We start from the raw sequence: 72,089 nt of genomic DNA, 5'->3' as shown, positions 1-72,089 counted from the left end.
TCTTCTAACCCAGTACATGACATATGAACTACCTGATAAATATTGAATCCACAGGGGACTGAACAGTTGATTGATTATATAAGTGGATGTAATAGCCACTTGTTTACTTGCTTTAGCATTTATTAAACAATCATCATCTTGTAGGTTGTAGTTGCTGTAAGATTTAGTAGTTTAGAGGTATCTAACACATACATTTGAACTAGGAAGTAAGAGAGTCTCATGATTCCGCAGTTTGGTAGGTTTCCTGATTCCTGCTGGATATCATTCCTTCCTTACTCTGGGAGTCTGCTGTATCTTATATTTGCTTGGCACCTCTTCTCTCCTTGTACAAACTGCTTTGGACTTGGACTTGTGTCATATTCCAAAGTGTTTCAGATCATCTAAGTCTTTTGGAATCTCTGGGGCTAAGAATCTTCTAAAGACCTAAATGAAGAGATTTGAGGAGATGGGTCCCCCATGGGCTGTCCTTTCAGGGGATCTGGACTGTGGTGTGGGTTTCCATGTTGGATTTCAGTGCATCAGGACAACAAAATGCAAGTGGAAGGAGCCTCACCACTTCCTTATCTCTAGGTGATGGTGCCTAGCGAACCCACTGCCTCAGCCCTGGAATTAATCCAGTGAATCTTTTTTTTTTAAATTTATTTTTTAGTTATAGGTGGACATAACATCTTCATTTTATTATTATGTGGTGCTGAGGATCGAACCCAGTGTCCCATGCATGGTAGGCAAGTGCTCTACCTCTGAGCCACAACCCTAACCCCTCCAGTGAGTCTTTGACACAAACTCTGGAGTGGTGCTTAAATTTTCTAGACACTCTCTCTTCTGATAATCCAGTTCTGTTCTAGATTCATGGATGGGTGAGGTGGTTACCACCCCGTGGAGCAGACAAGACCCACCTGGGGGTGAAGTCATTGGCTGAGAGAATGTAGGCAAGTGAATTCCCACCATGGACCTCTCTTTTCATCTGTGTTATAAAGAGGACCTGAATGGTCTTTCTCAGCTCTATCATTCCTGAAATGCTGTGGACTTTTTCTTTCAGGGCTGGAAATGGATTCCAGAACAAGTTGTTCTTCCAGCTCTAAGGGAGCCCAGCCTAGCCACTCCCTTCTCTTGAAATAGTATTTTAATAATATTTATTTCTCAGTCTCCACCTCTGTCCTGTGGTTTTTATCTTGCATATCATTGTTTTCTTATTCATATCAAATCTAGGTTGGTTTGCAAACCTGGAAAAATTGAAATCAACTCATCCTATGTTTATTTAGATATTAATCTGAAACTGACACTGGGGACATGGGCAGAAAAAGGCAGGGCTCTGTCCCCCCAGGGTTATACAGCTTGGCAGAAATGTCAGTTTGCTGTGTGGCTGCAATTCCATTTTAAAGACTGTAGGTACTCCTGAGTGCTGGCTCTTTCTCCCACTCTGAGAAATTTATTTATGCTATCACGGAGGAAACATATATTTTCCTCACTTATCCTAAGTTTAAGGCTGATATCTCTATATCAAAAAACAGATTAATAAGGGAAAAAAGCACACAAGTTTATTTGATATAAGTTTGATGTGATATAGGAGCCTTCTTAAGGAATGAAAACCAAAAGAAATAGTGAAACCTGAGTGTTTTGTGTAGCAGGTTTGATGAAGAGTAGAGAGGGTTGGAGAAATGTGAATGGGCAAAGAGGGGATGATCTGATGCTAATAAACTGGTTATGGAAAGACCTTTATGTTCAGATTCTTCTCTGTGTTCCTGTGTTTTCAGAGATAAGGATATTCTGTTCTTCTGGGTATAAGGAGGACACTGTCATATGAGGGTCTTATGACCTGTTCCAGGGGAGAAAGTCAGGGGAAGGTCAGAGCGATCTTTCTGCCCATGCTGTCTCTCAAATTCCTTTAGTTTGAAATAATCAGTATGCCAAGTTGCCATACTTTGGAGTAGCATGTCATGGATCCTGTCAGTGCATTTCTAAAGGGAGAGGAGGATGTTATCAGCAGCTATAAATACCAACAATGATGACCACCTTTCTATTCTTTGCAGCAAAGACAACCTATATTTTCTCTGGAATATTAATTCCAGAGAAATTACGGTTGGACTCTTTTGGTTTTGCAGAGTTGTTATCTTGCTGTGACTGTATTATCTTAACAATGGGGGAAACTTGAAATGAAAATCAGGTTTTTAAAAAAATTCTGGGGACTCAGAATTGGAACGCAAGCAGGCCCAGTAGGTTTATAGCAGAGGTACTGTAATAAGGGAACTTGGCTTGGGAGACACAGAAGGCTCCATGGCTCCCTCTAAAGGTGACAACTATTAAATTACTTGATGATGCACTGTTCACCATTAAATAAGGTCTTTGAGAAAGAAAAAAAAAAAAATTCATTATACTCTACTCCAAGAGAATAGTTTTTATTTAGAACAAGAAAAAACTTTCCACTCATCTCCCAGGAAAGAGTTGAACCCCAGGATGTGGGATGGGAAGTGACAACTTCCTAGGTATCCACAGTGAGGTTAGTTTTGCGACCTGAAAGGAGTCACAGAAAATCAAGTTCTCATATACATCACTGTAAGCACAAAAAGGCTTCCAAGGAAAATTTCAGTGGCTTTCGGGGAGACCTTATCCCTACTTCTATTATCTTAAACATTAGAGAGTTGATTTCCTATCTATCCATCTACCTTCCTCTATATCCTTATATTCCACATGCAAGGCTCTACTGATATAAACACCTCACACCAGAATGAAACATTGTTCCAATAGATGTACCTACATTGATAGATCATTATTACCCCAAGTCCATGGTTGACATTAGATTTTACTCTTGATGTTATACATTCTGTGGGTTTGGACAAATGCATAATGACGTGTGCCCACTGTTGTATCATACAGAGCAATTCCACTGTCCTAAAAATTTTCTGTGCTCTACCTATTCATCTTTGTCTTCCTCTGAACACTGGCAACCACTGATCTTTTTAGTGCTCCATAGCTTTCCTTTTCTAGAATGTCGGGGAGTTCGAAAAGTATGTAACCTTTACATATTGGCTTCTTCCACCTAGTAAAATGTCTTTATGTGTCTTACACATTTCTCACTGGGCCCGATACCTCATTTCTTTTTAGTGCTGAATAATATCCCACTCTCTGGGATATTATTCACCCATTTGCCTACCTTTAGACATCTTGGTTGCTTCTGAATTTTTAACAATTATGAATAAAGCTGCTATAAAATCAGTGTGCATATAGAAATGAGTTTTCTCTTTCTTTGGGTAAATTCCAAAGAGCGTGCTTGCTTCTGGATCACATGTTAAAAGTATGTTTAGTTTTGTAGGAAACCATGCAACTACTTTCCAACGTGTTGGTACCACTTTGCATTCCATTTCCATTTAAATGGAAGTGCCTATTAATTCATATCCTTGCCAGCATTAGGTGTTGTCAGTGTTTTGAATTTTGGCCATTCTAACAAATGTGCAGTAGATAACATATTTTATATACTTTTTAGTTAAAATGTGGGGTAATTCTGTTGTTCTGATTATTACTTTTTATTTTCATTTATCATTAAATTAATGTATATTCAGAAAAATTATATCGACTTCCTTTGCATGTAAAAATACTATAAAATGTGCTTGGTATTAAAAACTTTTAATTGGCAAAAAATGTCATTTTAGGAAACACATCTTTTTATGTAACTTATTCCAGCTGTCCTTTTACTACCATCACAGAACTCTAATTTCCTCTCCTGAGTTGCTGCTTCTTCAAAAGTGGAGTATCATTTTTCTCACTTTTGCATTCTCTCCAATTCTTTCCACATGCTTCATACAAGGGATGAGTATAATACATAACTCAATGCCATGGATTTTAGAAAAGTCCTGTAATATGGGCAATTAAGTAAATCATTGGTTCACTTTTTACTTGCCCATGGTCATATGGCCAATAAGTGGTAAATCTGGATTCAAAAGCAACCAGTTTGGCTCTGGAGTTCCCCCACACATAGTCAGACATATTTATATATATATATATATATATATATATATATATATATATATATATATATATATATATATATATAAGCTTCTATCTTTCCCTTTAGGTATCCAGACCCTGTCCATAGCCCCTTTGCTGTGAGGAGCTGATTCCATTACTTTTGTTGAGATGAGGAATGCATGAAGTTGGGACCCATGTAAGTGATGATCTTCCATTCCCTGGTCAGAGTTATTGCATTAAGTATGGTCAGTGAGCCTATAGACCATGTTTATTGTGTAATTTTTTTTTTTTTTGATACCAGGTATTGAACTCAGGGACACTCAACCACGGAGCCACATCCCCAATTCTATTTTATTTAGAGATAGGGTCTCTCTGAGTTGTTTAGTACCTCGCTGTTGTGGAGGCTGGCTTTGAACCTGGCGATCCTCCGGACTCAGTCTCCTGAGTTGCTGGGATTACGGGTGTGTGCCACCGAGCCCAGCTTTACTGAGTAATTTTTGAGAGAGATGTATCTACTCTGTTTTGGAAAAATTTGGGAAACCAGTTTCTTTCCCTAACTTGAGATATAAATAGAAAGAAACAGATCCCAGGCAGTTGTGGACAGTCAACATAGGACAAGTGGGATTAAGGTTGACACGGATAAGGGCAGATAGATGCAGAAGTAAACCCAGTCATGGATGACATTAATGAGCAGTTGAATCAAACGAACCCTATCTCTAGCATTCAGTTGTACAAGGTACTGATTGCTTAAATTATTTTGAGATTTGTTGTTGTTGTTATCCAGTGGAAACTACTCACAGCCAGAGTTTGGGAAGATAGAACTATATTCCTTTCTTAAAGGCTAATTGGTTAGACTTCAGCCAAGTATAGTTGCTATGCTTAGAGAGAATTAATTAGATCTTGGTATTTAAGAGCTATGTGATAACTGGTTCTTGTTATATTTACAACTCTATATTCAAATAAAACCTAAATGTCAGGTGCCTGAATACAAATATAAAAAAAAAATCAAGACCTGCTGTTCCTGCAGCCGAAACTGAATTAGAACTCCCTTAGGAAGAATCAATACTTTTCTTTTAAGCCAAATGCAGATTCCTAAATGTACTTCCAAATGACAAATAATAAATGGCCAAGGAAAATATTTAAAATGATCTCTACAAAGGATAAAAATTAGGGGGAAATGCTATCAATATGCTATAAATGTCTATTATAAGGGTTGGGAAAAAACCATCCCTTAAGCTCCTCCTCTATAGTATCATGCTGCTTCTTTAGGTTATAGCCAATTAAATAATTGCTAAAGGGAAAATACAATTGTTGGTGATTATAAAGACATGTAACCAAGGATAAAGTCATTATCTTGAAAGAGATTTTCTTTAGGATTTCAATGGTTCTGAACTTTAGAAGGGCAGAGCTTCTGTTGGTCCTAAGAAAATATAGGGATCCCAAATTCTTCAGAATGATGGAAGGGTGTCTTGATTGTTCTTGATTGGGAAATGTGCAAAACCCGCTTACTTCAAGGTCACTATTGTGCTTTCCCATTTTTTTGACAGAATCTAAAGGTGTAATACTTTTCTTTGCTTCTTTTACCTCCGGACACTCTATTTTGCACAGTCAAATAGAATTACAAGGTACTTGTTAAGTCAGGAAGAAAACAATCATTTTCTGCTTTTGTTTTATGTGCATCATTCAAAGTAGAAAGCCCCCAGCCTTCTAATGTGATTGACAGTATCTGGAGAGTTCTGCATTTCAATAAGTTACTCTAGGGAAGAGCGCTTTGATTCTCAAGGTCCCTGGACGACAGAGTGCTCAAGCTCTGGCAGTGAGTCTGTTGCCTCTGAGAGACATAAATAACTACAACTGACAGAAAATAAAGCAGGTAATATCTAGCAATGCCTAGATACATTAAAATGAAATACAGTTCAAGACTCTGCTTCTTTAGACCCCGTTGAATACTGTTCTCAGTCATCTGGTGAAATTTTAATTTATTTTATTATTGCATTTTATGACAAAATGTAACATAACTCATTCATTTTATCCATTAATTCTCTCTCCTTCATAAAATTGGCATATGATATGATGACCTACATTAAAGTAATTGTCTACCATGTGTAGTATTATAGTGATAATCTATAAATATTATGAACATTTGTAGAAGATTAAGGTGTGAAATACTGAAAGAGATATAAATCTTTCAATATTTTAAGTTTTTTCTTTATATTGAACCAGTATCTTAGCTGTTTGAGCCACCTAGTGGTAATATACATGAAATATGATTTCTGGTACTAAAAAATAATGTAAAAGTTTAAGTTTCCAATTTAAAAAGAATGAACTAAATTGAGTGAATCATAGCCATTGCATATATTCAACTTTTGAATGAGTATTTATTGTTTATAGGTAGAAAGTTGTTGTGGTTTGGATGTGAGGTGTCCCCCAAAAGCTCATGTGTGAGACAATGCAAGAGGGTTCAGAAGAGAAGTAATTGGGTTGGAAAGTCTTAACTCATCAGTGAATTATTCCCCCTGATGAGATTAACTGAGTGGTACCTAAAGGCAGGTAAGATGTGGTTGGAGGAGATGGGGCATTAGGGGCTTGGCTTTGGGGGTGTATATTTGTATCTAGTAAGTGGAGATCTCTCCTCCTCTTCTTCTTCTTCCTCTTCCTCTTCCTCTTCTTCTCCTTCTTCTTTTGTGCTGGGGATCAAACCCAGGGCCTTTTGCATGCAAGGCAAGCACTCAACCAACTGAGCTATAGCCCCAGCGCCCACTCCTTACCTTCCTCCCTCCCCCCATCTTTCTCTCTCTCTCTCTCTCTCTCTCTCTTTCTCTCTCTCTCTTTTTCCTTCTTGATCATCATGTGAGCTGCTTCCCTCTGCCACACTCTTCCACCTTGATGTCCTGCCTCACTCTGAACCCCAAGGAATGGAGCCTGCTATCTATGGACTGAGACCTCTGAAAGTATGAACCACCAAATAAACTTTTCCTCCTCTGCAGCTGTTCTGGTCGAGTCCTTAAGTCACAGCAGCCAAAAAGCTGGCTAAAACAAAAGTTGACTTTTAGAAAATGAATTATTAAAACATAGCTATTTGTTATTTTCTTTCTTCTATTAGAGGCTACATAGTCAAGGAAATCAAAATGTTACAAAATTATAATAGAAAGTGATACTTTTAATATGTATAATAAAAAGCAACTATTCAATATTTAATGGACTAAAATAATTAATCCACTTTACAACTTAATTGTATTCAAATGTGACCTTTGACAAGAGGTCTTGGGTGTGGTCATATTTTCTAACTTGTCTTCCAGCTAACCATCAGTCTCATGTCTTGTTTTGTTCAAAGAACAAAAATGAATCACCCATCAATCTACCCAGTGATCCATTAGAAATATTCTGTAACCAGATAATATTATGGTTAATTTTAGATTTCTTCAACTGAGTGTTGTAGATCAAACTAAGTTTCCATTTTGACTCTGTTCTGGTATAATTACTTCCATCAGAGCCAAATCACGAAATATTGCTAACTTCACGTGTTAGAATCTACATTCATCTTTGCCTTGTTAACTTTTAAGGAGCTTTTATTTGTTGTTCCAAGAATATCAAGTTCTTTAGTTTCCTGCTTTTTAAAATTGCCATATGTCTCTAAATAGAAATTTTTTTTGTTGTTTAAATCAGAATTAGCACAAAGAAATGATAGACTTGTCTTCTTTGAAATCACCACCCTTCCTACTTGGTCAGCTCGCGAAACAGCAGTGAAAGAGTCCTGTTTTGATGACCCCGCTTGTCTGACCCTGGCTTTCCCATCTTTGTGGTTTCATTAGGTGAGCAGAGGAGAGGCAGCCTTTACAAGTGATTCCTGACAGCAGCAGCATCTAAAGAAGTTGAGAGGACTGACACTTTTGACTTACAGCAGACAAAACCTGCAGGGGGTGATTGGGCAGAATAAAAATGTAATAGGCTCTCAGAGAGAAGGGTCCCCATTTTCTAAGACCCCCAGCAGATTTGTGGGGGAACAGAGTAACAGAGAAAACTCTGCTGTGAACATAAGAGGAGTGGCTGTTATTTTACCCACCCCCTCCTTTTTTTTTTTTCTTCTTTTCTGGGAAATTCCATCCTTTGGGGCAGATGTGTGGTTGTGGGTAGATATGTTACCTAGGCTGAGCCAATCAGAGAATTTCCTTAGGCATTTTGAACTTGGGAGTAATGAAAACAAATCTGAGCAATTTGGGGTGAATGGTGATGCTGTTTCCTGCTTTGTGGATAAAATCAGTCTAAAAGATGAGAGATGGGAAGATGAGAACAGAGAGCATCAGAGGAGAGGGAGAGTGTCTGAGCCAGGATTCCTGGGACTAACATATTGCCCAGTTGGCCTCAGCTGGTTTGAGCCAGGCTTCCATTGTTGGCAACCCAGAGTCTTGATTAATGGGAAGCAGATACATTCTTTTCAAATGTATCAGTAAATGGAACATTCTGTATGATGAGGGAAAGGGGCAGGTCCAGAGTTCTTTTGAGAATCAAAAGATAGTGATCAAGAGCACCTACCAGGACATGATAAATAGGCTAAGCAATCTCATGGGCTATCCAAAAGATACCCAGAGAAGGTGTGGCCAGGCGGGTTTTGAAGAATTCCAGGATAATATGGACTTTTACCCTAAAATGCTCATTATACGCTCTACATGTTTTCTTAACTTCTTTTCTCACCATTGAAATTTCTGTGAATGGGTATTGTACCAAGTTTCCTAATTGTAGTTTCTGAGTTGGAGAGAAAGCTAGCTGTATCATTATTGGCATCTGTTATGCCATAGCCCAACTGGAGGAAGATTTCCCAAAATGCTCTTTTCTAAAACCTTCCATTCCATGCAGCCATGTTGATATCAGGTGACCTGCCTGTTCCTATTTGCATTCTCACCCTATTCATGGTTCATTAGACCAAATCAATTTTTTTTTAAATTTGGATTTTTTAATTAAACGGAGTCAGCAATTCCTGTATTCTATAGTAAACATTGGTAGGATTAAAAATTTTAATCTACCTTCACTCTCAAACCAAATGAATATTAAAAATATAGCCAAAGTTTGAGTTTAGCTTTAAAAATTAATAAAAATAAATTATAAAAGGAATAAAAATCTAAGAAATTTTTCCTATAAAATTCATATCAAAATTTTTTAAAAATGGATTTCTCATGAAATCACACAAACTAAACTCCAAAAATCTATGAAAGATTGCAGAACAGTAAGTAAAAATCACTCAGAGAATATAGGAGGGTAGGGCTCTCCTTTCTTCAGGTGCATTTTTAATGTTAAGTGGTAGACATCAGTGAGAGCCATTTTGATTTCCTATCCTATTTCATCATTCACAGGCTCTTTGGATGAACGGTGACCCCTGTGGCCTTAAGGATCCCGAGTTCACATCTCTAATATCAAACTCTTTCTTGAACTCAAAACCTGTACGTGTAATGGTGCATTGTGTATTTCTCAGAAAGTCATGTGACCCTCAAAGTCAGTGCCTCTAACATCTTTCTGAATTCTTCATACTTCCATTGTCAGAGAATGATATCACCATCTCCTTGGTTACTCAAGTGAGAAACCTGTGAACCATTGCCTACCCCACTTTTGCCCCCTGTCAGTCACTATGCTCTTTCCATGCCATCGCCATTATTTCTCCAATGCACCTATTTCTTTCCCTCCCCACCACTACATCCTTAGTCAAGATCCTTATTTTCTTGTGGAGCTTGCTGGAACAGCCTTTTAAGTTTTCGCCCAGCCTTGAGTAATTCATCTTTCAACATCATTTTCCCTTCCAGAGTGAACTTTTGAAATTGTGTCAAAGAATCTTTCATGACTTCCCTTGCAATGGAACTGTGAGATTTTTTAAAAACGTTTTTTCTTCCATGCTCTCTAACATGACCCTCAGTCTGGCCTTCTTACCTCTCGAGCCATGCGGGTTGCTCCTGGAAGAAGCTTTCTCCCTTGTGCCTCAGTATGCAGGCTTCTCCAGCCATGGACATTGTTCTAGTAACTTCTACCTACATGACTTCAGGATTCAGTGCAGGAGCTCCCTCTTTCAGAAAGTCTCTCTTAACTTTATTATCTCTGGAAACTTCTACCATAGTACTTCACACACTGCTTTGCCAAGGTACCCTTAGTTCTTTCTATTTCTTCCCAAGCACGCTGTAAACTCCTTGAAGCTGACACTGGCACCTGTATATCCACTTATAAAAAATCAAATGGTCTTTTATTCAACCAGTAAGTTAAAAGATGAATAAAGCCACAAACTCTTCACTAATTCCCCCATTTGTAGTTTACATTCTAGGCAACATCGATTCTGAAATGAGAAAAATGACGTGCCATTAATACAGTATAAAAGATACTGACAAAGGAGAAATCCCCTGCCATCATCAACACACTTCTAGTGGAAGAGATTGGTGGGTGAGAGAAATGAAATATAGTAACCTAACCTATGTAAGCTGGGGTGGGAGTAAGGCAGTAATTTCCTTCTGGTGGAGTAAAACCTGGGTAGAGAGCCTGTTCCATTGTTATCTCTGAAGTGCTCTAACAAACATTGGCAGGTGTCTGAACAAACAGCCTTGGAAGCCTTTGATTGTCCAAAAAAGATTGCAAGAAGCCAATCTAGGAGAAAGAGAGAAGAAGAGTTATATGGAATCCTATGAAGATTCAGACAGAGGAGAGTACAAAGAGTTTGGATTTTTATGCTCCCAACTTAAAAGAGGTGGCCCAGGTGGCTGTTTTTAGTTGGTTTCCTGTTATTTTGTAAATTTTGGATATTTATCTCTCAACATAGTTAGCTAACAAAATAGTATTTGACTTTTTGTAGGTCAGCTAAATCGGTCTTCAGGATCTCTGCCCTTGGTCTGAATTACCCACTGGAACTATCCTGGCCTTTACCCTCTACAGAGAGGAGATACACTCCAGGGACATAAAACCAAACATCTGTCACACTGGTCAAATCAGAAATTTTCAGCAACATTTGTTTAGTACCTACTCAAAGGTTGCTCCTAGAATTTCTACTAAAAGGGGGAGCAAGGGCATACTTGTTTGAAATGGGGAGCAGGGAGGAGCTAATGGAGATTTTGTGGTAGTAGGTGAGGCTAAATCCCTTCCAAGCTGCATGAACCTTCTTCTTGTGTTGCCACTGCACCTATTTTCTTATTATATTGTGCTAGTCAGTGTGGGAGAGTTTCCAAGAAAGAACTGAGTCCTACACTCAGGGAAATTAGAGTCCAGCCAGGGGAGATGAAAAAAAAAAAAAAAAATCCCAGAGCTTCTTAAACTGTTAATGTAGAACAACTTTCCAAAGATAGTTGAAGTCCAGGAATAGCCTGTTCTAACTTGATAAATGAGGGCCTACAGTTTTCAATAGCATAAATGCAGAATCAATATTATTGTAAGAAGTAAAAAGATGAGTGAGCTTATGCAACTGGTTGACCAGGAGACCTGGGTCTGACCACAGCGTTTCAGTCCTTCCCGGTCCCAGAGGCCATTTGGTACCTGCTATTGTTTGGATCTTGAATGGTCCCCCAAGAGCCCACGTGTTAGAGCCCTGGTTCCCAAGGTGGTGTTGTTGGAAAGGGGTGAAACCATTAAGCGGTAGGACCTGGTGGGAGGTTTTAAGTCCTTGTTGGATATATTCTCAAAGGGGGAATAGTGGGACCTCGGTTGCTTCCTCTTCTTCTCTTTTGCTACCTTGCCACCAGGTGATGGTTTTTCTTGCTACGTGTTCCCATCATTATATGTTGTCTTGCCACAGGTCCAAATGCAATGGACCAAGAAACCATTGACTGGAACCTCCCAAACTGTAAGCAAAAATAAACTTTTCAAAAATAAGTTAATTATCTCAGGTTTTTTTCTTTTTTTCTTTTTTGTTGGTGCTGGGGATTGAACCCAGGGTCTCATTCATGCTAGACAAGCACTCTACTGCTGAGCCACATCCCAGCCCTTATCTCAGGTATTCGGTTGCAGAGATAGAAAGCTGAAATTAGCTCAAATTCACCAGCTTTCCTTGGTGGCCATGTGTCTCCTGATTAAATATCAGTGGGATTGATTGTGAGTGTTGGGTCTGGACAGATTTTCAGGGCAATAGCTAGAATTCTCAAAAGTCTCTGGATTACCTGTCGTATAGTTTTTCAGATGAGTGCAGGGGAGATGGGCTGAGAGATCACTTGTGACTGATGTTTTCTTTGCTTTCCTTTTTCTGAAGACAGGGTTGCCAGCATTTTCTCCACCTAGTCTTACCCCTTCATCCCACGTGTCTCCTGAAGAAAATGAGAAGGTTGCAGGCCCCAGCCCCTTTGAAAAGTGAAGCTATGCACAAGAGAAGACAGTGCCAATTTCCAATTGCATGAAAGCCGAATTTACATTATCACAGGGCATCCTTACCTAGGGATTTTCCTTATAATAACATTCTCTTTGAGTTGAAAGAAATTACAGTACTGCCCCGAGGAGAAAGAATTAAGATATAATTGTTGTATGAGGTAGGTATGTGTGAATTAGAATAACTAAGGTTTATAGAATCCTTATGACATGACAGACACTATTCCAAGCAATTTATTTGTGTTATCTTATTTATTTCTCACAGTGGCCCAGTGAGTTTTGTACTATTAGTATCTCCATTTTAGAGATGTGAAACTTTAGATATAGAAAATGGCAAAGTTAGGGGCATGGGCTCAGCCAGTCTTACTCCATAGGCTGTAACTTTAACCACAATGTTATTTTGAAATGAATGAGTAGAAGTTACCATTTTTTTTTGTTTTGTTTTTAAATTAGCTGAAATTCACAGCTGGACTATAATAATTAAAATTTTAATAGCTAGCTTTGTTATAAATGAAAAGAACACAATTAGAGTAGGAAAACCCTGCAAACACTTGGAATTTTGATTTCTTATTTACAAGGAAATTCTGATTTGATTTCTTATTTACAAGGAAATTCTGATTTGATTTCTAATCCTAGCCGCTTCTCTTTTCCTGAGGCATCTTTTTATCTTGCTTGTCTTTTCTTTCTAGAGGATCTTTAGTTTTTCTCTCTCTTTTAATTTCATCCTCTTGCCCATGTCTACTCCATCTTGGGAAAAATATGTACTGTGACTTACTCTTGGCTATACTTGCTTCCTCTAATTTTTTTTTTTAAATCCATTTTTTCCTTTCCACTCCTACTACTTCTTCAAGGTTCTTCTCTTGAAGGCCCAAGTAACCTCTTTGTGAAATTCAAAGGCATTTGCTATTTCTGTTGCTTCTTGCTCCTTTATCTTCTGTAATAACACAAAATCTAGCTCTTCTGCATGTCTTTTCTATTTTTTTTTTTACTTCTGTCTTCCTCCTACCCACTCACTGTGGGTTTCTCCAGTGCTTGCTTATTTCTTAGAACTCTTCTATTCTTTTGATGACATCTTGTCTTTGAAATGCTCATCCATTATCAAAGTTTCACCTCTCCCTTTCATGCAGGCTACTTTATATCTATCTGTACCTTAGTAATTTTCTCTTACCCAAATGTCAGTATTTATTTCCAAGTGCTTCCTTGAAATTTCCATTTAAGTATTTTACTGCCACCATTAAGCTCAAAGTGCACAACCCTTTGTTCATAGTCAGTGCTTCCCATGTGGATTCTCTTGATGATGATGATGATGATGATGCTGAGATGACATTGTTGATAATGATGACAGCGTGGCATTATTCTGAGTACTTTGTATAGTTTCACTGGTTTAATCCTTAAAGCAATTATTATCCTTATTCTACAGCTGATATATATTAAGCATTATGCCTCCAAATGATGCCAGCTGGCTAGTGGAGAAGCTGAGATTCACCCAGTCAGTCCCCTCGATAGTCTTTATGCCTAGTCTCTACTCCATATTTACATGTGCTGCTTTCTAATTCCTCACACTAAGAACTGTGCACCTCTTTTCCCTTATTCTAATTCATAACTTATCTTTTCTTTTAAAATGTTATTGGTGTTTCTTATCAGCCAGAGTCTGCTTGGCAGACACAGAGGCACGGTTAAGGAAATGGGAGGAGACGAGGAAGCTCTTAGATATTAACGGCATTGAGATGCTGTCACCAAACCCAGTCTTGGAAGAACACAAATGGTAAACCACGTCATGGGATTCCAGTCTAGAGGAAGCTGGATCTCTGGAATTGGGACTAGCACCAGTTCCCAGAGGAGTGCAGCCACTGATGAACGCTGGCATGTCTCGAAGGGCCAAGGAAGTAAGTGGGGAGACAAGTGCCCTTTATTTTTCTCCTCATAGATTCCAATTTCTCATGCTTGCTTCATTAAGTCCTGCTTGTAATCTTGCCTCCTTAGTTGCTACTCTGTCACCAGCCCAGTTTCTCTGAGATGCCACATTCCTTGTGGCATTTTTTTTCCTTCTCATAAGCTTGAAAGGCTGTCACTAATTCTTGGTTTGCTCTTGGCAATCCTCCAAGCCTCAAGTCCCATCTCTGTTTTAAATGTTGTAACTGCAACTTTCCTGGCCCTGGCTTTGATTGGTCTCTTCAGTGCCACCCCCTTTCTACAAAAATGCCACTTTCACACCTGCATGAAATGCTGTTTCTCATCTCCTTCTCTATGCCTCACCTACTTTTGGTCTTCTTTTCAAATACCATATGTCCTTCAAGACCCCTCTTTTCTGTAAAAACTAGTCTACATACATAGGTTCCTCTGTCTCCCCAGTTTCTGCTAAATTGTGAGGAACTTCTTACGAATTTGATTTTAATTATGTTTGTTTGTTTCATAACTGTATGTCTTGTCTCTCCAATGCAAGATCACAAATCGAGGGTGTGGTTGATGGCTCATTGGTGTGACTCTCATTTTCTAAGCTATAACAGTCTGAAGGGGTACAATCAAAGCAGCCTGGGTGATAGGGAAAAAAAAGTGATCTGTGCTCTATGCTCCTCACTGTAAAATCAGGAGAACTCTAGTCTTCAAGTCCCTCCCTCTCCTGGCAGGGTCCTGATGCTCTCCTTTGCTGCTAGGAACATGTTAGATCACGTACCCCAAGATCATCTCTGATGGGCTGTCCTTGCGTCTGTAGGTTGCAGGACTTACCCCAATATGTCTTTGGGATTGATTAGTATTCAGCTTCCTTATTGGGATTGTTCATTTCCATATGATTGACATGCTTCTCATTCTTCATGGTGCAAACCATTCTGTTTGCCAAGAATTACCTGTTAGGGTGGGATTATATGGAGTACAATGCAGGTTCATAGTCCCAGAGAATTCTAGTCTCCTGGCTCTAAGCTAATGTCTCAGACTCAAGTTGGTCCGTATAAGCAACACAGCCCATGTTTACATATTGAGGTTTGTCTTTTTCCTTCTCCTAATTTCATACTTTAAGATCCTAGAATCTTAAAACCAACCTTTAATTTAAAGGTTGGGAAACCTTGAAATTCAACCTTGCCACAGTCTGGCTGGGCATGAAATAACCGGGAGGTCACGAGCCACTTGTAGGTTCAAACAGGAACTACTTTATCGCCCAAACCCCACGGGAACTCTCTAGAACTCCACGGAAACTTCGAGAGAACCAACAGGAACTCAATGGGAACTCCGCGAGAACTCAACGGGAACTCAACGGGAATTCCGCGGGAAATCAAAAGTAGCGGGCACCCGAGGTAGCAGGAGCCAACCCACTGCCGAACACCAGAGGTCCACATACACAACAGTTACAGCAATCAGTCACCATCCCAATAATTATACACAGCTTAACTTAATCACCATCATCCCAATGGCTCACTGGCATTACCTCCCAACCACTCCTTCTGGCAAAATGCCAGGTGCCATCCCGACCTGGCTGTGGCTCTCAACAAAACTTTTGACAGTTAAGTGGAGGAAGAATGAGTTCATGAAAATGAATGGACTTATCACCTTGGCCATTTGGATGGTTTCTCCGGTCTTTTGTCCAGAAACCTTTCTCATTCATCTTCTTGTATTTTTCTACCCTGTCTTTTTCACTGATAGGTTGATAGGTTGAATCACAATGATGATAATAATAGGTTAAAGTAATAGCTTAGTTAAAACTAGATGAATTTTTTAAAAAACGAAGAAAGGCCAATGTCTTTCAGCAGGAGAGAGAATTTGCATGGTGAAATCTCTTAATAACGAATATCTTGGGGTCTTCTGAAGTACATACATACAGTTAAAAAAATAATTCTTGGTACTCATTAATCTTGGATCAAGGAAATGCAATTTCCCCCCTTTTAACAATCTACTATCATTTGTAATTAGCCAAGGAAATGCACTGTTCTCCAAATTCAGCAGTGTGCTACATAGATGTTTCTTTCTATCCAGTAAAAGCTATATTGCTTTTCTAGAAATGATCACAAAAATGAAAAACATCACCAGACTAGCTAAACCAAGACACAGGACATGGAGGGAAAAAAGGAATCGTTTGGAAAAGTAATTGAGTTCATACAAGAACTTTCTTCTCTAAAGATTTTGACATCTTGAAGGAACTTATTTATCTGTCTATCTCAACCATTGCCAAACTGTGTGATGTGAAAGAGGGAGGTAGAGCTTGATGGAGCAGGGATCCGACTGGGGGCAACTTCCTTTTGCAAACCCAAAGACCTTTCCTTGGGGGCAAAAAAGGCAGAAGCTGAACTTGGTGGGTTTGAGGGCTTGCAAATGCAGCCAGCTGAAACTTTGTAAACATTTAGCATAAAACTCATTTTTAATCTCATAAACTTAATTTTTCCCCCTAGCATATGGGATGCATAAAAAGGAAATAAAACTTTAGTAAATTGAGCCTTACTTGTGCTTTATAAAAAAGAAATTGAATTGCTCTAATGGCAGCTGCAGCTGGCTTTCAGCTTCGAACAACCAGTGTAAATCTAGTTTTTAGTGCTTGATTTAGTAAACACTCAGCTGCAAACAGGCTTCGAAACAGCTCTGAATGCAGGGTTTTCCGTAGAGGCAGTTATGTAACCTTTGTGTGATATGCCTTTAAAATATGTGAAGAATAGCAGAAACCCTGATTGGGATATCTTACAATTATCCTTTACTCTATATTTAAATCTGCAGAGAGTTTGCTACTCATTATACATGGAGCTAGCACAAATGGGTTCTAATAGGCCATGAATTTAAATGCATGTGTAATATTCATTAAAAATTTTTTAAAAAAGTCGAGTACTAATACAGAGTTAGGAAGCTCTAGTAGAGTTGGACACATTGTTTGGTTACCTCAAAGTGATCATCACAGCTTGTTTTTGATCTTGTCCTTCCCCAAGCCTTATGTCACACTCCCACACACCCAAGAGCCTCCTATTCTGTTTAGCAAAGGCTGCATTGCACCCAGCTTGCAATTTTTACTAAAAATAGGGAGAAAATCTTGTTCTTGATGAACAACATGGAATGTCCAACTGCTTTTAAGTGGATGCACAAGTAACTGTTAAGACAATCATGCTAGTTTATCCAAAATATTCCCTAGTGACCTGGACTCCTTGCGGGTGTTTTGCTGTTTGGGTGAAGGTAATTTTTCCAACCACTAGTAGACAAGATGAGTATTGGCATCTTATGGCTTTCCTGCTAAAGAAATCTTTTAAAAGAATTCTGGCTCGGCTGGCCAGGGTTAATCCTGGGAACAGTTTTGCATTAGGATAAATCAGTGCCTGTTCTTCCTCCCTTAAACATCTTCCAATATTTCAGGTTTATTTTTAGCTGACTGTCAACCAAACCTGCCTAAGGCATTAATTGATAAGTGTTAAGAGTCTCTATTTCTCATGGGTATTTCTGATTTTAAAAGAGACTCTTGAATGTGAAAAAGTCCCAAGACCCCAAATTTGGGCTGTTTTTGTGATGGGCTTTGGGACTGATGTGGTGCAGAGAGCAACTTGCTTCAAGGCTGGCTCTGGGCACAATGGCTGGGCTTTAGAGAAGTTAATTCACACACATCCTTTTTCTTTTTTCCCCACCATCTGGTTGTTTGGCTGCCAGCAATTGGAACTATTAAACAAATGGAGACTGTGACATTGGAGAATAAGCCTGCTACACAGCAAGGTAGGGAGAGAGTCTGAATGTCTCTATCTGTAGCTCTGCTACTGCCAGCTGAGTGACCTTAGGGAAGTCACGCGAACTGAGCTTCTGCCTGTCCCCTCTTGCAGGACCCTTGCAGGATCAAATAAGATCATGGGAAAGCACATTGAACATGAAATGACAAATTCCTTTGATTATTCATAGCAAAGTTAAGTTTTATATAGAAAGACAGATAATAAGCGCTATCTTCTTACTCCCTGGGAGACGGTAATTACCACCCAGACCCCTGAGATTCAGAGAAATAAATGTGAGCAAGTGACAGATCTTGTTATGCCTGTAGATGAAATGCTTGAAGCTAGAGATGGTTAAATCACCAACTATTCAAACAATTAAAGAGAATGAAAGCACCATGGAAAATAAAGTGAACACGATAAGGTGAAAAGAACTGAGCTATCCCGGGTGTAATCTGCACTACACCTCTCCCCAGCCAGGGGTTCAAGTCATACCAGGTCTGTTTTTCATATTCATATTCATTAATTCATATCCATATTCATTAACCACCTGAGGGTCCATGTGTTTGTAGCAAAAGTCCAGCGTTTAAATTTTTTTAATATTACATTTTAAATAAAAACTTCATATGCATGTAGTATACAAAGTCAAAATACACATCTTGATATGGTTTGGATCTGAAATGTTCCCCCAAATCTCTGTGGAAAGTGTGCCCCCCACCCCATCCAGCAGTATTCGTAAGTTAGAGATGTTTGCAACATGAGGGCTCTCACGACATCAGTGGGTTCATCCATTGACAGAGTCAGAGCTTAATAGGTTATTGGGAGGTAGTGGGACCTACTTGTAGGAAACAGGTCATTGGAGATGTGCCTTTAAAGGTTATACTTTGTCCCTTCAAACTTCCTCATGCACCTTCCTCTCTCTCTTTGTCTCTCTGCCTTCTGGCCACCTGAGGTGAGCAGCTTTGCTCCATGCCCTCCTTGACATGATGGTCTGCCTCACCATACACCCAGAAACAATGGAGCCAAGTGGCCATAGACTGAAACCTCTGAAACCATGAGCCAAAATAAAATTTCTTCTCCTTTTACATGGCTTCTCTCAGGTATTTTGTCACCGTAACAGAAAGCTGATTAACGCAGATCTATTAGAAAATTCCACAGTCTCCTGACTCCCTTCTCACGTCTCCCTAACACCCTCTCCAAAGGTACCACTTTCAACTATTAAGTTTCTTCTGGCATTCAATATATCCAACGTTCTAAAAATGATGTGTACATTGCTTTCTCTTGATTTTCCTATTTCAGAAAGTGTCTATCAGATTCTTACCATGGAAGATACAGCTAGCTTTCTACACTGCTTTCATTGAGTTTCCCCTTCACATCTTCCTAGTATAGTTTTATTATAATTTTGGTTAAATCAGTATTATGGTCATTCCGACATTCTTTTTAACTGAGTATTACAGTGTACTATTTTTTCTTCTATTATATTTTTCTTAAAGTTAATAATACTCTTTTTCACTTGCTTATTTTTCTTTGTAACTATTTTAAAATTATATTCATCTCTTCTTTTTAAAAAATATTTTCAGTTGTAAATGGATGCAATACCTTTATTTTGCTTATTTAGTTTTTTTAATGTGGTGCTAGAGATTGAACCCAGTGCCATGTGCATGCACTAGGCAAGCAGCTTTACCACTGAGCCACATCCCCAGGCCTATTTTATATTTTATTTAGAGACAAGGTCTCACCGAGTTGCTTAGCACCTTGCTTTTTGCTGAGGCTGGTTTTGAACTCACAGTCCTCTTGTCTCAGCCTCCTAAGATGCTGGGATTACAGGTGTACACTACTGCACCCATGCCAATTTCTTGAATCATACTATTTCGTTCCTAATTATAATTAGGAAACTCTTTTCACCATCATTTCCAAATTTCCCCTTTTGTTCTTGTGTTCTGAATCTCCTCTTCCTTCTACCCTATATATTCTTGTTGGGTTTATTCTCTTATTTTTTGAAGATATCTTCAATAGCTTTCTGAGAAAATGTGCGTGAAAAGCAGATTTTTAAGACTTATATTTCTACTTGTGTTTTACCTCACCTGCAATGTATGGCTAAACTTAAATTCTTTTAGTATTTTTATTTGTTCCCATTCTTGTGGTTGTACATGATGTGGAATTACCCTGGTCATGTATTCGTATATAAACATAGGAAAGTTATGTCTAATTCATTCTACTGTCTTTCGCATTCCCATCCCCTCACTTCCCCACTTCCAATCCAGTGTGAACCTTCATGCCCCCCACCCACCCTTCGCCTATTGTGAGTCAGCATCTGCAATATTAGAGGAGTATTCAGACTTTGGTTTTTTTGGATTGACTTATTTCACTTAATATTATAGTCTCCAGTTCTACTCATTTACTGGAAAATGCCATAATTTTTTTATTCTTCTCTATGGCTGAGTAATATATGGTTGTATACATGTACCACATTTCCTTTACCCGTTCATCTGTTGAAGGGAACCTAGGTTGGTTCCATAGCTTAGCTGTTGTGAATTGAGCTGCTATAAATATTGATATGGTCTCATCACTATAGTAGGCTGATTTTAAGTCCTTTGGGTATAAGCCGATAGTGGGATAACTGGGTCAAATGGTGGTTTCATTCCAGGTTTTCTGAGGAACCTCCATACTGCTTTCCAGAATGACTGCACCAATTTGCAGTCCCACTGGCAATGTATGAGTTTACATTTTCCCCCACATCCTCACCAACATTTATTGTTACTTGTATTCTTGATAATTGCCATTCTGACTGTAGTGAGATAAAATCTCAGTGGAGTTTTAATTTGCATACTTGCATTTCTCAAATTGTTGGGGATGTTGAACATTTTTTTATATATTTATTGGCTGGTCATATTTCTTCTTCTATGAAGTGCCTGCCTATTTAATTCCTTTGCCCATATATTGATTGGGGCTATTTTTTTTTTTTTTTTTTTTTTTGGAGTTAAGGCTAAACTTGAACTCTAAGTTGGAAGTGTTTTCTTTCACAATTTGGGTGCTAGTACTCCATTGTATTTTGGATTCCAGTGCTGGTGTTGAGAAGTATAAAGGCATTCTAAATCCTGCTGCTTTCAAGTGGATATTCTTTCTTTCTAACTTGTAAGAACTTTTCTTTGTCTGTAGTCTTGCAAACGGGTATGCTTTTTGATGAGTCTATTTTCTTCCATTGTACTGAGTAATTAGTGGGCCTTTCACTGTGTAAATTAACGTCTTTTAGTTCTAAGAACTTTTGCTTATGATTGCCTCTCCTGTTTTCTGGCATCTTTCTGATAATTGTATAATTCTGATGTTGGATTTCCTAACCTTGTGTTCAAATTTCCTTATTTCTCCAGTTGTCCTTCTCTTTAGCTTTTCCCCTAAAGGTCATGATTTTGGAACTTTCATAGTTTTCATTATTGTCCTCATGTTTTTAATTTTCAAGAACACTTTGTTCTCTGAATGCTCCCTGTTGAGAGATTCTGTTCTTGCTTCATGACTGGATTAATTTTTCTTGGGCCTCCGAGGCTATTAGTTGTAGTTTTTGTTTTTAAAGTAGTATTCTTGGATTGTTGCAATTTTCTTCAAGATGTTTTTCTTTTTTTTTTTTTTTTTCAATTTCTTTCATATAGAGGGGATCCTCATGCTTTTGGTAGTCGTTGGCCGATGCTCATGATCAAGATCAGGGGACTAAAACCCTGAGAAGAGTTTTTGTGAGTGTAGTTGTACTCATCAACTTTGATCTTTACCATGCCCTTGGGTCATTTGTTCAGAGAGTGCTGAGTGTCAAAATTATGAAGGCTTTCTCTCTTTTTTTTTCTTTGTATTTTGTCAGACTTAATGAATTTTGTTTTGTGTTTTGCTTTTTGCTGAACTGTCAGGATCCACACAGTAGTAGGTAGTGTAATATCTTTATTATAATGCTGTAACTTTGAATAAATTTTGTTGTTGAGTAAGACATTGTGAATCTGTCTCCTTCATCCTTTTTGGACCTTATAAATGACTTCACTATAGTACTGGGCTTATTGTATAGTGCCTATTGGTATTATATATTTTTCTGTAAAAGAGATTTTCCATTGCAAATAAGATAAACAATGATGTCTTTAAAACAAAACAAAAGAAGTATTTCCCAGTTGCCTTACTCTGAAACACATGATTTTCATCAGTTGCTTTTCTTTTCTTGTCAGTAGCCATTTAGAAAATGACAGACTCCACTTACTCCATCACCATCCATTCTCCCTGCACTCTAAGCCATCATGCACATCTCTACCTGCAAGGCAAAGCCAATCCATGATTTTCTACAACTGCCAGACCCTGCTATGGCACATTCCACGAGCACACGAGTTACAGATGTCTTAAGGTGTAACAAAGGTGGGGTAGACACCTCATCTCCCCTTTTGTTCAATGAGAAGATTTATGATATTACATCTTGGGCCATCTTGTCTTTCCAGACCTCCCTTTCCTAATCCTTATGAGGGGAATAGTGATATTAATTTGCATAGTGGGTGTGGCATTAAAACATGATGAGGCTGGAGGCTTTTCATCAGTGTGTTTGGGCAATATGAGCACCGAAGATTGTCAAGGAGGCTTTTGAGAGCCCTGAAGCCAGCACACTTTGCAGGAAGTTGCAGGGACCCACTGTGCCCTAAGGTATGGACCTTTGGGTCTATGCTGTCCAAGCCATTATTCACCTCAGGTATTTCTGATGCTAATGAACTGCCATCTTATTTTTCTTCCCCTTTTTTTCAACCAAAAATTCTATCAGAGGGACTCCAGTGAATGGCTTTAATTTCACTGTGGCATGTACTATGTGTACACTAATTATACGTGAAACAAATCTATTCAGAAAGGAAAAGTGATCAGTCTGGGCGATGGTGCCATAGATTGGCACCAACCTTGGAAAAAGGCCATGAACAGTACTACCAGACTGGCCTGGATTGGAGTTGGATATGTCTTTTATCTCTTTGTCCGTGCATGAGTCACCTAGTTTATCTGGACTGCAAAGTTCTTGTCTCTGAGATGAGGTCGATGGGCTTTTATCATGTAAATATGAATACCTAATGAAATATGATCAATACTTGAGTGGATGCTCAATAAATATTAGTTCCTTTTGTTATAAAACAGGTCCTTTTGCTTATATACTTATCTTTACAATATATTAAATACATTTAAATATGTTTATTACAAAATCATATCAAATGGTTATTTTTTTATATTATTCTGTATTTCATTGGGAACTTTCTGCATATTGCCTGAGTTAATTTTTCAGACATGAGAAAAATTACAGGGTCCACATTGTAATTGAAATAGTTGTTCACCAGCTATGAAATGGGGACTGTGTGGGGACAGACACCCTTGGGCCATTTCTCAATGACTGAAAAATCACCGCTACAGCAACAGGGAATCTTTCCCTTAAATCTCCTTTCCTACCCTTCAGTGAGATGGACACAGAGGGAAGAAATACTATGACCATATTAGTTACAATTGCATTCTGAGAACCAGAAATATGATAATTAGTGATGGTCTCGATTTTTTAATATTTATTTTTTAGTTTTAGCTGGATGCAATACTTTTATTTTATTTATTTATGTATGTATGTGGTGCTGAGATCGAACCCAAGGCCTTGCATGTGCTGGCAAGTGCTCTACTGCTGAGCCACAACCCCAGCCCTCAAGGGTTTTTTAAAGGGTAGAAAGAGAAAGGTCACCAAAAAACTACAAAGGGTGTATGTGTTGCATAAGACCTGTCAGCATTGATTTTTTAATATTCCTTCCTAGATATTATTTGTGTACTTGCATTGGCCAAAATGAATCTAATGGTGCTTCTAGCAGCACACATTTTATTATTCATCTCTCTATGTATTTGTCTTAACTACTATTCCATATTTCAATGTGTTCATTCCTAGGTTCAGATGTTTATTACTATTCTTTTTGGGAAGACTAGAGGAGGTTTTTTCACTCAGTGTTGAGCTTTTGAGAAACTGGTTTGTATGAATTATAATTATTTGACCTTTTAAGTAGGATGTTTTATTAAAATGAAGATATACTGATCCCATAGGATCCACCCTGGTTGACAGGAATGCCAGTGAACTTGCCATGCATTTATCCAATAGTACTGGGGTGGATGGACAATATGCTTTTTAGGGTTATGTTAAACTACAATTCAAAATATTAAATGGACCCCCAGATGCAATAATATATTTATAAAGATTATGTTTAATTACAATTTGAATTTTTAAGTAGACCTCCAAAACATTCCTCTTAATGTCCATTGAAGATTTCTGCCACATTCAAAAAATTATTTTAAATAATCTTAGGACATTTGGAAGAGAGTATATAGTTCCATTTGTTTCTTGAATACGTTTATGAATTCTTTCTCCCTCCTTATCTTTATTGAGGTATAATTAACAAATAAAAATTATCTATATTTAAATTGTACAACTCGATGTTGTGATATATGTGTACATATTTAGCAACGCTGTATTGTATACTTGAAATTGGCTAAAAAGGTTCTATGCTCTTACCACGTATATACACATACAGAGAGCAAGAAAACCACAAAATGGTAATTATGTGAAGTTCATGGATTTTTTTAAAGGGTAGAAAGAAAGAGAAAGGTCATCAAAAGACCATAAAAGTGTGTGGTGTGTGTGTGTTTGTGTGTGTGTAAGACCTGCCTGCATTGTTTTTTTTTTAAGAATGTTAGAAGCTCCTCAGGCCTTGTTGGGAGCAGGGTAGGGGAAAGACAAATGTTTAACCTTTAGTTGGTTCCTTTCTAAAGAGATCTCAAGCTTTAGGAAGATAAAGGTCTTCATGACCATCCTCTGTGTGCAGTTTTTTGTAACTCCCTAGTATTCAGCATTAGTTAGGATTAGAATCAAAACAACAACTAGCAATCAATGAAGCACTTATATAAATACCTAGAAGAAACGGGTGTAGTTTGGAAGTAGGACAGTCACTATTAAACATTGCAGAATGAGAAAGATAGATTTCAACCCCATCACTTAACTAGCTGTGGGCCTTGAGTAGATTTTTTTTTATCCTAATTTTTTTTTAACTAAAAAAGGAAAAAACAAGAGCATTTGATTTAAGATAATGAAGATCAAATTAAATAATGATTATGTATTAATATTGTCTCAATATGTTTTTGATAAAAATTTCAATAAATGATTTTCATCAGTTTTTTTGACCATATCAACATTTAATAAAACATCTCTTGGAGATGACTCTTTATGTAGGTAAATTCTTGAAGATATGTAAACCATTTTTAAAAGTAAATGGGATTGGGGCTGGGGATGTGGCTCAAGCGGTAGCGCACTCACCTGGCATGCGTGAGGCCCGGGTTCGATCCTCAGCACCACATACAAAAAAACAAAGATGTTGTGTCTGCCGAAAACTAAAAAAAATATATATATATATTAAAATTCTCTTTCTAAAAAAAAAAAAGAAAAAGAAAGTAAATGGGATTACAGTATACATGATATTCTATTACCTAATTTGTTAATTTATGTTGTAAAGTGTTTTCTAACTCAAAAATTAAAAACTATGTCATCATCTTTTTTACATGATATCAAGAATTTTACTTAACAAATTTGTCATACTTTTAAAATAATCTCTGCATATTTTTGAGGCCATTTTTTAAAATAGAAAGTTCTGGAATAGATATTCTGTGGCCACATTGTTTTGTACATGTGCATTTTTTTTTCCTACAAAGTAAAGGAGTATATAATCACAGGATCCTTAATATATTCTAATTCTTAACTTAATTGGTCTTCTCTTAAGATTATAAGCAAGTTATGGAACCAGTTCAGATGCCTATCAACAGATGACTAGATCAAAAAAATGGTGTGTGTGTGTGTGTGTGTGTGTGTGTGTGTGTATACAGAGAGAGAGAGAGAGAGAGAGAGAGAGAGAGAGAGAGTTAGTTTTACTCAACCATGAAGAAGAATGAAATTATGGTATTTGCTGGGAAATGGATGGAACTGGAGAACATTATGCTAAGTGAAATAAGCCAGACTCAGAAAGTCAAGAGTCAAATGTTTTTTTTTTCTCATATGTTAAATATAGGCCAAAATAAAAGGGGGAAAAAGATAGGAGGAATCCCATAAAAATAGAAGAGAGATCAATGAAGTAGAAGAAGAGAATCCAGGAGGAGGGACAAGGGATGGGAAAAAGGAGAAATGTGGAATAGAACTGAATGAACTATCCCAGGTACATATATGAATATACAATAGCGAATTCCACCTTAATGTATATTTATAATGCAAAAGAATAAACTATTAATAAATAGAAGAAAGACCAGTAGAGTAGAGGAAAAGGGATGTGAAGGGATGGGTAGAACAAAAGGGAAAGTATTGGAGAGTGAATTGCAACAAATTATATTTCATATTTATATAACTAAGTCAAGATGAATCTCAATACTAAGTATAACTATAACACACTAATAAAAAATTTAAAATTATATATATATATATATATATATATATATATATATATATATATATATATATATATATATATATCAGGGTTGAATCCAGGGATGCTTAACCACTGAGCCATATCCCCACCCTTTTTCAATATTTTATTTAGTGACAGGGTCTCACTGAGTTACTTAGGGTCTCACTAAGTTGATGAGGCTAGCTTTGAAATTGCAATCCTCCTGCCTATGCCTCCCAAGCTGCTGGGATTACAGGTATGTGCCACTGCACCTAGCTAAAATAAATATTTTTTAAAAGCAATTGATCATCTCTGTTTGAGACCAATGCAAAGTATGGTTTCAATGACTTTCTTGAAGTGTTGCTCTTATTCTTGTTTTCACTTTCTAAATAGTAAGTTAGATATAATTTTATAATTTATATGCATAAATTCATACATGATTTATATACTATATTCTATGTATTTTATATATGTTTTGATACAAAATCTATGGATACATAGTAAAATTCTCGACAACACCAATTCTTCAATAACAAATAGACAAACAGGCAATCACTCCTATTATTCTCTATGTCAGTAAATAAAGATATACTATATCTTTTATGGCTACTATATATAGACATAACATGAGTTAACCATGTTATGTATTTAAAATGTTTCCTATTGTTCACTTTTGCAATGAATGCTTCAGTTAAAATCCATATACTTGTATCTTATGTCTATGTATAAACATGTCTCTGGAACAGATAACTGGAGTGGAATTGCTGGTCCAGGTGTTATGCATAGATAGCTTTTAACAGACACTGCATTACTCTATAATGAGTTTTATGGAATTCATACTCCTAAAACAATCTGTGACTATATTCATTTCCCCATACTCTTTCCAATAGAATAGTATCAGTCAAAAATAATTTTTGCCTATTTGATGATAAATAAAATCCTATTTTAGATTATATTCTATTTATTTATTTTGTGATGTGTGCTGGGTATTGAATGTGGTGCTTCCCATATGCTAAAAAAGTGCTCTAACACCAAGTTACCACTCCAGCCCATTAAAGTATATTTTAAATCAGTATGGAGATTAAACGATATTTATTTATTGTATTTAAAAGTATTTTAAAAATATGTCCCACCAAGTGCAGTGGCACAGGCCTGTAATCCCAGCAGCTCAGGAGGAGGAGGCAGGCTCCTAATCATGAGTTCAAAGCCAGCCTCAGCAAAAAGCAAGGTGCTAAGCAACTCAGTGAGACCCTGTCTCTAAAAAAGGGCTTGGGATGTGGCTTAGGGGTCAACAGCCCCTGAGTTCAATCCCTGGTACCAAAAAAAAAAAAAAAAAAGAGAGAGAAAGAAAGAAAAAGAAAATGAAATATCTCATTTATATCTATTACCAATTTTCTTTTAGGTTGTTTCTTTCTTACTGATTTGTAGTTTTTTTACTATAAATGTTTGTATGTGTATCTATCAATTCTTTTAAAAATATATGTTGCAGGTGATTATTTTAGTTTATTGCTTGATTTTAAACTTTTGTTTATAAAATCTTTTCTTGTATAGTTTTTAAAGTTTTTTGTTTAATATTTATTTTTTAGTTGTAGTTGGACACAATACCTTTTTTTATTTTCTTCTTTTCTTTTTTTCTTGATTTTTTTTAAAAAAATAAATGACAGCAGAATGCATTAAAATTCTTATTACACGTATACAGCACAATTTTTCATATCTCTCATTGTATATAAAGTATGTTGACACCAATTTGTGTCTTCATACATGCAATTTGGATAATGATGCCTATCACATTCCAATATCACAATACCTTTATTTGATCTATTTATTTTTATGTGGTGCTGAGGATCAAATCCGGGGCCGCGTACATTCTAGGCGAGCACTCTACCGCTGGGTCACAATCCCAGCCCCAAGTTTTCAGAGTTTTGTGCAAAACAATTTATTAATTTTTTTTTTTTTTTTTGCTTTTTAAATGCGTTTTCTAGATTCCATCCCAATCTTTTCTAACCTAAAATGCCTCTACCATCCTTATGTATGGATCTGTCCCTAGACGTTTCTTTATCTTGCCTTTGTCACACTGCTTGTGAATTCTAGTTTTATAGTACAGTTTCACTATCTAGCAGGAAAACTCTTCCTCCATTTTTATTTTTTTTTCTCTCTCTCTCTCTCTCCTTTTTTTTTTTTTTTTTTTGGTGAAGCTGGGGATCAAACCGAGGACCTTGTGCATGCTGGCATGCTGGGCAAGTGTTCTACCACTGAGCTACACCCACAGCCACCTCATTTTTCTTTTCCTAAAAATTTCTGGGTTCTTCTTTCATATATTCTCTTCCCTTTTAACTTTAAAATTGCCTTGTCAGGTTTCATCAAATATTGTTTAAATTTTGATTGGAACTTCATTGAAATGAGAGATTCAATTTCCAAGCAGTGCTGTCTTTATAATTTTGGGTTTTCCAGTATTTGTATTGAAATTATAGCTGTAATTTTTATTCTTTAGAAGGAGGGTAGATATTGCATCTGGAATTAACTTTTTTATTGTTACTGTGGTATGAGGTCATTTACTGAGGTGGGAACTACACAAGGAGGAGGAGAGTTTAATAAAAGGAGTTTAATAATGAGATCTACTTAGACACATTCTGCCCGAGATGTTTATGAGAAATGAAGATGGAGGTGTGCACACCAAATATTGCTCAATTAATTTTGGTGACTTTTTGGAATGATAATATTGAAAACAGCAGAGCTCAGAAACTGTAGTGGTAAATTACTAACAAAGAAAGGAAAACCCACAATTAGCTGTTTCATTGTAATCACTTTACATTGAAAGATTACTGGGACAAATAATTCTTGAATTATAGCTGGTCCTGCACCCTACTGCCTTCCCTTTCTCCAGGGACTTGTTGCAGCTGGATCTTTCCATCTTGGGTTTTAGCACAGCATGTTGGAACCTGGGTTTCCTAGGCAACCTAAGTGGTTAAAATCAAAGTGGTAACAGTAGCCAGTGATATTTCTCTCCTTTTGTACACAAAAACTCTTATAGGATCCTCAATTTCTCTGTTTGCCATCATCCTCAAATATATCAGGAAACCCTGGGAGGAATCGTGGTGGGTTTTAAGCACAGACATCCAGGTCCTTCTGCTGAACCTCCTTCATTCTTCTCTGGTGCCAATCAAGGCACTTGATTGACTCAAGGTCAATTCCCACTTTATTCCCAGCACAGAGTCATGCCAGCCTTCAGCCACATTGACTCTCTATATACTATGTGAAAAATGCTGTAGCAGATGCACAAAAGCCCTGCTATATCCTCTACCAAAATAAGGAGCATCTTTCTCTTTTCCCCAATCATCATATTTCATTCTTACCTGGACAGAGCAGTGATGCCTTGGGTTCTCAACAAACACCTGTGTGCCTGGGATGTACTGAGTGATATGCTCAGTATCTCCCTCCCTCTTCAGTAATCCAGCAGTGCATGGGGCCTTGACCTTGAACCAAGCTTGTGGACCTGATTGTGGGCCAATCTCTTCAGTCTTGATCCCCTGTGTGAATAGACCTCTGGAGTCCCATCACTGGGACCTTCTAGATTAGACCAGAATGTCTGAATCCTAAACTGACTCTAGTGTAGGTTCAAGCTGGAGCCCCTTCTGCTCATCTGAGGAAATGACTCAGAATCATGCATGAAATCTGAATCATACTAGTAGGCCCATGGCCATCTGCTCCTACTTGGTAATAAAAAAGACAAATTGTGGTTTCAGGCATATGGCTTTTGCTATCAAGCCTTATTGTCTTCTCCTAACTGTGAAAACATACATTGTTTAAAACTAGCAAGTTATGATAGCATGTGACTGAACATACAAGATAAGTTATAATTACCACTGTATGCTCCAACTAATGGAGTCAGATCAGGAATGGATGGTATGTGCAGAAAATTATGGCCATGGACAAAAGCTAAACTATTTCTTGCCCCATTCTCTCTCTCTCTCCTTGTTTACATTGGGAGCGCGGCAGGAGGTTGTCAGGAAGAATGGAAAATGGCAGCTTGGGCACTCTGCTTTCACCCAATACCCGAGTGCCCTCACAACTCCCACGTACTTGACTTTTCAGCTTTTTCAAAGGGATGAAGGGGATTGATATCCTTAATCTGCCCAAATCTTCAGGACCTGTTCCTCCTGATGCTCCTTGTAATTTCTTGAACTTGAACTGGCTCAAGCCATTGGGGTCAAGTAGAAGTTAATTTTATAAAGTACAACCTTAATAATTCCAAGGGCCTTTTAATAGGAGGCAGGGATAGTAAGTTGAACATCAGGTGTAGACTTTGGAAGCTGGTTTCTCTAATCCAGCCTCTGCTCTTGGGAAGGACTTCCATAGAATTGTCTAAACTATTCTGATATGTATTTCAAATATGGCTATATAACCCTATGCATTATCACTTAGGGAAAGATTTCCAGCCTGTAAAACTGATGCCGATTATTCATGTTTCATCTTTAATGAAAATGATGAATCTTATTATATCAACCTTCTAGCTTCAAATTGCATGTGCAATGTAAAAGAAGGGAAGGTACATAAGCTCTGATGTCAGATAGACCTGAATTGAAATCCTGGCTTCACTTCTTACTGGCTGTGTAACCTTGGACAAGTCACATAATCTCTCTGAATTCCTCTTTCTTCAACTCCAAAGTGGAGATGCAATGCCCAACTCAGCAGGTATTGTAAGAATTGAATGAAATGGTAGACATGAACATGGCTGGCATACCTTATGTGTTTAATAATTGGTGTTATTGCCTTATGGGTTATTTTTGGAGATGCCCTGAATACAAGTCATTATTTTGTATCGATCCTGCTGCACCCATAGCAGGTGACGTCAGCAAGGAGAGTTCATTATAGTCAAGGAAGTCTATAGAAACCTAGTTACAGCCTGAAGATTGGACTGGGATCCAGGAAATGGAATTATTTTGCAACCTAAGATTACTTCAGTGAAAAAGATTAATGAGTCACATTATACAAATGGCTCAAGCTAATGACAAATGAAAATGTTCTGGTTTTAAAGCTAGAGTTGATTTAATAATATTTGTGCAATAGCAATATTAAATTAGTTCTAGCAACTTGGGCTTTACCCAGAACTTTCCTCTCGGAGTTAAGGTCATTCCACATGAAGTCACCATCTGCCTGAATCCTTTGGGGGCAGTCCCCTCTGAAATGCAATTGAGGGTTGTTGAGAGACCCCCCCCACCAAAGTCTCAATCATTGTGGTCCTCTGTTCCCTCCTCTGATATAGATATTGAGGTGACTGAAGATTTCATCCATCTCTTTCTATGAATTCAATTATCTGGGAGAATCATGGATTAAACCAGAATCAGGCATCAAATTAATTTAATTGACATGAGTTTATCTGATTTTCCCTAGCAGAGAGTAAAGTCCTGAGGTAAATGGTTTTGGGGAAGAAGTCAGGGTTGGAGACCATGAGTTAGGGCCTTCAGAAGGAGGGTCAGGCAGCTACTGATGAGGGGCAGTTCTCTGAGCTGCCAGGATACTCTCCTATGTTCCATTGGCCTGAGATTAATTATGCCTTATGGCATTTACTGTTTTCATATTTCTGTCATTTGCATTACCTTATATTATCCTGAAAGGAAAGGGATTCCCCTTTCATCTCTTGAATTTCCCTCAGACTGCCTGTTTTACATCTCACAAGTATTTAATAAATGTCTTCTTTGTACCTCTACATAGTGAATAAATGCCTATTGAAGAAAATCTTGACATTTTTTTAACCCCAGGGCTGAATTTCATAATTCTATTTTCACTTGTTGCTTCATAAAACTACACATTTGTGAAATCCTTTCTTTTTTCTTCCCAGGGTTGAATAGATCTTCTGTTTTCTTTTGCTCTTCAGGGACATCACCTCTGAGACACCTGAACAGCTTCAGCTCTCCTGTGAAATACGTGGTTGTCTTCACTTCATCCATCTCCCCGACTTCCTGGCAACCCACTGACTATGCTCAGAGCAAGCCGAAGAAATGCGTCATTTCACACCAACACCGCATGACAGGAAGCAGCCAGAGATCACTGTGCTTTCAAAGTATGGTGATAAGTTCAAATAGCAATGCAAAAATTAATCTATTCACTAATAAAGTCAAACAAATATTATTGAACACACCAAATCCATATGAAGACTGGAAATAGGGGGTTAATCAAGTTAAATACCCCAGGGGACTACTGAAGGCACTTTGATGGCTAAAATTTTGTCTTCACAATTTTTTCAATTTATTCTGCAACATTGGAATAATTTTATATGCTAGAAAAATTCATTCCATGTTTCTTTCATTGGATTGAATAGTTTCATTCTCTCTTTTCCCCAAGGAAAGAGCAATGTACTCAGATTATTTTATGACTTGTATTTTTATTTTGAGATTGCTATGGATTTATATGTAAGAAATAATAGAGAGGTCCCATGTTCCTTTTATCCAGTTTCACCGATAATAAGTTTTACAAAACTGTAATACAGTGTAACAATAGAGTATTGACATTGACATGGTCAAGATACATTTCCATCACCACCATGTTGCCCTTTAATCTCTGCCTGCTTCTCTCCTGTCCACTACTTTTAACCTTCTTAATTTCTGAAAACCTATCTCTCCTCCATTCCTATAACTTTGACATTTCAAGAATAGGATCATAGTCTGTAACCTTTTTAGAGTTAGCATAATTTTATGCACATGTATCCAGGTTGTTGAATGAGTTAATAGTTCATTTTTTATTATTACTGCCATGTGGATATAATATAGTTTATTTAACTATTCACCCATTTCCACTTTTTGCCTATTACAAATAAAACTCCTATAAATATTGGTATAGTTTTAGTGTGATCATATATCTTCATTTCTCTGGGATACTCAGGAATGTGCTTGTTCTGCTGTATGATATTTGTATGTTTATGTTTAGGTTTTTTAGAAATTGCTAAACTATCTTTCAGAATGGTGGTGCTATATCACTTTCCCACTACCAACGTATGAATGATCAGTTTACTTTCTTGGCAGCATTTGGTTTCATTATTTTTATTTTAGTTATTCAGCTATATATGCAGGAGCTATAGTTTGGATCTGAAATGTCCCATAAAGGCTCATGTGTTTGAGGATTTGTTCCCCATGTGGCACTATTGGGAGATACTGGAATTTTGAAGACATGGGGCCTAGTAGGAAGTCTTCCAGTCATTGAGGGTATGCCATTCAAGTGGATAACCAAATCCTGACTCTTCCCTTTTTGTGTGTGCCAACCACGAAGGGATCAGTCTTCCTCTATGATGTGCTGCCTCATCACAGGCCCCAAAGTAACAGGACTAACTGGTCATGGACTGAAATCTCCAAGCCTGCGAGCCAAGCTAAACTTTTTTTGCTCTACAAGTCTAATTATCTTATGTATTTGTTACAGTAACAGAAAGCTGGCTATCATAATAGCAGGGATTTCTTTGTGGTTTTAGTTTACATTTCTCTAATGGTTAATGATGTCAAACAATTTTTCATGTGCTTATTTGCCATTTCTCTATCTTCTTTGGTGAAATGGAAATGTCTTTGCCCATGTTCTAATTAGATTGTTTGCTGAGTTTTGAGAGTTCTTTATGCTACATACTAACCCTTTATCAAACATGTGGTTTGCAAATATTTGTTACCCATCTGTAGTTTATGTTTTCATCTTCTTAATAGGGTCTTCTGCAGATCCAAAGTTTCTAATTTTTATTGAGGTCCAATTTATCAACCTTTACATTATGGATGATATTTTGGGTGTTAAATTTAAAAATTGTTTACCTAGATCCTAAGAAATTTCATTCATTTTTAAAAATTAGAGTTTTCCATTATACTTGAACATTTTGATAAATTTTTAGCTATTTTTTGTGTAAAGTGTGAGACACCTTAAGTTTAATTATTATTATAATTTGCCTATAGATGCCCAATTTCCCCAGCACCATTTATTAAAAAGACCATCTTTTTCCTTTTTGGGGGGGATGGGGTGGGGAGGTACCAGAGATTGAACTCAGGGGCACTCAACCACTGAGCCACATCTCCAGCCCTATTTTATATTTTATTTAGAGACAGGATCTCACTGAGTTGCCTAGTGCCTTGCTTTTGTTGAGGCTGGCTTTGAACTTGCAATCCTCCTGTCTTAGCCTCCTGAGCTGCTGGAATTACAGGCATGCGCCACCACGCCTAGCTCATCTTTTTCCATTGAATCACTTTTATACCTTTATCAGAAAACAGTTGGACCTTTTATGTGGTTCTCTTTTGAGTTCTCTTTTCTGTTCCATTGATCCACGTGTCTGATCCTTTACCATTATTGCACAGTTTTGATACTATAGCACTATGGTGTGTTTTAACATTCTTCATTCTTTTTTTTTCAAACTTGTTTTAGCTATTACAGTTTCTTTGCCTTTTCACATAAATTTTGGCATATACTTTTCTATGTTTGCAAAAATATTTCACTGGATTTTTTAAAGGAATAGAACTAAACCTGTATATCAATTTGGGGAGAAGTTGACATCTTTATTTTTTCAAGTCCTCCAATTCAAGAACAATATATCTTTCCATTTATTTAGATCTTCTTTGGTTTCTTTCATCAGTGGTCTATAGTTTTTGTTGTGTAAGACTCTTACATTTTTTGTTAGATTTATACCTAAGTATATAGTTTTTTGAGTAATTGTGAATAACATTGATTTTTAATTCAGGTTTTCATAAGTTCATTGATAATAAGTCAAAATGCAGTAGATTTGTGATGTTTATCTTATATTCTTATGACTTTGTTAACCTTACCTATTGATTCTTAGAGTCTTTTTTTGTAGATTGTTAGATTTTCTATGTAGAAATAATGTCATTTGCAATTTCATTCTTTCCATCCATCTGAACTGTATGTTTTTCACTTACTTAGTTTTTCCTTCCCTAATTGCACTGACCAGAACTTCTGGCACTATATTGAATAAGATTGGTGAGAATTAATACATTTATCTCCTCCCCAATCTTAAAAAATAATTTAACCTTTTAAATATAAAGCTAACACTCTGGTTTTTAGATGTTCTTTATCAGGATGAAGACATTCTCTTCTAAGGTTTCTAACAACTTTTAACATGAATGTGGGTTAAATTTGGTTAAATGCCTTTTTTTCCATCAATTGATGTGAAATTTTTTTCTTTAGTCTGTTAATATGGTGGAATATTTAGGTCAATCTTGAAGTATTGAACCAGCTTTGCATTTTTAGAGTAACAAACCCTATTTGTTCCTGACATACAATTATTTTTATGTTGCTGAATTTTCCTTACTAATATTTTTTCTGAAGTGTTATTGCATCTATACCAATAAAGGATATCGTTCTGTAGTTTTCTTTATATATACTGTCTTTGGTTATGGTATTAGGGTGATAATTCATGAATTAATTAGGAGATCTTCTTATCTCTTCTAATTTGTAAAGGAGATTGTGTAGAATTGGTATTAATTCCTCTCTAAGAGTTTGGTAAATTTACTTAGGGCTTCTTGGCTTGGAGATTTCTTTTTTGGGGAGTGCTGAAATTATGAATTCGATTTCTTTAGTGGTCATAAGACTATTCAAATTAATCTACATTTTATTGGGTGAATTCTTATAATATGTTTTAAGGGAGTGTTTAATTTCATTTGAGTACAGAGTTATCTTTTTTTTTTTTTTTACTATCTATAGGATTTGTAGTAATATCTCATGTTCCATTCCAATAAATATTGGTAATTTGTGTCTTTCCTTTTTCAGTCTTTCTAAATGTTTGCCAATTTTATTAATCTTTTCAAAGAACCAGCTCTTTTCTTTTCACTGAGTTTATCAGTCTTTTATTCTTTTTCATGTATATATTTATTACTATAAATTTATTCCTCAAAAATAACTTTAGCTGTGTTTACAAAACTTGATAAATTGCATTCTCATTTTTATTAAGTACAAAGTATTTTTTGAAAATTCCCCATGAGACTATCTCTGACTCTTGAATTCTTTAGAAGAGTGTTGTTTTGTTTCTCTGATGTTTAATCTCGATTGTCAACTGGGTTGGATTGAGAGATGTCTAGGAAAGTAACAAAGCACACTTCTGTGTGTGTGTGTGTAAGGGTGCTTGCAGAGACTGTTGGCACGTGAGTCTGTGAACAGAGAGGGTAGACCTGGCCTGAATGTGTGTGTCACTGTTCAATAGGCTAGAAGCTCAGATGGAACAAAAAGTGGAAGAAGGGGAAAGCCCAGGTATATGCAAGCTTCATTCTTCTTGAGCAGGTGGACTTTTTCTGCTGCTTCCAGCTTCTTCACCCTTCAGTATGCACTCATGGCAGCAGCTATCCAGGAAGCTTTTAGACCTTCAACATTGTGTATCATTGGTCCTTTTGTACCAGCTTAGACTGAGAAGCTACTGGTGTCTCTAGCTCTTCAGCTTGGAGACAGCCATTGTGAGATTATGCAGTCTGTGAACATGTAAGCCAATCTAATAAAATTCCCCTTATAATCATATATACATATATATACACACACACATATATATTCTGCTGATTCTCTTCTAGATAACCTAGAACATTTTCTAATAGTACAAATTTTCCTATTATTTTTGGGTATTGATTTCTAGTTAGATTTTATTGTGATCAGAGAGAGCACTGTGTAAAACTTCAAGTCTTTTAAGTATTTTGAGATTTGAGCAGGTGTATGTAGATGCTCCATTGTTTGGGGCATAAATATTTATGGTTGTTACATCTTGTTGATATATAATTTCCTTACACAGTATAAAATGTCTTTCTTTGTCCCTTCTGATTAACTTTGGCTTAAAGTCCACTTTATCTGATATGAGGATAGAAGCCCTGTTTGTTTATACAATCCATGAGAGTGATGTTTTTTCCCATCCTTTCACCTTCAGTCTGTGGATGTCTTTGCCTCTGAGTTGAGTCTCTTGGAGGCAGCATATTGTGGAGTCTTGTTTCTTAATCTGATCTGCCAGTCTGTGTCTTTTGATTGATGAGTTTAGGCCATTAATGTTCAAGGTTATTATTGAGATATAATTTGTGTTTCGGGTCACTTTAAAAAAAATTTTTTTTTAGTTGTAGATGGACACAGTGTCTTTATTTTATTTATTTATTTTTATGTGGTGCTGAGGATCAAACCCAGTGTCTCATGTATGCAAGGCAAGTGCTCTTGCCACTGAGCTACAACTCCAGCTCCATTGGTTTATTTTTATTTATTTATTTATTTTTGGTACCAGTGATTGAACTCAGGGGCACTCCACCACTGAGCCACATCCCCAGCGCTGTTTAGATACAGGGTCTCACTGAGTTGCTTTGAACTTGAGGTCCTCCTGCCTCAGCTTCCTGAGCTGCTGGGATTACTGGCATGCTACACCATGGCCGGCTAAATCTAGTTGTTAATTTGAATTAGTTTCTGTTTTAATTGACTATTCCTTTAGTGTTTTTCCTCCCTTCACTGGTTTTCACTTTTTTTTTCATTTAATTTTAATGGAATATTTTGTTGAGAATATTCTCAGGGCTTTCTGGTTGTAAATTCTTTTAATTTTTGTTTGTCATGGAAAGTTTTTATTTCATCTTCAAATCTGAACTTAATTTTGCTGGATGGTCAATTTTCTTTCAGAGCTTGATGTATGTTGTTCTAGGACTTCCTAGCTTTGAAGGTTTGGGTTGAGAAATCAGCTGAGATCTCTATTGGTTTCCCCTCATATGTAATCTGATATTATTTTCTCTCACAGCCTTTAAAATTCTTTTCTTATTCTGTATGCCAGGGATTTTCATTATAATGTGACTTTATGTGGATCTGTTGTGATTTTGCAAGTGTGGGGTCCTGTAAGCCTCTTTTATTCAATTTTCCACTTCATTCTTTAGATTTGAGAAATTTTCTAATATTATTTCATTGAAAAGATTGTGCATTCCTTTCATTTGTATCTCTGAGCCTTCATCTATTCTGATAAATCTTAAATCTGGTCTTTTCATGTTATAGCATAATTCTTGGAAGTTCTGTTCATGGCTTCTTAACATCTTCTCTCCATGGTCAACTCTGTTTTCAAGATTATATATTTTGTCTTTATTGCCTGAGGTTCTGTCTTCCAAGTGGTCTAGCCTGTTGGTGATGCTTTCTTTTGAATTTTTAATTTGGTTGATTATTTCCTTCATTTCAAGGATTTTTTTCAGAATCTCTATCTCTTTATTGAAGTGATCTTTTGCTGCCTGTATTTGCTCTCTTATGTCATCCTTTACTTCACAGATCAGCTTAACTATGTACATTCTAAACTCCTTCCCTGACATTTCTTCTACTGTTGTGTCGATGGATTTTACTACTGGAGTATCTTAGTTTGTTGGGGCAATTTGTTTCCTGCTTTTTCATGTTATTTGTGTGTCTACCCATGTAACAGTATGGATCTGAGCAGTAGAGTTTCTACCCTGTGGATTTAGAGTGTCCCTGAAGATTTCCAGTACCTCACTGTTTAGGGGGAAACAAACAACAACAACCAATGCAAACAATTACAGCATTAAACCAAATGGTTTCTACTTGACATCTACAATGTTTATTATCACAATAAACCCATATGCAAGTTACAGGAAGAAGGATGAGATAGCAAAAGAAGAGTCAAACCCAGGTGATAGCCAGGATGCTTTTTTCTATTTTATTTTTTGAGCTCATACAGACCTAGGTTAATGTTTTTCTAATCAGTTCTATTTTTTGATCAACTGTGGAGTTTTTAAACATTTCAATGGAGATTTCACCTGTGGAAAGCTACAAGGCCTTTACTATTGTGTTATGTGTTGTACGTTGTGTGTGCACACTTGTATTGTGTGTTATGTGTCTGTATGTGCGTATGTCCATGTGTCATGCATGAGGAGCGCTCATGAAAAAATGGATCCAAATATCCTTTATTCATGTGATTTAAACAGTTTAATTTAAATTGGGTATTGTTTTAAAAAGTGAACAAAAAAGGAGGTTAACAGATCTGTTTGTTTACTTTCACCTTTCCTTTTCATTATATTTAATAATTCTGTTCAGGATAATGTAAATTGTTCAGAAAATTGTTTTCTTAGTGCCTGCTAGAATTCTACACAATTTTCTTTAGTCATCATTGCCAGAATTTCTACCTTAAGACAAAATAGAAGAATTTCCAGTATGAGACTTCGGAATTACAGCTACCATCATCACAGCTGTTGCTGTTTCTGCTGCTGCTGCTACGGCTTCTGCGATAGCTATCACACAAACTGTACAAACTGCTGCATCAATACTTCAAGAAGGAATAGACATATTAATGGATTCCTCTGCTTTAAGCTATTTACAGAACTTACCTGACTGTATCACTTAAATGCATTATGAACTAATCTATTGATACAACAAACTGTAATAGTACCAGGGTATCTTTGCTGACAGTGTCATCGGTGGTACAAATTTTCCAAGGGCTTCTTACATGGAGCCATCAATTGGCTTGGTATCGTGGCATTTTGTATCCTCCTCTTCTTTCTGCTTGTGGCATGTTGTTTATGGTGTTTGTGTAAAAACCACTATGGTCGTTATCCACAAGTATGGCTAAATAATGTTGGGCTGGTAGTCAAAGACCGGTAAGATCCAATTACAATGGTACCAACCTAAGACAGGAGTCTGACGATTTGAGGGTCAGACCATCCAATGACGGGTAAGGACCATATGTAGTATTGGACAACCTAAAACAGCCATGGTCCCTAAGCCACATACTTGTTTAATAAAACAAAAGGGAGGAGATGTTGGGGATGCAAATCAAGTCAAGATGGCGCCTGGCAGTTTGCCAGGAGGAGTGGTTTGTGAAGCAATGCCAGCGAGCCATTAAGATGAAGAGGATTCCTTATTGGCTGACTGCTGTATCTAGATGATGTTAATTGAGTCAAGCTGTGTGTAATTAGTTAGGTGTATATATATCGCTGCTGTCCTGCAGAGAAGCGGCTCCTGATACCTTGGGTGCCCGCTACTTTGAGTTCTCACTCAGTTCCTGCTGAGTTCACTCGAAATAAAGTAGTTCCTGCTTCAACCTTCAAGTTGCTTGTCACCTCCCAGTTATTTGCTCAGCTAGACTGCAGCAGCTGGCAACACTGTACCTGATGAATGAAGCTTATCTCATACATAGTTTCTCCACATGGTATGTTATAGTGTTCTCACTCTTAGGAGAACTAGAAAGAACTTCAGCACTATATTTGAATTCACCAACAAAAGCACAGAAATGCAAACAAATGCACTGAATACACCATAAAAACGACACTATTTGTTGTATAAGAGCTGAAACAAAAGGTGACACCCTTGTTCAACCTTTGCTTGACATATGTCAGAAGACTCAATTTTTTTTCTAACTCTGCACATGTTCATGAATGAATATGAAAGTGCTGTATTGATTTGAAGGTTACAAATAAATTTTAGCAAGTAGGCTAATTCACAAACGTAGAGTCTATGAATAATAATATAAGGGTTAATTATAATTATCTCTGATATTTTTCTACATACAATTAGAACTGCAGAAGTAATGTTATGATTTTTTGATAAAACCATTAAATTTGAGAACCTCAAAGAAAGGAGGAAAGCCTATTATATTTACCTGCATTTTAGCTTTCTATCTTTTTTTTTCCTTACCAATGTTCCAAGTTTCCTTTTTAAATTATTTCTTTCCTATTTAGAGAATTTACTCTATCTATCCTTTTAGGGTACGTACAGCAGACAAATTCTTTTTTTCCTTTTAATCTGAAAATGTTTTGCTCTCGTATTTATTCCTAAGATATATTTTCAATGAATATAAGGTTGTGGGTTGCCAATTCTTTTGTATAGCACTTAAAAAATGTTGTGTACTACTTTCTTCACACATCTGTGGTGTCTGATGAGAAATCTGCTAGTATTAGAATTATTTTTCTAGTTTAGATAGGTAAAGTATCATTTTCTTGAATATTTTCAAGATTTTTCTTTGTCTTTAGACTTCAGAAATTTAATCATGATGTGTTTGGGCATGGATTTCTTTGAGTTTATCTTGTATGAGGCTGCTTCTGCCTCTGAAAATTTTGTTTATGTCTCATACCATATTTGGAAAATTTTCAGTTATTATTTCTTTAAGTACTCTTTTAACTTTCTCTTCTCTCTTCTTCTGAGGGTCTGATGACATCAATATTTTATATTTTCTTATACTTCTGCCAGTCCCTGAGCCTGTTCATTATTTCCCCATCTGTTATTTCCCCGCCTGTTGTTCAGAATTGAGCAATTACTATTGATCTTTATATGTCTTCTCCTTTCTGCTGTTAAGGTAAAAAATTCCTATGGATGGACTTACTTACCGTATTTTTTAGTTTGAATTTTTTCATTCAACTCTTCTTTTTATCTTCTAGTTCTTTGCAGAGGATTTCTATCTTTCTTGTCAAGCCTTTCTGTATTTTTTATTTGTTTCAAGCATTAATAATTATTCTCTGAAGCGTTTCTATCATGGTTGCTTTAAAGTATTTGCTAAATAAATCCAACATCTCTGCTACTGATGTGGGTATCTAATGACTGTCTTTTTTCATTAGGTTTTAGATCTTCCTGGTTCTTGGTATGATGGGTGACTTTTGATTGACATTCGGACATCTTCATATTGTGTTAATGGACTCTAGATCTTTTCAAAATTTTCTATTTTAGCTGGCAGTTTTTGACACTTCACTTGCTAAGAGAGAGGGAGCATTGTCTTGTTACCCACGCCCCAGCCCAGGAGGTCAAAATCCCAAGTTCCTCATTCAGCATCTGATGATCCCTGAGGGAGGTGGCTCTTTATTACAATTGGTACCCAGGTGGTCTTCATGGGCACTGCAAGCAGGCTGGCCTCATTACTCCTGGGGTTAGGTCTGACTGTCCACTGGGCTTCTGACATAACTTCAGAGTGGGGTATGCTTATTTTATTTAAAAACATTTTCCTTATATCTAGGAAATGGATATAATTAAGTTTCTTGATGAACTTCTTACTTTTCCACTTCTAGAATCTCTCTGCTGATCAATTCTTTATTTATAGTAAGTTGCTTCACCTGTCTGGAGCCTGGAAACTGTCCCCAGCTGTGATGGATATTTACATCTGCAGCCATCATCTCTCCCCATCTCTAGTTCATTTTTCTTTAGGGAAAAACTGTTTTGTTTTGTTTTTTTAAGGGTAAAGCTGTTGTCACAACTCATCTGCTGTGTCCCTTGCCTGTCACTGTTTGCTCCTCTTGAAGTTTTGCTTGTATTTAATGCACTTTCTTTATAGAATTCTACTTTAAAAATAAACGACCCAAAATAGGGTCCCATTAAAGTGCTGAACATGCAAAGCCCACCCATCTCGAGCTCCCAGTGGGGGGAGCAGCTCAAGTTGACTGGGGAGGGGTCAGTAAGAAAGACTAGCTGAGGAGCCGATTTTGAAGACTAAAATCCATTTCCTCTGAGGAAAGGAAATAGTGCTTAACTATCTTAGATCATATTTCTCTGTCTCAGCCACTTGGTGCGGTGGCAATCAGAAGCTATAAATAGATAAACTTTGTTAGAAGCATCTTAAAAAACCATCAGGAAACAACCAGGCTTGTTCATGATATTTTAGAAACTAGCATGTTAGCAACAAATACCATCATCTCTAATTTCTCTTTTGCAAATCTTCTTTGGAGGAATTGTCACACCTCTGTTGAACTCTGGGAGTCTCAGAGGTTCTATTTAATGAATGCCCTCCTCCTCTGCTCTGTACACTCTTAGACTTTTGGATGGCCAAACAGGATTTAAGTGATTGATTAACAAGTTCTGCTAATGATTTTGATTAGCTCTATTTGTTTTGCACATAATCATCTTTTCTTGGTAATTAAGGATTTAGTTACAGTATGCATACTTGATATAATTTGGGGTGAAGATTTCCCTAATTAAACTCAGATATAGTTATAATTTCCAAACAATTACAGAACCATTTATCAAAACCTATAGTAATTCTCCCTTCAGAAGGAAAAAAAATGATTTGTTCTGCTTTAAAATCAGAGGTAGTTTTTGCTTACAGAAGATAACTGATAATATAAATTATGTTTTTAACAATCATGTTTCCTGGTCAATTATTTGCTGGATAAAATTGATATTAATCTAGGACATAATAACCTTTCCTTTGGAGTGACATTTGAATGGGTTGACCTTTTAGATGCATAAATTAGATTAATCTGTTTTTAGAATCCCAATTATGTCATCTCTGGAAAAGAAAGAACATGGGTATCCTTGTGCACCTGTGTTCATGGTCCTCAACGAAACGTTATACTGCATTCAGGTGGTGGCAGAGAAGGACTCCCTTAGGGAATAGAAGTGGTTATCTGGATTTATTCAGGTCAGCTGCAGAGCCCGGCTGAGCAGGGCTTTAGCAGCTTCATCTTTGACTCCCCAGCAGCTGTGTGGCTCCCAGAGCCCTTGTGGACAGAAGCAGAAGCACCAGGTGTACAAACCCTGATGCTGTGTGGGAAGCGACAGTTCCACCCCTGCTCGGCCAGCGAGGCCAATGGGATGAGCACAACTTGGACACTTTGGACAGCCTGCATCGTGTCAGCGATGTTCTCTTCCAAGTGCTCCTTTGGAGGCACTAACGATGAATGAGTATAAGCTGCTTTCTATGACTTCTTGAAGATTGTCCTAATTGGCTTTTTTTTTTTTTTTTTTTTTTTTAAATAAAACCTTTCAGGGGCTGGGGATGTGGCTCAAGCAGTAGCGCGCTGTCCTGGCATGTGTGTGGCCCGGGTTCGATCCTCAGCACCATATACCAACAAAGATGTTGTGTCCTCCGAGAACTAAAAAATAAATATTAAAATTCTCTCTTTCTCTCTAAAAAATAAAAAATAAAATAAAACCTTTCAAAGAGACTATCCACATATTCTATTACTCACCACTGCATATTAATACTATGTCCTTTGGAATTTGATTAAAGCAGCTTCAGCTCCAATTTTTGTATGATTTGAAAGTCGTTTCAGAATGATCTAAACTAAAGCCCCAGCATGACACAGTTCGGTCAGCAACGGGGGGCGGGGGGTGTGACACTCTGACACCGAGTCACACTCATGCATGCCTTTTATAGGCCACGGGTTCTTGTGAGTGGCAGCTTATGCAGGTGAAGGAGCTGCCACCCCGGGGACTCGTCACCATCAGCACTAATGCTGCTGTCTAAACAGTTTTAACTCCTGGCTTGGCTTTCCCACTGTCGCTGCTGTCACTGCTGATAAGCCGAGGGAGGCTGGAGGTCAACAATCCCAAGAACACTGGTCATCATTAAAGGATCAATGCATCTTAATGTGCACATCCTCTGAACTGGGGGTCAAACAACAGGGTCTCTGGGAGAGAAATGTTCCTTTTATCTTTAATTTAACCCCAAACAAATAAACAAACAAAACCACAAAGTAGTTGTTGGGGGAGCTCAAAGGATTTTCCCTTCTTCCTCATTCTAAGCTTAGGATTTAAAACACTGGATAAGGAGTCTGCTCTTAATTACTGTCCAGACTCAAGCTACTGCTTTATGGAGTCTGTGCTGGTGGGATGCATACTGGATCAATGGAACCTTGAATCCACTGGGTACCATAGAGCACCATGGACCAGTGGCACTGGGGCTTGTCGATCCTTGTGTGTCTGCCATGAGTTTGTGGCTTCTCTTGTTCTACATCAAGCATTGCAGCATATAATTATCCATCCTGCTCACTGAACCTGTCTCTGAGGTCAGTGTTTCTGCAGCTAAAGGCTGGGTCATGGTGCAAAAGCTAGGCCCCTTTGCTCTGCCTTCTTTGGTCCTCTCACCATCAGATAGCAGGGAACCTTCTTTCAGTGCTCTGTCCTGAGGCCCGATGCTGGAATTTTTTTTTCTTTTTCGTTTCTGGTACTGAGGATTGAACCCAGGGGTTCTCAACTACTAAGCCATACCCCCAACCCTTTTTACATTTTATTTAGAGACAGGTTCTTACTAAGTTGTTTAGGGCCTCGCTAAGTTGCTGAGGCTGGCTATGAACCTGTGATCCTCCTGGTTGGGGCTCCTAAACCACTGGGATTACAGGTGTGCAGCACCAGGCCTGGCAGGTACTGGAATCTTTTTTAAACTTTAGTGATGATATAAAGATAAAAGTCAGCCTGATAAAGTGTTTGTTGTCCCCTTCTCTCCTTTTCTTCTTCTTTTTGCTTACTTTCTACAAATTGGAGTGAATAATGTCAGGATTTGTTAAGAGCCAAAAAGTTGGATTTAATAATAATAATAATAATAATAATAATAATAGAAAACCATGAGTGATAGTTTAAAGTAGTTTACAATATTACTGAAGGAAAAATGTTGAGGGCCACAATCAAGTCAAGATGGTGCCTGGCACTTTGCCAGGAGGAGTGGTTTGTGAAGTAACACCACCCAGCTATTAAGATGATGGAGATTCCTTATTGGCTGATTGCTGTATCTAGATGATGTTAATTGAAACAAGCTGTGTATAATCAGTTAGGTATATATACCTCTGCTGTCCCGTAATAAAGTGGCTCCTGCTGTATCAATCTTCACAAGTTGCTTGTCATCCCCCCGGTTATTTTGCCCAGCCAGACTGCGGCAGAAAAATGCTTCATGAACTTAGCACCTGGGTGGATTACCCAGTGTGTGTTCCATGTGAGATAATGGGATTTGAAAATTTGGTTGGAATGAGTAATAAGTATGGTGTGGTGTTGGTTTCAAATTTTAGCAAGACTTGGGCCAAACATTGGTTTTTGGGATTCTTTGTAGGCATCACGAACACATGGCAGTTTTCATATTAAGTGATTGTGCTCTTCCACACCAATGCTAGAAAGGATAAAGAACAGGCTAGTTTACTGAGAAAAAGGAACACATAGTGAACATCACTAATTCAAAAATTGGAAATATGAGATGCTCCAAAATCTGAGATTTTAAAGTACCAATATGGCACAAAAAGTGGAAAATTCCACACCTGACCTCATGTGATGAGTCACAATCCAAACACAGAGGCACTGTGAATATTGTATAAAATTGATCTTTAAGCTCTGTATATAAAAGTGTGTGTGAAACATACAAGAATTTAGTGTATGGACTTGGGTCCCATCCCTATGATGTCTCATTATGTAGTTGGAAATGTTCCCAACTTAAAATCCTAAACACTTCTGGTTCCGAGCATTTCAGATAAGGATACTTAGCTTGAAAAACAAAGTGGCCAAGAAACATAAGAAAATGGGTTTACACTAGTTAATAATAAACCAGGAGATGAAAATTAGGAAGTCTGTTTTTGCTTATCAAGTTATCAAAAACATAAGACACAATAATACCAGCAGTGGAGAAAGAAACTGGAGGTTCTGGGGTCAAATAGACTAGTTTGCTGCTTAGTACTTCTTTCTAGCTAAGGGAATTTGGACATTGCCTTTAATTTTTCTAATATTTAGCTGAAGAATGCAGATTATATTAGTAGCTACCTCAGGATTTTTGAGGGGATTAAGTGAAATAATACTTTTAAAATGTTTATCATCTTCTGCACATAGCAAATGCTCAGTTAATATTAGAATTGTGATTGTTATTATTGGAATATAGAATCCTAATACACTGATGGGGAAGTATAAACTGCTAAAACTATTCAGAATAAAAATTTGATAGTTAATGTCTTACTGATATGCATGCATTTGGCTTAATCATTCTACTTCTAGAAATCTGTCCTGAGGAAACAGGACACAGTGATACACTTAGAAGAATACAGTTCATGAAAAAATTTATTTTGTTTTCTAAAAATGGGAGCCATTTGAATATCTCACAGTAAGGAAATGTTAAAAAATGATGGGGGCTGGGGTGGGTTGTGGCTCAGTGGTAGAGCACTTGCCTAGCATGTGTGAGGCCCCTGGTTTAATCCTCAGCACCACATATGAATAAACAAATAAAGTTAAAAATCCATTGGCAACTAAAACATATTTTTTTTAAAAAAATGATGCTTTGTCCATCCTCTATAGTTACATTCAGATATTACAAAGGGTGTTTTTGAAGAAAATTTAATGGCTAAGGAAAATGATTCTATGGAAAATAGTGGTAGTCCAGGGTTCAGTGGGATTAATTGTGGTTTGTTATTGTTTTTAAAAATTGCATTAGGTTTTTCATCACCTTGACCCAAATATCTGACATGAATTACTTAGAGGAGGAAAGATTCATTTTTGGCTCCTGGTTTCAGTCTCCATGTTTAGCCAGCTGCATTGCTTTGGACTTGAGGTGAGGCCACTCTGAAGACCTTATCTTCTTCATCAGGCAGGAAGATTAATCCACTGATGAGGACAGAGCCCTCATGGTCTAATTACTTCCTAAAAGCCCACCTGTGAGCACATGAGACTTTGGGGGACATTCCAGATCCAGACCATAGCATTAACAGCTATTTATAATTAAAACTTTTCTATCATCAGTTAATACATACTTTTTGGGCATCTGCTATACTTTAGGCAAGATGCTAGGGACCACGGATGTGGTAGTATGAAACAGATGGTGCTGTCCCCATGCAGCTTCTGGACTGCCCATTGGAAAATGTGCTGCTTTATAATAAGGAAGATCATCGCTCAGACACAAAGAGGAGCTCTGTTGATTTTCTAAGACTGCCATAACTGTATCACACACTGAATGTCTTACATGACAGAAGAGGATTCGCTCACAGTTCTGGTGACTGGAAATCTGAGATAAAATTGTCAGCAGAGCTGGTATCTTCTGAGGCCTTTCCCTTACTTCTCCCTGGGACTTCATTGTTCAAATCTCTAGAACTGTCTGTATCCAACTTTCTTCTTCTCACAAGGACACTAGTCATGTTGGATTAGGTCCCACCCTAAAGACCTCATCTTAATACCCTCCTTAAAGACCTTATCTGTAAATATTCCAAGTACTGAAGGTTAAGACTTTTGCCTGTGAATCTTTGAGGTGGATTATTCAAGCCCATAACAGAAACCATCTCATAATATTTCTTTTCTGACACTCTCTCTTGAGCCATATAAAAAACTATGTGTGTCTTCCTTTCCCCTTTAATGGGTATTTATAGACCCTTCAGAAGACCAAGAATGTGGATCCCTCTTTGAAAGCCTGCTCACTGGCCAGAGCAGTGGCAGCTGAGATGGTAAATGTGGCCTTATATGGGAAGTTCTAAATCATCTCCGAAAAACAGCAGCACTCAAGGTTTCTCTGTCCAGAGTAAACCTAATTCTCCTCTCCAGTCCCTGCTTCTCATCCCCACCCAGAACCAGACATCCTGGGAGGGCCTTCCAGGGAAGACCTCCAGAGGAAGTGGTGTCCCAGGGTCTAATGAGATTCAGATGCAGAGTCTGAAATTGAAATCTACCTCTGGTTGTGGCAGTGGCCATCCAAGGAGCATGAGTCACTGATGGACAGCAACAGTAAAAATGATTCCGCAACTCGGTCAACCAGAAGCTTTCTTTATTATACAAATTCAATTTGAGTTTCATTAAAAGATAAAGGAAGGAGGAAGTAGATGCTTCTTCTCAGCTGATGGATAACCATCATTTCAGATTAATTTAGAAGTGGAAGTAAACCTAGAGAACATCAAGATGAACTCCTTGTTTTAAAAGTTAGAAAATTAACTTGTCCAAGCCATCTGGATTTGCTTCAAATCACAGCTCTAATGAGAAAGAAAGGTCAATCATCAGCCCAGGAATTGAGTCCAGCGTGATTTCCATAATACTTATGAGGGATGGAGGAAGCCCAAGCATTGGAGAAAGCATTGGACCTAGGAGTTGGGAACCTTCTATCTTGGTTGCTAAGCAGCTACATAACAATGAGTATGTTATGTACCCTGAGTATGAGTACCCTGAGTCTTCTCTTTGGTCTCCTGTCTTTAAACCTTCAAAATGAAAGTTTGACAATACTAGTTATTATATTTCTGACATCCCCCAAGTCTTTTCATGGGTGCCACTAATTCTATGTTGAAACAGGTAGAGTTGACAAATGAGTGCAGATGAATTTGGCAGAGAATGTTCTTGTAATGGTGTCTAGCATCCCCAAGAAAACATCAGTGGCCTCGAGTCTTATCTAAAGACTTAAGGAATATTGAGAATCAAGAAAGGCCATGATTGGATGCTCATGTGCCCTCCAAAATTCATATGTTGAAACTTTGTTACCAATGGGATAATACTGAGGTAGGGCTTTTAGGAGGTGATTAAATCATGAAGGTAATGGAGCCCTTATGAGGGGAATTAGCATTCTTATAAAAGGCTGCAGAGAGCTAGGCCCTTTAATCATTCCGTCCCTTCCATCCTATGAGGATCCAGCTTTTCTCTCCCAAGGATACAGCATTCAAGACGCCGTCTTGGAAGCAGAAACTAGGCCTCTGCCACGTATTGAACCTCTTGTTACCTTGATCTTGGACTTCCCGGCTTCCAGAATTGTGTGACTAAATTTCTATTATTGATAAGTTACCCAGTCTAAGGATTTTTGTTTTAGCAGCACAGATGAACTAAGACAGGAGGGACAAATAAAGATTACAAAAGATGGAAAAATGGATGAGTTCCAATGCTGTGTTCTTCTTCCTTAAAGGTGAGCCTCCACCTCACTACTCACAATTGATTAAATGCTGAATTGTTTTGCTTGCTTTCTCAGATTCTTGTAGCATCATCTGTATTTCTGCTTTTACTAGCAGGTAACATCTCCACTCCTCTTGAAAAGCTAAGCTACTATATTCTAGGTGCTAAATGTCAATAAATTGATGAAAATCTCTTTAACTTTCTGCTTAGGTCTTTTTATTTTCATCTTTCTTTCCTTCTTCTCCCTCTCTTGTTTCCTTTGGTGTGGGATTAAGTTTATTTTCAAAAGGTGCTATAACCTTTGCAAACTGTCATTAGCATTCCCCATGCATATTTTAATTAAAGAAAACTCATGTTTTGCTTGAGTCACTGGAGAAATGAAAGGTATAATCTAATGGTAAACGTGCTTGTACTTTGCATTAATTTTAACCAGACCCCCTTCTCTGATAGAAGGACAGAAATGAGGCCATAGACTAACACCCACTCTTAGAAAAAAAAAATCATAAGTAGCCTGGTTCCAAGACAGTTTCCAATTATCTCATGTCCTTTCTTGTTTTAAAGGACAAAGATCTAAATTAGGAGATGTACCTTCCTGTATAAAACAGCATTAATTGCTGCCATTTCCACATGCTGCCGCAGAGCCTCTGTGAGGCATGATACATATATTTCTACAAGGTACCTGCATCAATTGTACAATTTTTTACTTGAGTTACTTGCATTAGTATTTTTATTAAAAGGATATTGGTGATCTCATTCTTTTTTTTTACAAAAACTGAAATTATGAACCTTCAGGCTTTTTCTCAAATACATGTAAACCTTTTAAGATGCATTTTACTTGTCAAGCCATCTTTTATCAGACATCATGATCATGGGACCAAGAAGGCCCTTTAAGTTTTCTGCTTCTTCTTCTTCTTCTTCTTCTTCTTCTTCTTTTTTTTTTTTTTTTGATTCTAGCAATAGGGGGAGATCATCTAGTTTTATTCCAGAAACAAGGAAAGAACAAACTCTTTTTGCTGGGATTTTATTTTATTTTTGTATTACTGAGGATTGAACCTGTGGCATTTTACCACTGAGCTACATTTCAACTCTTTTCATTTTTTATTTTGAGACAGGGTCTCACTGAATTGCCCTGGCTGGCCTGAAACTTGCAATTCTCCTGCCTCAGCTTCCCAAATCTATAGGATTACAGATGTGAACCACTATGCCTAACTTGCTGCTGGGATTCTAAATGTTCCTAAAGCTTCACTCTATAGAGTCAGATCCAAGAGCCTATGTTTCTAGTGATCTTTCTGTGGTCACTTATTAAAAAAATTATTTTAAGGAAACTTTTCATTTCTGTGTTCTTTTGATCAGTGTGACTTAGAAATTGTCCAAATTAGTGAGCAAAGTTATAACTCTTTTTATGTGCCAAAGAGCAAAATATTATAAAAAAAATCTCCTGCTTATGTGCAATGGTTCCTTGGCAATAAATCCTGAACTAGCCAGGAACCCACTAATGGCTAAAAAGCACTCTTTCTACCCTCTTTTATGGGACTACGGGGGCTTGCTTCCACAGCCCTGGGCCAAGAAATCTAAGAAACAAATTAAGAATGGATAAACAGATTAAGAGAATGTGGTGTGTATATGGAAAGGACTACTATACAGTCTTACAAAGAAGGCCATTCCATCATTTGCAACATCGATGGGGCTGGAGGTCATCATGCTAAGTGACATAAGTCAGGCATAGAAAGCAAAATATCACATTAACTCACCTGCATGTGGGATCTAAAAAGTCAATCTCATACAAAGAAAGTAGAAAGGTGGTTTACTGGAGGAGGGCAGGAAGGGAAGAATGGAGAAGAGATAGTGGTTGTCCAGAAGGTGCAAAGTTTCAATTGGACTGGAGGAGTAAATTTTAGTGACACTCCATGTGACCACATTAATAACAATGTATTATATATTTCAAGATTGCTTAAATAGTTATTTAATGTTCTTCATACATGAATAAATTGATGAAGTGAAGGATACATAAAATATCTTGATTGAATCTTTCTATAATGTACACATAGAACAAAATATCACATGGTATCCCACAAATATGCACAATTTTCATTTGTTGATCATTATTATTTTTTTTAAAGAGTGGTTTAAGTATCCAAAGAGGAAACAGTAGACAGGACACCATTCAGATCAGTTAACAATTAGTAATCACCACGAGATGATTCACTAATTCACCATGAAAACTGCTGTCATAGAAACCTGAAGTATGGAGTCTGCATGTGATTCTCCCTAGAGACAGACTTACATGGGGAGCTAAAGAATAATTATAAAATTGGTATATGAGTATGCAATTACAAAATGGGGAGTTAATGGCATCCAGCTAAAAGAACTGAATATATCCATTTCATAAAAGGAATGTTCTTGCTAATGGGACTACAATATTTGAAGTCCATTAGCTAATATTCCTCCAGTCCTGGATGTGCTTGGATAGGCACTACAGCATTTACTTCAGTGACTCACCTTATTCTATGTTTCCCAACTGACCGTCTCCTTTAATGATGATACCTTCTTTATTTAGATATGTCAATACATTTAATCATATCATGGTAAAAGTATCCCAGCCTGGGAGCCATTCTGTCTCTTTAAAATGATGGTCATCCATTCATCAAATATTGATGGAGTGTCTCTTATCTGCCGGGCCCCTGTATCTTACATTGTGCATTCAGCAGTAAGTGACACAAACAAGTTATACAGTTGATTGGGGAAAATAATGATTAAACAAGCAATTACAGCAATGGGTGGTCAGTGTTACAGGATGAGAAGAAGGAAGATGTGAGACTCACATCACCCCTGGTCTTGGAGACTCCAGAGGTCTTCTGTGGGAAAGTGATGCAGGTTTGAGATCTGGAGGATAGAACTGGAAAGGCAGAGATGTGGAAGGAACTTGGCACTTCCCTTGGTCAAGGAAAGTTCCTGTTTGAAGGCCCAGAGGATAGAGAGGGCAGCTGCCTTCGAGCACTGAAAGATTTCATTAGGGCTGAACTAAGAGGCAAGAGTGGTGGCTGGTGAGCTTAGTAGGAACCAGAGCATGAAGCTCATTAGACCTGCTCAGTGAGTCAGTTCTATACTACAAGGAACAGGGGAGATTCTGGTGGGTTTAAACCTTATGATGATTAGCCTCATGATGATCTATCTTTATCTTCCTTCTCTCTCTCTCTCTCTCTCTCTCTCCCCCTCCCTCCCTCCCTCCCTCACCCAGGGCTCCTCTCCTGCTAAGCATGCAGTCTACCACTGAACTACCACCTTAGCCCTGATAATTAGGTTTGCAGTTCAGAATGATTATGCAAGCTAATATGGGATGAAAGAGGAGAATGATTAGAAAAACAAAGATAATTAAGGGACGATGGCATTATTTCAGGTAAGAATGGATGGTTGGTGGGTTGAAAGAGTTAACCAGGGTAGCTGCAGTAAGGACAGAGAAGGATGAAATTTCAAGATATATTTACAAGGAAGAATAGGAAGGACTTGACACCCAGGTGAATGTGAAAGGTGGAGAACATGAGGAATCAAGAAGGACTCCAGGTTTTGCAGAGACAGGAATACAGGGCAAGACTGATTGTGAGGCGATGATGAATCCAGGCCAGAATACTTTGAGTTTGAAGCATTCGCTGCCACTGGCTACATAAATCTGTAGCCTGGGAGAAAAATGTCTGAACTGAAAATAAGATATTAGAATCATCATCATAAGGATAGTCTTTGAAGCCATGAAACTAGATGGATTCACTTGTGAAAAATATGGAGAATACACAAAGTGACCAGTATTAAATCTCAGTTGTGTGTGTGTGTTGGTGGGGGTGGGGAAGCAGCCTTAGATAATACTGCTTCCAAATCCTGTCCTACATTTTTGCTTTCTAGAACCATTTTCCTGTTCCGATTGTCTTAGCATAGTTTTTCCTGGAAACTATTTCTGTGGCAAGAATTAAAGATCCATGCTTTATATGATATGTGTGTGTGTGTGTGTGTGTGTGTGTGTGTGTGTGTATGCATATATATATATATAGAAATATATGCAGCAAGATGAGGCAAAGTGAAGATGAAAATCCAGGCAAAATGCCACTTTGTCTGAGCAAGAAGAGGCCCTGGAGAGGTCCCTCCCAGGTGGGTCCACAGGACCTGCCCTGCACGGGCTGCCGTGAAGCACCACACCTCAGAGTAATCATGGGAAAGAGGGATTCCTTCTCCTCCCTCATCTCTCTCTTTTTTTAAGAGAGAGAGAGAGAGAGAGAGAGAGAGAGAGAATGTTTTAATATTTATTTTTTAGTTTTCGGTAGACACAACATCTTTTTTTTTTTTTTTTTGAATTTTTATGTGGTGCTGAGGGTCGAACCCAGGGCGCATGCAGGCGAGCATGTTACCGCTTGAGCCCCATCCCCAGCTCCCTTCCCCCATCTCTTGTTTCTCATCAATAAAGGTTACCTTAGGGGACCAGTTACGGTTTAATTGATAGGCAATTAACCAATAGGGGATTATACTCATGGATCTGCTACAGGGAAGTAGTTTATGCAGTTGTGGGGTGTGTTAAACAGTCTTTCTAAAGCTGTCTCTGTAGCGTGACGTAGGAGCTTGAAGTCCTTGGAGGGTGGTCCTCAGGGAAGATAATCAGCAGGCTGGAAGTCTGTGAGGAAGGGCTGAAGATGGGCTCTCTGTGATGGAGATAAATACAGACACCAGACCCTGGAGTCACAGGATCAGAAACGTGTGTCAACTATAGTATGTCTGCCTCCTTCTTCCCAACCTTCCAGATCTCACAAACTTCTTCCTGTAGCTCTTTCTGAAACATGGCTTTTAAAATCCAGATGGTCACCTACTTCTCCAGATTTCTTTCTGAGGTCAATTCTTGAAAGCAGGGACCGGGTGGGAAATCGACTCCCCACGTTTCTGGGTTGCTCATGTGGCCTCTGTGGCATTGTGCCTCAGCCAAGTCTAGAGTGACGAGAGACACCAGAAACTTTGGGTAGGGTGCGACACATCCAGAACATGTATTTGGTCGACTCTTAACAGAAGCAGGAAGGAGGCAGGAATATCCAAGAGAATCTGAGCAGGCTAATAAAATATAGCTATCTTGGAGAATTTCAATACATAATGGGACCTTTAAGTTCAAGAGGAAAATGTTTCAAAACTGGGCCAGAAGACATCAAAAGGTTTATTTTTGTTGAGCAAAGACATTTAATATTTCAGAGGCTTGCCACCTGAAACTTACATGTTCAGATCAGAACCCTTAGGATAGTGTTCGTGCCAACTCAAGGCAAGCTTTCATGTAGATGCTCTACTGCTCCTTTAAGAATCACTGAATGTTAAACAATTAAATAAACTTATTAGATTTTATTGTGTTTGTTTTAAAGGAAAAAAAATCTCAGATAAGAAGATTTAGTTGTAGAGCAACTTCAAATGTGGGCTGATAGTTAATGAAAAGTGTGGGAATCATCTGATATTATTATATAAAAAACAACTATCAACATTCTCTGCTTCCAGGCTGCATGCACATGTCCCCAGCATTGTCTTTGCAAGAACACAGTAAGAATCATAGGAGAGATGGTCTTCGCTATTATGGTATTTCTGAAAAGAGGATTTGATGCCAAAATTATAGATATATACAGTTCCCTGTGATTCTCATTCTGAGTTCTCACCTGTGACAGATTATGTTTATAAAAATAAAACACCCGGTGTGCTGAGGCATTGGTAAGCTTGTGTCCAATCCCAGCTCCCTGCCTCTGATACCATGTACCTCTCTCTTATTTAAGAAATGTTAATGGGATGCATGTGGACCAGGGTGACTTGTTATATGGATAACATGACAAGATGGCAATTTATTTAGGAATCATCACTCAAGTTGTTATGCACGTGTATACCATTATCTATCACATATGTTTATAATGTGTGGGGTGCTACACTAGTGTTTCCACTTGGCTTCTTATATGTTCCTATGAATAAAGCTTAGTGATAGGGTGACTCCTATTGATTACAGTGAGTGGTTGAGGGTTGGGTTAAGGACTAAAATGTTCTATTATTCTCTCATGGTTTGAAATAATACTTCCAGGGATTGCTCAATTGTCATAATGTTCCTGTGAGGTGTAGGTCAATTTCAATTCCTGGATTACGTTAGGGTGGAAATAAGACATATAATATTTTCAGAAAATCTGACAGTAAGAATATCACAGGTAACTTGAAAAAGGAGTTGGAGGTTGTCAGTATCCCTCCTTCATGTCCATTTCTGCATCCACAAAAGTCCTTCAGGTATTAGACAAAACTCTTTGATTGCGAGTGACACAAACATGACTTGACCTAGATTAAGCCCAAAAAGAAATCTATCTGGTCTTATAACTAAAAGTCTAGGAGATTTCCTACACGGCTGAATTCAGAGACTCAAGTGAATATTATCAGATCTCTCTCTCTCTCTCTCTGACACATACACACACACACACACACACACACACACACACACACCATTTCCACCAAATCACAGCACCATCATATAAAAGAAAGTTACTCAATAGTTCTTGAAGATGAGACTCAGGAAACCTGATGGCTTGGTGGGGGTGTGCCCACCCTGAACCCATCTCTCAGTGTTGTCAGAGGAAACGGAGTTCCATGTGACAAAGTTGAACCAACCAGTTGGCAACTATGTCAGTTTGCTGTCACTGTGAAAAAATACAAGAGATAATGAACTTACAAACAGGAAAGGTTATTTTGACTCATGGTTTTGGAGGTTCTAGTGCACAGTAGGTTGGTGCTGTTGTTTGGGGGCCTGTGGTGAGACAGTACATCATGAGTGGGACACTTGGAGTGAAGATGTTCCCTTTATGGCAGCGGAGAAGCCAAAGAGAGGAGAAGGAGCCAGGGTTCCCTTATCCACTTCAAGGGCATGACCCCTATGACCTAACTTCTTCCCACTAGGCCTCACTTCTTCTTCCTTTTGTTTTTTTTTTTTTTTTTGGGTGCTGGGGATTGAACTCCGAGGCACTCAACCACTGAACCACATCCCCAGCCTTGTTTTGTATTTTATTAGAGACAGGGTCTCACTGAGTTGTTCAGCATTCTGCTCTTCTGCAATCCCTCCCCACCAACATAAATAAGGTGGTGATGAATAAGGTACCTGAACAGTGTCTCCCAACCTCTCTCACTGTGAAGAGGCCTCTGGTCAGGATCTCCTAGGCTGTGAATACAGGTGCATCTGAAAGCATGTGCAGCCAGGGACAGGGCTTGAGCCCCTGAGTGTGGCTTCCTTCTGAGAATGTAGTGCAGAGGTGTGCACCCACTCTGGTGAGGGGAAGACAGCTTTCCCTCCCTTTCATGAGGCCCACCACATCACATTCACACTTGTGAATGGCCATGGTCAGGCCTATAAGATCACTCATGGGATTTTGGCTCAGATCAGACCTCTCAAGATCCTTCTCTGTCTCCTAACACATCATAAGTGCCTAAAACAGTGCAGGCACATATTCGGTGCTCAGTACGTTGTTTTTATAGGTGGTAATATTGGTGAGGGAGTAGACCATTTCATTGGTCTTAATGTCACCAAATGTTGGAGAAGCTGGCTCCAAAATGGATGAGTTCTAGCAACATATAAGATGCTCGGTCCAGCCAGGTCTCCAGCAGAACGAACACAGTGAACAACAGAATGTTGGGATGTCACTGGAAAGTTGTTGAAAAAGAAAAGAAGAGAATCAATGGTTACAAGAGGTTTGGGAAGAGCCCTATGGGAAGAGCTAACTGGATGACAGTGTAGCTTTATGATTCTATACTTTGATTTGAAGGAAGCAGATTCAGTTATAAAATTTATAACAACTCCATGTACCTTCTGCCATTTGATCTTTGGGCTCATTCATAATATCATGGTCACAGTACTTCTTGTTCCCCATGGTCACCAGAAGAAATAGCCTCCTGTCTCTGAGCATGGCATATTCTCACTTCAGGACAGGACTGCTGGTCTTTCCATGCTGCTCCCCCATCTGTCCTACCAGTTTGTGCATTTGCCCAAATTCAGAGCTATAACTCACAGTTTTACTCAACCTCACGGGAGCTTCATGTTCAGTGTTAACTTACCGAATTAAAAGGATTAAAGAGACAACATTTCTAAACAAGAAAAGCCTCTTACATTGAATGCTTCCTGAAAATTTGCATATTTTCACTTCATTGCTTTATAAATTATTACCAGGAAGTTAAATCTTTGTAGTCAGATAAACCACATGATGAAGTACTTTTTTTTTTCATGAGCGAATTTGTTTTTAAAGAAACAAAGCTTGTATTCAAATATTTCAAAGATGTTTTCCATGATCTCGTGTTATTTAAAATCCATTCATTAAACATCTGATGAATAGGTCTATTACATTTTTTAAAAAGCTGATTAAGTGCTCATTTTGGAAGGATGGAAAGAATTGTCACCCAATGATTTCATTGCAATACATCTTCGTAAGTGTCCAGTGTTATCAGGAATGGCGTTGCAATTTGCTCTACAAATCGACAGGCAATCATTTACTTTTCATGTTTGAGCTTGAGTCTATGTTTGATCTTATCATATTTTCAGTAGGAGAAGGGATGGAGGTGGTGAAGCATTATGATTTTTTTTTCCAGCATAGAAAATTATGCCAGAAAATAAATCATGTGCAGGGCGTCATAATGGCCCCAACAGTTATGACAGGAAAAAAGAATAGTTACAGCTACCCTTCAGTGCACAATGAAATAGCGAACAATTTGTTAAATATCCCCGGAGTCAATTAAACTGGCATATGATCAGTTTGGTGGCTGCCGAGCCTCAGTGGGAGCCAATTAGAATTCACCAAAAATGAAAATGGATGAATCTGGAAAAAAAAATGTGTTAGATTTATTGGGAAAAACAAACACACCATTGAGCCAAGAATAATCTTGGGGGGAATTTTTTAAAGGACATTGGTAAATAGAGGGCTGTGTAGTTGTGCCATGCTCACAGTGATTTGAATGCTTCTTCTGAAATATTTTAAGTCATTACTGAGAAAGAATTAAATTAGTCAGATTTAGTCCTACACAACATGGGAGAACAATTCTGAAAATTGCAGCCATTATTAATTTTGTTCCAGAAGCAGCCTTGCATTGAACATTAGAGTGATTTTTCTTTTCTTTTTGCATTTAAACTACAGATAAACACTGCAGATTGCTACAGATGAATGCTAGTGAAGAGCTGTACAGCAATTCCTTTTAAAGTCAGATATTCAATTGTGAAAGATGTTCGAACCATCTAATGATGGATGTTCATTAGTTCAGTGCTGTCAAGATGAGTTACCCCTCCACATCTCTGATACTGATCCTGTTTTTGCAGTCTTGATTGAGTTGTTAGGGGAAAAAAGCAGTCCACAGAGCTCTACCCGGCTGTGTCCAAACCGGCTCCAACTTGAAATACCATTGGCTTACTCAGCAGCGACCCAGCCCTCAAGCAAATAGGATAGATCCATTTCAGAGACTTCCCTGCAGCAGTAAATGGATTTGCCCTCTTTAGAGCAGGGAGCAGTGTTCCAACACAATTATTCTTATTGCAACAGACTAAGGAATTTACTTCAAATGAGGTTGTTGGTTGTTCCATGGAAGCTGTGTCAGAATAAATATTCAACTACTCTTCAAGAGCATAATTTGTTCATTCTCCCATGAAACCGTGGTGACCTCCTGAACTGTAGATAGAGGGGCTTGTTTAGACAGAGGGAAAAAAAATCTTTTCACTTGAGCCAAACTTTTATTTAGCTCAGGTAGGGTAAAAACACCTTTAAAGTCCAGTTCTTTTTAAAAGGGGCCATTTGCATATGCCAGATGTCCTGAAGAAATAGCCTTTATTACTTGTTTGCAATAAATTTTATTAAGGGAAAAATTCCAAGTGACAGATGTCACCAGTGAACATCCACATCAGTTTAATGAAGATGTGACTCTGAAATATATCATTATAGAGTAACCATTTAGATGAAAGACCAATACCATTACAATTTGATAAGACATGATACCTTCCAGATTTGTGGGGGAAGGCACTATAAATTCCGCATATGGAAGAACATATACCTCATCCATCTTCATATCCAGACCTCCCTGACTCTAAGATAGTGCTTGACCACAGTAGATACTTGGGAGATGCTTGATAATTATGACCATGGCCCCTGCTTTTTATGGGGGTATTTGGCTCACTAAAGGCAAAAATGAGGGTGACTGATATATGCCATGGAAAGTAGGAATAAGACCCGGATGTGCTGTCAAAAACAAACAAAACTTTTTGTGGAAATTAATTCTTTCTAAAAATAATTACTGTGTCCCAAGTAAGTACAGAACATTAGGTTAGACATTCTAACTGACACAAAATCACTCTTGATAACTTTTGAATTTCCTGATATGGCTAAGGCTGGGAAAGGTGGCATCTCCTCTCTCTCTATTGAAATTTAGGTTAATGAATTATGGGCTTCTAGTTAATAGAAGGTACTAATATTGGCTGATAGTGATCTGGGAGTGAGATCACCAACGTGGAAGCAGAGCATTATCGCATGGTTTATTCCCTGGGACTGAATTAATCAATAGAGACACTAAGGATAGTAAAGATGACCTTGGAAAACTTTATGTTCATCTTCACATCAACACCACCCTGTGTCCTTAAAGCAGCTATGGGGACACTGGTGGCTTATGTCTGGTTCCTGTGTCCTTTGCTTTCATTTGGAAATGTGAACCAATTATTTTATCTTAGTCCCAGGTAGCCTCCAGGCTGGACTCCCCTTCTCCTGTTGGCCTCATAAAGTATGCTTCTGGCCAAAGGCATATTTCCCAGTGTTCTAGTTTGGATGTGGTTAGAGTTTGTCCCTTGAGAATTCATGTGTTGGAAGCTTAGTTCTTATGTGAGCATGTTAAGAAGTGGTGGGACTTTTAAGAGGAGGAGCCTAATGAATCCAAGGGAAGGTTCTTGGATCATTAGTGGAACTGCCCTGGGGATTAATGTAGTTACAAAAGACTGATCAAGGACTCTTCCCTCTCTCGGGATCCTTGTATCACTGCATTTCCGTCTCTCTCACACACATGCTTTCCCCATGATATTATCTCCCATGAAGTGACACAGCCAAGGAGGCCCTTGCCAGAGCCTGCAACACATCATTTAGTTCTTCAACTTCCAGAGTTATGAACTAAATAAGCCTGTGTTCTTTATAAGTTACCCAGCTCAGGTATTTTGTTAGAGTAATACAAAATGAACTAACATACCCTGTATCCAGGACCAATTACATGTCCTCACTATAAAGCAGTCATTTAGAAATATGTACAACCCTTTTTCCTTTCATGTGCCCTGTGTAGATGGCCCAGGTATTATCTTTTGGTGGAGATTACTTTTTCTTAGTGTTTCAAATGCTTTTTAGCATTTAACATATCCATCTGAGTGCTAGAGCTGAGCCTGATCTTTCACTGATATTCAGGGATAATACAGGTACAAGTAATATTGAAAATATCTTCTTTTCAAAGATGTATTCTTTCCTATGGTATCTGATTAAATCAATGCTTCCAATTTATCACAGTATGTTGGTAACAAAACCAGTCAATTTTTTCCCCAGAGCCTCTCCATCTTCTGGTGAAGACTCCAGGACACAATGAGTACATTTATCAAGAGGGGATTATAAAGGTTCACTTTGACATTTCAAGAGAGAATGATTATATGTATTCTTTCTGTGAGGTGCTGAGAATCTATGAATGTATCAGTTATATCCAAGGAGCCACTAGATCTGAGAATCATTCCTATCTTCAGAGTTAGACTCTTGAATCCTATAAGTAGAGAAAATTTCTAGTTTTTAACTTAAATTTTCTTCCTCATATGGTATAAACAGGATTTTTAAAGCTTTGGGCTCATTTATAATATGTAAATAATATGGGAAGTAAACTTTTAAAGTTGTTTTCACCATGGAGATTTTCAAATAATCAGAAGTAAAGAACATGGTTTTAAAAATCTGTATTTTCCTGACTTGTTAAATTATTGTTGTTTAGCTAATTATACTCCATTTCCCCTACCTTTCTGTCTTCTGCTATAGTATTTTAAAGCAAATTCCAGATGTTATGTTATTTCATACCTAATACTTCAATATGTATTTCTAACTAATAAGATCCCCCATATTTTTAAAGAAACATAACTATCATGCCATTATCATAAGCAATAAAACTAGAAATACTTCCTTTAAGTTCATTTAAACCCCAACAAGTTTCAAAGTTCCCAAATTGCCTCAAAAGATTCACTTAGCAGGTGAGGTATCTGATCCCAGGTGTATAGTCACTGGTTGGACCAGTTATTTGGTAGCAACTGTGTGTTCAGGTATTATCAAGTCATTGTTTCCAGTATGAAGTTTGCCATCAACCTTCCTTCAAATGAGCACCTTTCAGTCATGCTCACTGTCAAGAGCATTATTGTCCCTGACTAATGGGCATAAGCCTTTTTGGCTCGCTACAGATGCATCTTTGGTTCCTATGCCACTTCTTATCACTAGTTAGACACCAACTTCATGCTTTAGAATTCTTTACCCTCTGTTTGCCCCAATATTCTCACATAATGCTCTTTTTATCAACAGGCACTTACCTTCATCCCCTTGTTTATCAAACACAGATTCACCAGTGTAGCAATAGACTTTTTAGTAAGGTCCAGGATTCACTTAGTTTTGCTCTCTGCTGCAACATTCCACTATTGTAATGTGGTAGCATCATTTGCTGGGGTCGGGTGTGCCTTCATCTGTGAGGTTCCATGGATCCAAGTAGGTTGCTTAGAGGAACCAAAGTGATTTGTCAGTGACCTAGAACACAGAACCAGGTAGAATCTTTCAGGCAATGAATGCTACAGAATTAATAATTCCTAATTAATTTTACTTTAATTTTCATAGTACAATTATTTATGTGGCAAATGAACAGCAAATAGTAATTATTCTTATGTAACCCATTGAGTCCCACTCTTGGGAATAAAATATTTCTATACCTGGGAAGATATTTAGTCTGGAGACGGAAAAGTATTCAGAAAAAGGATTTGAGATGATAGGAAATATTCTTTAGGCAGAAATTCAACTGGGCAATATTTATTTTCCAACTAAGTCTATGCATTTCTATTAACCTCTTTCTACCTTTCCATAAGAGGACATTTTGAAGAACTAATAGTAAGAGTTAGCATTCCTTAAGTGATTATTGGGTGACAATCACAGTAATGAATTTCACAAGGTCTCCAGGTTCTGAATGATTATGTAATTTGCACAACATTAATAGGTAGTAATTGTCAGAATTTTCCTGAAGTAGAAGTCTCTTAAACATGATATTATGTTCTTCTTTTCCCAGAGACTTAAGGAAAATCACCTAAGAAATGCAAATTTCTTCATTGCAAACATTTGTGCAATAGCTATTAGTAATAGTAAGAACTGTCAAGCCAAAAGTTTTTATTTTAAGCATTAAACTTTGAGTACTTTCAGATAATGAGGCAGAATTCTTTATGATGACACATTAATAGCAGTGCCTTAATGCCACCAAAGTAGCTCTCACCAAAGAGGACCACACAATTAAAGAATGCAAATTGAAAATGTAGAAACTGGAATAGAGAACAAAGTAGGTCCAGAGGGACATGACTCTACACTGTTTCTGGATAAGATCTTTACCAAGAGGGAATAAATGGGAACCCAGACTGGACCTTTGCTGTGTATTAATTAAACTTTGCTGCCTACTTTCGAGCAAAATAATTAAGTGTAAGTAGTCAGCCAAGTTTATATGTATACTTTTTCAAATTTGAAGACCCTCTTCACTCATTACTAAGAAGGGCAGATTTGGAACCAGGTGGACTTGGTCATTTTGTGTAGTCATCTCCCGGTGTTGTAATAAGGTAGATAAGTTGAGAGAGACTTCTGCAAACCAGCTTCCTAATAGAGATAACATTTGCAAGAAACAACTGCTCCACCTGCAGTAAAACAACATGCACAAAACTTAGTGGACTCCATATTCTTAGCATTAACATGCAATAGAGTCATGGCAAAACGTGGGTCATGAAGACTTCCTCACTTGCATAAGGCACAGATGATCCTAACCCAGCTCCACCCACTCAAAAACCAATATTTAAATACACCTGTTTTACATGATTATAATCTCCCTCCAAGAAACCAAACCAAAACTAACAGATTTACAGGGGAAATATACAGCAAATAATAATCCAAATGAGCTTTTTTTTTTTTTTTTTTTTAGGGGAATTTGGACTAAGAAAATATTGAAGGTGAGTTCTTTGAAATTGGCCCAATTTTTTGAGCATTTCTGTAAGGGGAGGTTAGCCGTGTGCTGTTAGTTAACAACTAGTATCTGGGGGCCACTAAAAGGAATTTCAGGGATTGTGTAGTTTATGGTCTGTCTGGAAGCAAGACCCGTAAGAATGACATTTTTCAGGGGATAATGACATATGCTTAAAAATAGATGAAGGAGATTTTTTTGGTTTTGTTTTTTTCTACAATTATTTCCCTTTCTGCATATTCTATAACAATATTTAGGCATCCATTTCCTTATGTTTTTTTTTTTTAAAAACCCTAATTTTCTTAAAAATATTTTTAGCTTTTTTTTCTTTCTTTCTTTCTTTTTGTATTTCTCTGTGGTGCTTCCATTAAAACGTGCCTATGAGAATAATAAAAATTAAAAGCTCTTCTAAGAAATAAGATTTTTTTTAAGTGAGAGAAAAATTGAGGATTTAGGGTTGTTTTCAGTATTGCTTTTCAGAAATCATGACTAGCTTTTCTTTAACTTCTTTTTTCTTTTTCTTTTTGATTAGGTCAGTCATTTTGTAAAAAAAAAAATATATATATATATATATATATATATATATATATATATATATATATATATAAAATAATTTCCAGTTTAGGGGAAAAAAAGGCCATGTTAAACTTCTTAGTGGCTAAGAAACCTGGATAATGTTTTAGGGTGGGTTTTCCTGGGGAATTGGAGGATTAGGGTTAGTTCTCTATCAGATATGACGGGGTGGGGCTAGGGTTGTAGCTTAGTGGTTGAGTGCTTGCCTTTCAGCCTGTGTTTTCTCTGCTTCAAGTGTTCATTTGTGGAGGAGCCTGTTTGAGTCCAACCTATTTGAGACACTAGGTTTGATCCTCAGCACCACATAAAAATAAATAAATACATACATACATAGTAATACATACATGTATAAAAACACAATAACATTAAAAAATAGAATTAACGGGGTTTTTTTTTTTTTTTGTTCTAAACTGTTTGCCTAGTAAAGGTAAGGAAGATTTTGAGAACACTAAAAATATTATGTAGATAGGGCAGTGGTCTCTTTTTATAGTTTATGCTGCATTTTGCCAGAATCATTGAGAGATTCTGTGATGCATATTTGTCCAGAATCTTCCCTTTTTTCCCCTTCTTTCTGTTTTCTTTTTTGGAGGGAGTGGGAGATTATGTTGAGCATCTCAATTCAACTGCTTTCCTCTAAAAAAAAAAAAAAAAAAAAAAAAACCTGAAAAAAATGCTTGGTACTTTTCTCACCCCACCTTCTCTAGCAATGTGTGAGAATAAATTGGCTTGACCAAATCCCATGTCCTCAGCGGAATTTGGAGTATGGGGTGAGGGACAGGCAGCAGCAGCACAGTGGTGCTAGTGGCTATGCTTCTGGTGTGGAGCTGGGCGGGGCAGTAGCAGCGCTGCAGGACTCCTGCACAATTCTGGGGAGCTAGCTGAGGGGCTGTCAGGATGCTCTTTCTCTGCTTCAAGTGGTCGTTTGTGGAGGGGGCCTTTTTGAGTCCAACCTGATCCTTCCACCTGACTTCTCCAGGACTTTCCCTGTCCAAATCCATTCCAGGGAAGACTGATGTGACCATCAACAGTTCACAGAGAACAGAGCCAAAGAAGCATGATTTCTAGAAAGATATGCCTGTCACTTCCCTCTTTCCCATCCTTTCCATGTTGGTTGAATTCTGTTCTTTAATGAACAAAGCTCTGCCGTGGGCACAAGGTGTCTTGGCACAGTGTCAAGATTCTGGTAGAAGACAAGCCTGTCAGTTGCTGATAGTTACCCTCTCCTGATCCTTCCCACCAGTCCATTGAGCCCATTTATAGATGGCAAAAAAAGTAGCAACCCAGAGCTAAGGAGGGCTGTTACCTGTTAAGACATTCTGAGACACAGCCTCTGAAAATGAGAATATAATTTATCAAGCAGTGTGCTCAATGATTCAGAAAGATCCATATGTGCTTTTGTTCCAGCCACTCTAATGAGAATGTGTCAACTTCAGTTATATTCTCCTATTATCAGGTTCATTCCTGACTAAAGCAGAGTGGCTGCTTTCCAGAGAGGTGTGGTCTTCATGCAGGGGCATGCTAGCTTGGCAGAGAGGCATTTCCTCATCATAAAGGATTTTGGGGTTAGGATTGAGCCCCTTTCAATGGTCAAAAACCATTATATTATTTCTAGAAGGAATTTGTCAACATTCCAGCATCATTATTCACCACTGATTTCAGGAAGAAAAGGAAAAAGTCTAAGGTGAGATCTTCAAGAGTGGGTGATTTAAAGGCACATGGGATGGACCAGAGCCAGGGGCCTTTGAAGAACAAGATGTCACATTGTTTAACAGACCAAGACAAAACGGCATTCCTTCCAGTTCCCTGCTAAAATGAAGGTCAAGGTTTCCAGTTTGGAGACAACTGGTGTCTCAAGGGGACAGAATATTTCATTGTCACAGGAATGTGTTGTCCAACGAGTTAGATGGTGAAACATGAATGGCTAAGGATTAGTATCAGTATTCCATGGAAGGAAAATGATGCTCATCCGAAACCAGTAAAACCCTCCTGCTTCTCTATAGAAAGAGAAACCCTGAGGATGCAAATTGAAATTTAGTGTGAAGCAAATAATTTTTTTTTTTAAAACTCTATCCCCTTCTTGGCTTGAGGATAAAAAGCACGTGAGCAACTCCACGGCAGTAGGAACTAAACAGAGTTTTCTCCTCAAGTAGCCGAATGTGCTATGTGTGGGGGACAGAGTCTAATGCCTCAGTTGTGGTGACAGTAGACTAGGGAGGCAGACACAGAAAACAGAGAAAGAGTAAGCACACCTTAGAATTTAATTGTATGCCATCTCTTTTTGGATATCTGAAACCCAAATCCTTTTTCTATGCCCTGGGCTGAGATTTTTATGCTGATTTCTTCATGGGCGATTTGCATTACATAATTTGCATTTCAGGGGCAAAGCTTCACAAATTTGCCTTATTTATCTATTTGGTGTATATATCGCTATACCACATCATTAGTCTCTTAGGGAAACTTTAGCTACAATTGTCAGCCTTTATGAAGACAGCACAATTGAGAGCAAAATTTCTGAGTCTCCCTTGGAATTAAAATTCCATCTGTAATTTACCTCCCCTGTTCAACTTGGAACGATGTCTGTGATTTGGATGACTGGTTTCTAGAAAGGATTTGTTGTTTAATAACATCCTGAGGAAATTTTGAGATTGTTGAGAGTTTTAGCAAGTTAGTAGAATTTTGACCATATGTCTGTCACATAGTTTTTACATTTTAAGATAAAATTCTGCTTATTGAGTGCCAACTATGTACCAAGCACTGAACTAGGTACTTTACATATATTGGCCTTAATTTTTGGAACAAGCCTGCTGTGAGTTGGTGCTATCACCCTCATTTTAAGGATTGTGAAGCTATCGCATGGACATTAGCTAAGAAATTTCTGGACTCTGGCTATTTTCTTGTTTAAAATTATATTTCTGTTTTATCTTGTGAGTTCAGGGAGAGTCCTGCTGGCTTTGTGGGTCGATTAATTCACATTCCTGATATTTCCCTTCTTCATGCACATCTTCCTGCCATGTCAGTAGCACCTCATTCAATTTTGTAATTGTTTCTGATCCTTTTCGAGCTAAAGCTGCTTAGCACTCCTTTCGGCAGGGCATCAAAGTTGCCTGCTGGAGTTTGATAGGCATTATCAGAAGCTGCACATCACAAGACGCTTCATCAAATAGTGTGTGCTGACGCTCCAAGAGAGCAAGTGACTTGGGCATTTCTTTCCATCACAATGATGGAATGTTAGTAAGAATTAACTAATTTGCTGTCTTAAGGGGTGTTTGACTCAAAGCTTTAGAACTAGGCTAATACTGCCCATTATCTATTTGAAACCTTGTATTGAAACTTCTAGAAACTCTGAAAGTATGTTACCTTTGGGGACATAAAATTATACTTTTCTAAATGCTAAATCAATCAAGAGTCAGAATGCACTTTCTATTGGGTGAATTTTAAAAATATTTAGCACAATGCTGTCAAGTAAAAGAACATATATATACATTTATGTATATTAAATGTATGAACTAAGGATTTTAAGATATGGGTCCAACATGAGAAATTTAGGAAGCAGTTATATTGTCAAAGCAGGATTTCTAAAAATCATTATAAGATTTCTCAAAGTGTATTTATTAGGACACTAATCCTACAGGTTGTTCCCTGGGTGGTTGGGGGAATTAAAAGGTCAAAAACATATGAGACATAAAAACTACATATTACAGTGTATATAATATTCCTTGGAGAATCACAATGCATATAAGTATTTTATAGAATCTGAGATCTTCTGCCATAAGAAATCTGTCTTAAGGGGTTTTCTATAAGCCCATTGATTCTCATATGTACTAGGACATGAAAAATTTTATTGGGTAATATCTTTTAACATGCCACAGACCACCCTTTGGGAAATACTGGACAATTAAAATAGAAAGAAAGAAATAAGCTTACACTTTTCAAGTGTAGAGTCTTCTGCTAGAGAGATTTTGAGAATTCCAACCCTTGTGCTCTGGATTTTACAGATTAAAACCTATGAAATAAAAAGTTTTAGTCTTTCAGCACAGGCAGGTCTGCACTAACTTACACACGGTCACCTTCCCGTAGCTGAGCATGTACAGTACTCCCCCATTTTCTTCAGTTTCACTTTTCACAGCTTTAGTTACCTTCAGTCAACTATGATCTCCAAATAGGAAATGAAAAAGTGTCAGAAATAAGCAACTCATAAATTTTAAATCATGTGGAATTCTGAGCATTTTGATAAAATCTTGCACCAATGTGTTCTGCCTCACCTGGAGCAAATCATCCTTTCCCCTCTTCTAAGGACAGCTTGCAAAACATACCATCTCCTTTAAAATTCCAAAGGTCTTTTGCACACTACCCTTACTTACTAGTATCTTGATTATTTGAGGATCAGAGTGTTCAAGTCACCATTATTTTACTTAATAATGGCCCCAAAGTGCAAGAGTAGTGATGTGGAAAATTTGGATTAAAAAAAAAAAAAGCTGAAGATTGTTTCCTTTAAGTGAAAAGGTGATAGATAATTCTTGACTTAAGGGGGTAAAAAAAAAGTCACATGCTGAAGTTGCTAAGATCTATGGTAAAAATGAAAAATGAATCTTCTATTCATGAAACTGTGAAGAATGAAAATAAATTCATGCCACTTTTGCTGTCACACCTCAACCTGTGGAGGTTACAGTGTCATTGCATGGTAAGGGCTTAGATTATATGGAAAGGTACTGATCTGCCATTTCAGTCATTCACTGGGGATCTTGGGCTGCATCCCCTGAGGATAAGAGGGAACTCCTGTAATTTGGACAAGCTCCTTCACTCCTCCCCTTGACACCACTCTCAGCCATTGGAAAGGGGATCCTGTGTCAACAATCCCTTCCTTACCAAAAACAAGAGCCCTGTGCAAACTGAATTATCTTATTTATTTTTGTGAGAAATTTAGCACATGAGAAGTCTGTTCCCCCAAAATAAGCTAAATATCTTATATTCAGTTTTAAGGTCAGTTTCTATGCACCGATTTCAGTGGATCTATTGGACCTGAAAGGGATTTATATATGTCACAACCTATTGCATTAATTTTTCATGTGAATATTGCACTTCCTGTCCTTATAGATCTCCCTCACCCTGTTGTTATTCATAGGAACTATTCCAGTTAGACCATGGACTTTTAATACCAGCCAAGTCTATTGCAAGGAAGGTGCCAGTGTCAGTTCTCATTAAAGGCTTTTACTTATAAAATAAGTCTCCAAATGGAAAAGGTGACAGGATAGAGTATACCAAGGCTCTACTTGTCAATAGATCAGCACATTGAATTTTAAAGGAGACTGCATGTTTTTCAAGCTGTCCTTAGAAGGGGGAAACGGATCAGGATTTTATAAGCTTAAATTCTTGGTCCCTGGCTTCTTGCCAACTTCCTTGGAGGACCTTGCCCCAGCTGTCAGCAGTACCTGCAGGTTTGTGCCATGCTACCTCTGAAGAGGGCTCTCTAATCTGCAAGATTACACTGTCCTCTTAGTGAGATGGAGTCTGCAAGATGTAATCCATGGGTTTCTTGGAATCATATTCAGCCTAATGTACTTGGAAATGATTTGGCTTGTCAGAGAACAATTGACAAAAGAAAGAAAAATCTCCTTGAAATTTTGAGTCTAAAAATAGCTGCTTTTAATCACTTCTTAAAATAGCAGCACTCTATTTTATCACTGAACCTACAAAAATGTACAAGCCTAAAGTTTGGTCAGTCTTCTTTCATCTATGTAAAGTCTGTATGGCACTTGGCTATCTAAAACAAAACAAATCCAGCAAGAAATTCCAAGTTAACTATAAAAAAATGTATTTCTTCTTAAGTCCATTTCTACAATTCCTAGTATTATTCTTAAATAATACTAGTTTTCTTTCCAGCAAAAATATTTTATTAAAAATATTTTAGCTTTCAGGGAAATCCCCAGCCCATTTTTTTTTTTTTTTTTTTGACTAAAGGTATCTTATTTGTGACTTTTGAGTGAAAAGACTTAGGAGACAGCCATTAAATACCTTTATCAGCGAGGACTACAAGGTGTGACCCAGGCCTGCACCTGCTTCTGCTGTCAATTCTACATGGCCAAGTTCATCTGTCACCTCAAGTGCCGCCTGTGTAGATGCGAGAGACTGGAAATATGCCAAAGTCAAGGTTATTGGAACTTTGAATTATCAGGCCAATCAATTTATCTACATAAAAGTACACGACAAAAACGTGTTGCCAACTGGGTTTCCTGGAGATCAGACTCTGATATGGAGATGCTTTTGCAGGACCCTTATTAGTGCTTCTGGAAAGAAAGGAGAGGCAACCAGTTGGGCAGATAGAGAAGCTAGGCTGAGACACAATCCCAAAGAAGTCCTCAGCTGGCCCCTGGGAAGCTGTGGTGCTAGGATGGTCCTTCAGCATTGTCCCAGCTGCGGCTAGAGAACTGTCTTCAGATTTCTGTGTTGACCAGTGCCTGGATTGTTCTGGGGAAGGGCCATGACCTTGAGTGAGGTGCCCTTCTGCTGAAGCAGTTCTTAAAGGGATCAGACGGCTGAGTGCTTTCTGCCTGCAGAACACCCAGCAGCTAGAGGAGAGTCCTTCATTCAGGGGGAGGACCAGGATGCGAACGTCCACTGCAAAACTATTCTACTTATGTTCAAACACAGCGGTAGGCCTATTAACTGGCCCATGGAAACAGAGCTTATTAAGGCAGAAGATTATATTCTCAGAGACATCTTAACAACTCAGGAGAAGCAGCAATTGCTTATTCTCAGTGCCAACAGTGTTTTCTACAAGTTGGGGGTCAAGCATGGCTATAATCACAGCTTCTACTTACCTCGAAATTTGGAAAGCACAGTTTTGGCTTTGAAGAGTTTGGTAAATGATGTACCAGCTTGACACTGTCTCCTCTTATCCCTCTCTCAATTTCACACATTCATGACAAGGATGGCCTCTCCTCTTGTCCCCAAATTTCAGCTTCTCCCTTTGTCTCATGGATGCTTTAAGCACAATATTTTCTGGCATATTTAAAATTTTTTTAAATGACATTTTTATATATGGACTGCCCTTCAATATTTGCTATATTTCATTCTTGGTAATGAAATTCTGACAACAGGGAAGGCTGTTGAATTTTTTTCTTGGTTACTATGAAAGGCAGCAGGCACAGGACTTATGTACAAACCAGATGCCTAAAGTTGGAACTTGGCCCACCACCTTCTTGCTGTGTCCTTTGGGTGACTGGTTAATTCTTTGTGCCTAAGTCTCTTCGTCTGTCAAAGAAAAATAATGATAGTATGTCCCACAAGTTGTTATGGGAATTAAATGAGTTAATATTATAATCAGAGCAGTAACTGAGAAACAGTAAACATCATATAAATATCTTTTTTATTACAATAG

The sequence above is a fragment of the Callospermophilus lateralis genome, chromosome 13, assembly GCF_048772815.1.
Source record: "Callospermophilus lateralis isolate mCalLat2 chromosome 13, mCalLat2.hap1, whole genome shotgun sequence".
NCBI classification, from domain to species: domain Eukaryota; kingdom Metazoa; phylum Chordata; class Mammalia; order Rodentia; family Sciuridae; genus Callospermophilus; species Callospermophilus lateralis.
This window is presented reverse-complemented; position numbering follows the sequence as displayed.